The sequence below is a fragment of the Tympanuchus pallidicinctus genome, unplaced genomic scaffold (genome assembly GCF_026119805.1).
Source record: "Tympanuchus pallidicinctus isolate F22 unplaced genomic scaffold, pur_lepc_1.0 scaffold1, whole genome shotgun sequence".
Taxonomy (NCBI): domain Eukaryota; kingdom Metazoa; phylum Chordata; class Aves; order Galliformes; family Phasianidae; genus Tympanuchus; species Tympanuchus pallidicinctus.
This window is the reverse complement of record NW_026294618.1, coordinates 37585976-37658064: the sequence shown is the minus strand read 5'-3', so window position 1 is coordinate 37658064 and position 72089 is coordinate 37585976. Positions and strand designations below refer to the sequence as shown.

The window sequence follows — 72089 nt, the reverse complement described above, 5'->3', positions numbered from 1 at the left end:
TTGAAATGCTGCGGTGGCTCCAAAGCAGAGCAGGGTCTGCTCAGTAACTGTCCTGCTGATTGTGCCATTTAACATAGCTGGTGGCAGACAAGAGGTGCCTTGCCAAAACTTTGTTAAGTGTGTATGCTTCTGTTATGACTTTACCCAAAAAGAAAACTACAGCATTAGACATTTTCATCTGCTGGGCAGTCCCTGGATTGCTCTTATACACAACTTTTCAACTAGTTCTGGGGCTGTTTTTCAGTACTGGGAGTTATTTTACCCCGTGTCTTCCTGCAATTTCCTGCCAGTGTTTAAAGGAGAACTTTTGAAGAAAATCCAAATGCTTTCTGTGGCTTTACTTTTCATCATATATGCCAGTGTGCACGGATTAAGGTGTTAAGTGAAATCCTGTGTAGATGAGAGTTCTGTTTTTACTCACCAACAATGTGTAAAACATTGGAGACTATTTAAACTGGGTAATTGTGTTCTGAGGTGTTGTTTAGACCATGCATCCTTTTCTTGTAATATATGCATTATTAAATTCAATAATGTTCAGTACTTAGGATAGAGAGGATTAACTGCAGGATTTGTAACTGCAAGCAAGAAGCAGCCAGGTGTGGTGTATGTCTGTGGGTAATGAAAATGAAACTGAAAGGAGCAACTGGTAATGATGGAATTTCATGCAGAATCAGAAAACAATATAAAATGAGGTCTTGAGCTTTCTGTCTGAATTACCCTCTCCTTTTCATTGTTTGGACTTAGCTATGGAGCCTTCAGTACTGCTTATTTCAGCATGCACCTTTCTGCACCCCCACAGGCATGCCAGCAGAGAGATGGAATGACTTATTTCCACATGCAAGCAAGGATTTCATTTTGTGAGCTGTGTCCTTAAGAGGACAAGTGTACAGTATTAGCTACTGCAAACCAGGAACTGCAAAAACAGCACCAGTAATTTAAAAATAAATAAAATAAAATAAAATAAAATAAAATAAAATAAAATAAATTACTAACTCTAGAGACAAAGCAACATTAACAATACTATGAAGTTTCCTTTCCTTTCCTGGGCAGGAAGACATTGTGGTTTCTGTTATTTGATCTTGGAGGAGCCTGAGTGCCCTCAGCTTTGACTGACTTCAAAAAGAGCTATAGGCGTATAATACTTGTCCTTTTAACAATCTATTTTTAACAATTCCTAGTAACAATTCACATTTTTGAAATGAAACAGGACAGGAAAAGTCATTCTGCTTTAACCTGAAAGCTAGGAGTTATTCAGAACTGTTGCTGTTCTCAAGGCTACCTCTACAGGTAATTTGATTTAGACATTAAACCCTCTATAATTCTTCTGCCCATAAGAAGGTGACATTCTAATATACTGATTAATTTGATATTTTTGCTCATGACTCACAACGATGTAAAGTCAAGCAGGTTTTAGATGTCATGTTTTATTCACAAACCAACCTTTAGAATAACAACAACAAAAAAATCTGTTAAAGCAAGAAATATTTAAATTAGAAGCAGCTGTAGCTGTAGATTTTTTTTTCAAACAGAATAATTAGGGATTATAATGTTATTTATTTTAACCTGGTTGAAATTATCTTTTCTCAATACATTTACTTTAATTCAAGGAACCCAACAAGAACAAAAAATGAAATTTGAGTGCACATGAGAGAGTATAGTTTTACACTAAATTCAGAGCACTGGGAATGGCATGGAAATCATCTCTGCAGGGAGAGTTCTCCATAATTTAAAAGTGAAGTACAGAAAAAATCAGCTACCATGTGTTTACTGCCTCATATGCTATATGAAAGACATTATTACTGATACTTTATACTAATACTTCAAAATGAACATTTTCTGTATGGCTTGCATATGTTTGCATTTTTATAAGTCTAGGAGAGATTTACAAATTGTGGATGGATTTGTACCCATTCAACTTTGTATCATAGAATCATAGAATGGTCTGGGTTGAAAAGGACCACAGTGATCATCCAGTTTCAACCCCCTGCTATGTGCAGGGTCACCAACCACCAGACCAGGCTGCCCAGAGCCACATCCAGCCTGGCCTTGAATGCCTCCAGGGATGGGGCATCCACAACCTCCTTGGGCAACCAGTTCCAGTGTGTCACCACGCTCTGTGTGAAAAACTTCCTCCTAATATCTAACCTAAACCTCCCCTGTCTTAGTTTAAAACCATTCTTCCTTGTCCTATCACTATCAATCCACGTAAACAGTCGTATCCCAAACATTTTTTAGAGATACAGCAAATATAAGAACAACTCAGCAAGAAAAAACATTCTTGGACAGACTTGATTTTGCCTCACAGAAATTGCACAGCAAGATAGATAGTTATCTTTTTCACAACCACTAATTTGTCTGAATTTAAGTTTTGAAAATTGACTGGGTACTGATAAGAAAATGAACTTGAAAGTTTGGATAATAATATTAGGTTGGCTTTTATCACTCATGATACAGCAGAGGGAGAAGTGAATACTCCAAAACTCAGAGCAAATTCTGAAATAAGTATTTTCTAGTTCCAAGCATCAGAGCAGTGTACATGAGCTAGCACAATGCCCTCCTGCAATTATACTATATCTAGTAACAGTACACTTTGACTTTCAAATTTCATGCTGCATTTTTCAGTCTGAGATCCTAAGTGAACTCCGAACCACATTTTGTTTGTGACATGACTCAATATCAAGGAAAAATACACATGAAATGCCTCCTTGTGCAGTATCTTCTCATAGTACAGCCTTATTTTACCACCACCGAGGTAAATGTGAATTCTCTTAGTTTCCACATTGCCCTCAGGTGGAAGTCCTTTCACTTCGGCCATCAAAACTAAATAGTAAAAACTTGTTTGCACCTTAATTCTTCCCCGTGCATCAGAACATTAATATCCCTGAAGCAGATCTTCATAGAATCATAGTACATCCTGAGTTGGAGGGGACTCACAAGAAACATTGAGTCCAATTCCTACCTTCACACAGCACCATGTAAAATTCATACCTTATGTTTGAGAGCATTGTCCAAACTCTTGAACTCCAGCAGCAAGGTCACAACCACTGCTCTGGACAGCCCACTGTCCTTTGCTAAGCTCCAACCTGACCCTCTCCTGGCAGAGCTTGAGTCCCGTCACTGTCCAGAGAGATCAGTGCAGCCCTGCTCCCCTCGTGAGGAGCCACAGGCAACCATGAGGCCTCCCCTCAGCCTTCTTTACTCTGAGCTGAACAAACCAAGAGACCTCAGATGCCTCTCATACATCTCATGCTCTAGACCCCTCACCATCTTTGCAGCCCTCCAAGTTTTATGTCCTCTTATAGTGCTGCATCCCAAACAGCAGAGTACTCAAGGTGAAGCCACATCAGTCTTTCTCTCATATTTATTTCATGCTTTACTCACATCATAATCCCTTTCTCTGCTTTTCTACTCATTAATCTTCACTGCACACTACAACACTGCTTTGATCATTCACCTCTGAAAAGTCTGTGCAAGTTGAAATGATGATATGTCATTCTGGACTTCCAGGTAGGATTTTCTTCCTCTAACTTAATTGCCTAGAAATTGTATATTTAGACTTTGAGCCATTCATTTAAACTTAATTTGCAGTCAGTGGAGAGAAACAGGTATCTTCAAGAATTCTATCTATGTAAAATACATACCTTTTTAATCATTCCTCAGGGGTGTTTGAAAAGAGAAAGCCTGGGTGAAATGCCCTTCATGTAAAGCTACAATTCCAGCTTTATGACATCTAAACTTATGTGTGATGAAGGAACGTTACCAAAAACCTATTTGTTCCTTAACTACCCATTCAATTTGGGAGGCCATTGTTTCCAGTAAACTTCCAAATTATCACCTTCTATTTTATCTTCTAAGCCAAATCAGTTTTTGTAATGATATTTTCAGCCAATTTTGTTCCAGTATATTGAGAACATAGGCAGTGAAAATCACATCAGATAGCACAACTGAGAATGTGTTATAATAGTAAGGTTTTTGCTGCCTAATAACAGGAATGTATCAGACAGAAAAAGTGATCTCTTTAGGGTCACTCATGATCTACTCAGCTGTAGAGTGTTTACATTGCTTTTCACCTGTTTTTTTGTTTGTTTGTTTAATACATATATATATATATCTTTGATTTCAATAACAGTTGATGTTTAAATACTCTTAGAAATTTTGTGCACAGAACAAATGCATGGAATAGTAAGTATTCATATAAGTATTGTTTATTTCTTCAATAGAAACACAACTAGGAACACAAAAGCATTTCTTATTTTCTTGAAACATTTATTTCTTTTAATTCATTTCTTAATGTATATTTTTTCTAGCTGAACTGACAATCTGAACATTGTTTCAGACATATCTAAAAAAGGTCTAAACTGCTTTATGCTTCTCTATTATATGCCTCTGTTTGAACCTGTCCAGGTTCTAAGAAACTTTTACACAGTAAATACCAAATCCCTAGTGCTGCTTCATTCCGCTTACAGTTTTTCTAAACCAAACTACCAATTAAAAGCCCACAGATCGTTCAGTTTCCTGCTTCGCTGCGATGACACTGCAATTTGTGTGTTCCCGTACTGAACCCTTGCTTCTCTTCACGTGCAAGTGCAGGGAGCTGGTGCTGAGCTGAGGTGCTATGGAAGAGATTTCTCTCCACCTACAACTGTGCATTGTAAACTCAAGGCTGAGAGGCAATGTGATAGGTAGAACTGTTCTCTTGCTATATAATGGGACATTAGCAAAGATCATCTTACATTAGGTAGTTGAAGCCATTCAACCTTATTCACGTTTCTGCTACAAACACACTTTTGAAAACTGCTCTTTCTCAGCAGGAATGTTTCCCTGTCTGGAAAAAAAAATGACAGGTGATACAGGTGATTACAACTCTGTTTCATCCCTCCCATCACTCAGAGTTACCAGCTGCATATGTTCATATCCTTGGCTGAAAAAGGGCCAGAATATTCATCACCTCACAAGACAGGCCCTTTGATGCACATCCACAATGAGTTCAGCATCCATTTCAGTTCACCACGTTATTTGACAAACAACCTGCAAGACAAATTGTTTTAGTTTTTCAGTCTTAGATGCTTTTGAGTTTTATCTGTGAAAAACTGCTGTATTTAACAATATAGCAGTAAATATTAATGTAACCCAAGAGAGGAACCAGATTGCATTATTTTTGTCTGTCCTAGCTGCTTAGCTTTCTCGAAGAGCCAGTTAATTCACCACATCAAATGGTATGAACACAACATAAGAAATGGGATTTTTAGTTAGGGAGGATAGTTCAGGTTTGGTTCCTCGGTCTTTTTTTTTTTTTTTTTTTTTTTGACACTGTTAAAATAGCCTCATTAATGATTCGAATCAAGAATAAAGAATAAGCTTATAAAATCTGTAGATGATGCTGAGCTGAACAATTTGAAAGCACTTTGGAAGAATAAGAAAGATTGCAATTCAAAGGCTCTTGATAAACTGAAGGAATAATATGAATTCAGAGAGACGAAATTCACTAAAGACAAGCGTATAGTTCATCATTCAGGAAAGCAAAATCAAAGGTGGAAGTACAAAATGAGTTGTAACTGAGTTGTCAAAGATACTGCAGTGAGGAGTGCAGCAGATCACAAATGAAACACAAATCCCTGCTGGGATGTTATAACAAAAAAAAAAAAAAAAAAAAGAATATCTCACTCTGTGGTATATTAGCAGGAATAGAACACAAAGGAAACAATTACTTCTGTTAAATACTCCTGAAAAACTGGAACTCAGGCAATACATTTAAAGGAGCATAAGATTAGAGACAGACCGGGGAAATGAAACAAAATGCAATTCTGAAGAATTTGGTCCTAGTTAATCCAGAAAAGAGAAGAGGTGAGAACATAACATGGACACTAAATATTAGCATAAGGGTATTATCTATAGATACCTGGAGTAAGAAGATGGTTATTTTGCAGCAAGGAAGATTCTAGAATAATGGATAATGAGAAATGTCAGTCTTCTTAAACAGTGGCCATTTTATCTCTTATTTAATGTGATTTTTTTTTGTTGTTGTTATAGTGATGAACATAGATCCTCTTAACAGGAGAGATGATGCAAGTACAAACAAATAAATTTATTTGTTCTACTCATTATTTACTGTGGGATTTTGCCAAGGTGACTCACTTCTTTTCGAAATACTTGAAGAATGAAACAGATGGGAAAGGACTTCATGATGCTGTACATCTATGCACTTATAATATAAACCTACCACACTGTTCTGTCAAACAAAAGGGACACTGTTCTACATGTGTACAGATTCAGTTCTACTCACAGTGCAACCCATACTAGAGATTTTTATAGGCTTGATAAGTAGATGCGTCATCAATTCAAAATCAGTAAAAAATTTAGGAAGCAAAAACTAAGACCAAAAGACATGCTGACAGTTTTAAAGCAAAATAGAATGAAATTAGTGTGGTGGTTTAATGCCAGTAGATAGCTGATGTCCACCAGGCAGCTCTCACTGTTCCTCCTCAGAAGGCTAAAAGGAAGTAAACACGATGAAAAAAGCTCATGGGTTGAGATAAGGACAGGGAAATCGCTCACTGATCACCATCATAGGCAAAACACACCCAGCATAAGGGAGATCAATGCAATTTATTGCTAACAACCCACTAGATTAGTAAGAACGAAAAACAAACTAAGAACACCCACCCTCTCCTTCTACAAGGAAACAAGGAATAGTGACTGCGTTCAGTCCGTAACTGACTTCACCCCTGCAGCTCCTCCGCAGTCACTCTGCCCCTGCTCCACGCGAGTCCCTCTCACAACATCCTTCCCAACTGACGCCACGTGCCCTTCCCACACGCTGCAGCTCTCCCAGCACCGCCCCAACACGGCTCCGTAGCGCCGTGCCCACCCTTCGAGCACCGCTCCACTCGGGTCCCCACGGCTGCAGCTCCCCCGGCCCTCCCGCCCCACGGCGTGTGCTAGGAGGGAACGGCCCGCTCCTCCGTGGGCGCTCCATGAGCCCGGAGCTCCTCCCGCACCGGCATCGGCGCCCGCGGGGCCGTTCTCTCCCATGTCGGCTCCCCTCTCCCGGCTGCTGTCGCACGGCGGTTCGTCCCTTCCTTCCGTCCGCTCTCGCAGAGCGCACCCGGCGTCGCTCACGGCTCAGCTCTGGCAGCGGCGGTCCCTCTGGAGCAGCTGGAGCTGGCTCTGCTCACACATGGGCAGCGCTGCTCACTGAGCCCAGCCTTGCAGTCCACCACTACCAAATTATACTTGTTTTTAAGCCATGTCGAGTAGCACTGTACTGTTTGCACAACGATCTAGCATGTGGTAGTAGTAGGCTCTACTAGTGATTTTACTCAACATAAAATAGACCAAATAAACCCTGCTAAACTGCATTATCTTGGATAAAGGCCTCTGGATAAAGGTATTTCCACTGAGTTCAGAGGTCCTGGAAACTGAACTTGACTAAATAGTAATTAAAAAGACTAGATAAATTCTAAAGACATTAAAAAGTAAACAAGGCGAGCTGCAACAATCAACTATCCCCCCAGTCTTACTTACGAATTTATGAATTTCATATTATGCTGAGATATAATTCTGTTGCAGTAACATAAGATCTATTTGGGGAAAAAAAAAAAATCAAGCAAATGTATTTCTGCCCTCAGAATCATTTCAGTGTTTACGAGCAGTGTAAATTGAATGTTGCCAAAGAAGGGCCTTGCTAATATATCATGTTTCTGCCAGAAAAGGAAGGAAGAAGGGTGTGATCTGGGACAGAGAGTAGCTTAAATGAAAATAAAAAATATGTACTTTTAATTCACACCATGTTATATATGAGATGTTGTTATCTAGATGCTGTGAGACTGATTCAGAACAACTTGAGATATTGCAAATAATCCAACCCAGTGTCACCTGGCCTTTTTTTTGTTGTTGTTGTTGGTTTTTTTTTTTTTTTTTTTTTTTTTTTTGTATGATCTATTGTTCTTTTAGCAAGCTCTACCCAACTCTCAGCATATTTATGTGGAAGATGTGTTGTGATGCAGGTTTCTTTCATAATCTGTTATGAATTTATAAAAGAATATTGAGCCAGTGAAGAGTTTTGAGTAGACAATCTTTATGTATCTGTTTGTTTGTGAAAAATAGAACATAAAAAAATAGATAGTGTGGTCATATGGTCATAAACACCTTGGTATTGCAGTGTCTTGCAAGGATGTCTTAACTTCTTCCTGGTTTCACTTTCTTCTCTCAAAGCTACTAAGAAACAGAACGAAACAATGCATGCCACAATATTACAGTGCTGTTGTAATGTTGCAATACTGTTGTAAACTACAGTTTTCATAAATTTTGTCTAAGAAGTATACATTTTTGAAACATCTTCTGCTTAATTAATTTTCTGACTTCCTCTTTACGTGTGAAGTATGATATGTGAAATAATAGGTGAATTTAGTTGAGCTTCCATTCAGTTTTCCTTGCAAATGTGCAAATGCCCATTTCATTCCTTTCATGAAGGATATCTGAGCTGACATGATATAAACATATCCAGTCCTCACTTGATTCATTAAAAGAATGCATTCTTAGATTTAAGGAATGTCAACAGATGTTTATCAAAAGAGCAAATCCTGCTTTCTTTCATTATTTATTCCAGTTCTATATGAACAGCTTCTCACCTTCTATTTCAATTATATGAAGAGTATCCTTTCTGAAAAGGAAAACTGTCTCTGAATAGATTCTGTATGATGGGATACAATGAACAAACTTTTAAATTGAGAGCTACCTATTCTGTAAATATCTGAAAGGTTGAAATCACTCTTTCACTGCTGAACTCTGGAGGACTTTCACAGTAATCGAGGGAAGGCAGGACAAAATTTGGTTTTGAATGTGGTTCACACTTTATTTAAGATCAGTTGAAGAATTTTGTTTTCATTATGAAGAAGTCGCCACTAGAAAGGGTGAATTCACAGTACATATGGGATTATCACCATGTTGTCCGTTGATCATGTAATTAACTGAATTAAAACAGCAAAAGATATTTCCTAAATGAATTCATGGCTCTTTCAAGGTATAATGGTTGCTATCCCTAGTGAATATGACAGTATCATTTTTAGATGGTGATATGTGATAATGTTCTGGTTCATGAGAAAGGCGTGGATAAAGAATTTAACTATGTAATACTGAATGTTTAAATATGCAGTAATCTGTAACTGAATTTATACTAGTGAAATATGTATGGCCATATGTACCAGCCAGTATCCACACTAGTCTAGTCAAGTCTATTATCCAGATCTGAGTAGTCTCATATTAAGTGCCTTTTGGCATGAGATGACTTCTGAAATGTGCAGGAGAGATACTGGGAGTACAGTAGTTGGCCTGAAATGTAAATGGTACCAGGGATCACTCTAACCATTTAATAATGTAGATCAGATTACCATGTTGGTGCATGTTGGTAAGATGTAGTCTTATATATCCATTTCCCATATGCCGGCATCTACATTTGCAGACCTGGCTCATAGTCTCACTGGAGCCCGATCTCAGAGAGATTTGAATATTCCCCCGTTAAAGGACAAGCAAGGAGGACAATTCAGTGGGGCTGAAGGTGAGAGTGCATAAACCCATCAATATCTGGTCTCCAGGCATTCACTAAAGAGAACTGAAACGTGACTGTTTTTTTATAGAGAAATATGGTATTAAAACATCTGCTTGTGCTTCCATGCATAATGTCATGATGCCAACATTAGCACAGTGAATTAGCTTTATCCACATGTTGCTGCCTCTGAGGTGTGTAGCTGACTTCAGTGTAGCTGGGCATGCTGTTTAACACTTCTGTGAGCTAATGCAGGTATAGCTAGATAAGCTTTCAGTTAACTCTCACAGCAGATTTCCTTTGAGAGAAATGATGGCATCAGACAGTCTGCCACTTGCTGCTATATCCAAGTTGCATGCAATTGAGATTGCCTGAAGAATGCATGTAGACTGGTAAATACCTAAGAAAGGGATTTTAAAAGTTGGCCAGTGAACACAATGCTGGCATTGGTCTCCAGGAATGAAAAGGTGTAGATCAGATTTCAGATGCTAAGAAGGAAAGTTACCCATGATACTTCTGTATGAGGACATAAGGATCAAAATGAGTTAGACCTGGACTCCATCTAGCCTAGTGATCTTTCCCCAAGAGCAGACATAAGCAGATGCCCACATGCAGAGTGCAGTAGGCTCCCTAAAATTGTTTTCTTTGATGACAATTTTGCTGCATGCTTGTTTGTCAACAGCTTGTATTATAATGAACAGATGGTGAGTAAATGTTCTAGAGGTAAAAGCTCTTACCAGTCATTCTCATGTTTAAAAAATGTTATGTGAACACTTGGGAAATATTGTCTTTGTAGGTGAGACAAGAAGAGAAACTTTGCAGGAAAGGAACTTCCTTTGATTCTTACAAAATAAGGAGTCTGAGGAAGAAGAAAGTTTGAAATGGGACTGAAAGCAAAGCAGTAGTTGTTTTAGCACAGAAGCTGGCTTCGTCTTTCTTGTTTCTTCATGAAAGATGAAAGGTTGTGCTTGTGTTCTCTTAGGGTGTGTAACTAGCAGATATTTATATTGCTGCATGGTGGAAGTAGCTATGTAACAGAATGACATATTTATACTTTTCCTAAGGATACGTCTCTACCTTGTGTTTCACTGTTTGGCTGTATCTTTCACACTCAATAATTTATCAGCTTATGTGCTGATGCAAATATGATACATTCACATAAGGCTCACAGAAATTGGCATCAGGATAGTTCAAAGTGTCCTGTAAATTCTCCCTTCTGAAGGAAAATCTGACATCTGAATGCAGCCCTCCAGAGACTCCAGGGAATCACAAGAGAGAGCTATTATGAATGTCCCAGTTATGAGAAAAACTTTAATCAGATATCATACCAAATTATATGCCAGAGAACCCAGCTACAGGACCTGAATTCATAAAAGTGAGCTTAATTCCTCCCTCTGCTGAAGAATCTTAAAAGAATTAAATGTGTTAAGAGGATGGGGCTGGTTTTGAACTTCACTGAATGAGTGTTTTGGAGAGGCATTGTTGTGCTTAGGAAAGAGTGAGAATGAGTTGCATGTTGTCTAGGTAAAAACCGGTGGTGCAGAGGGATGCTTCAAGATTTTTTTTAAAACTGGAATACATCATGAAGCAAAAGCCACAGAAGTAATTAGCTTGGAGGAGAGGAGAAAGCTTATTAAGCACGTTTTCTATCTTGGGGAGTGTCATATCATAGAATATGGATATTACCACAAGTATTAGAACAATGCAATCAACAATGCCTTGAAATTAATGTTTCTGGACTTCACAAGCAATTTCAATTATATTATGCTAATATGTTAGATTGGGAAAACAAGAGTTATGTAAGGCTTTTAGATAACATTAGGGTGGTGAGCTGGTAAATGAATTAAGGGAATTCTCCTGTAGTGGTGAAGAAAAACAACTGAGAAACAGTTAAAGGAGGAAAACTAGGAGATATACTCAAGCTGAAGCAATCAGCTATTGGAAGAACAATAAAAAAATAAGGACAAAGACATCACCAATAAAGAGCTCTTTGGGGTGGGGGCTGGAAGGCAGACGTTAAAGGAATCAATCACTTTAGAGAAGCTTTCTCTAAAAGCATCTTTAAAAGTCTCTGAGGCTGGTACTACCATGCATTTCAAATACTGTGTAGAAGTCTGGTCACTCAGATTCTGAAGGGTAAATTGCTTCTGACAACTGAAAATATCAGGGCATGGCAAAACTGTGATGGGAAAAGCAAAAGAGAAAGCAAACTAAAAATGTATGCAACAATATTAAAACACATAATGAAGCTAAAGGGAGAGAGAAAGGAAAGGAAGCTTAAGGGAGAGAGAAAACAGTTTCTTCCCTTTTAAGCTGAAGAACAGGACTCTCAGGTCACAAGATGATGTGGGCTTCAGTGAGTAGGAATACATTACCTATCGAAGCAATATGATTCTAAGCAGCAAAACTGCTTCCTAAGTAATTTTAAGCTAAAGTATGAAAAAAAGTATGATCAGGGTTATTATGGGTATATCAGGGTTATTATTATGAGATTTCTGTTCCGCAACATGTTCTTTCTTGTCCTGTATTAAGTCCTAGCTATCAAGTTGACTGTGATGTAGAAAAAAGACTGGAAGCTACAAGGTAGAAAAACAATGGGTCTAGCAGATCCCTTGCAAAGTGCAGTGGCTGGAGGTGAGCTAGCACAAGTATGGGTGGATGGTTACATTGATGTACAGCCGTGCTGTGCAATGGCTGAGCTAGTTCATTCTGCTTGTGACTGTACTGTGCTGTGCAGACACTCTGAGTACCTGAAGTGGGCTATGCCATTCATAAACTTTGCATCCTTTCCTTAGTGTAGGGGGTTGAAAACATGCTTTTTTACATGACATACCAATTTGTCTGGAAATTAAAGACCCAAATTTAGCAAACATTTGTGCAGATTATTTTCTTAATTAAGGAAGGAGTATTATAGCCTTTTAGGTCAATAGTTAGCATGATTGAGGAAAAACAGCTTTTAAAATGCTGAAAATCAGATCTATTTTGTTAACTCTTTGGTCTCTTTGGTTGAATGGAAGAAGTGAGAATTATTATCTTTGTAGTGCACATTCCTGCATATTTTTTCTGTGAGCTCTGTTTTCATTTGTAAATATGAATATGAGCCTTATAAAAAAAGGTAAAAGAATCTATTTTGCTCTGCAATATATGTATCTCACAATGAAAAGCATTCATCTCAAATACAAACTAAAATGTAACGGATCAGAGACATGTAAAATCACTAAAAAGATAAAGGTTTTGGTTCTGTAATTTTTTATTTTTTTGTGAGAGTTTTTGATAATATTAAGTGCCACTGCTTTCAGAGCTAGTGAGAAAGAGGATACCTTTTAATATCGAACAAATGGAAGATGAAAGAATTTTTCAGACATCCAGCATGAAAGACAGAAAAAAAAGACGGAGACAAAAGAAGCTGCACTTTTGAACATGCTCTCTTGTTGACCCAGATATTGTATGACTGATGAGTGGTCTTCAGGCACAGGCCAGCTTATAGGCAGCGTTGTCTTGCTCTCAGAACTGCTGGGAAATACATCTATGCTTTTTTATTGCTGGGCAGGTTGTCCAGGGTGCTGGAGAGCTCTGAGAGTCAGTATGGTGTAATAGAATGGCAGCTTTTCCAGTAAGCTGGAGAGTTCTGTGGTCCTGGTAGTTCCAGGACACGCTTAACTGATAATGATGCAGGACATGGGCTGTGCAGGTGGACATCACTGTAGCAAATTTTATGGCATGTCCAACTGCTTTGTTTTTCTGTTAATCATGAAATCTTGGATAACAGCTTACTACATGGTTATCCTGTGATATTGGTCTGTTTTGAGCTCAAGGCTGAGTTTAGTACAGTACAACCATATGGCAGCTTGGAGCAATACTGGAATAAAAGGTTTCCAAGGTAAAACTGCAATTCTGGATAAGACTGGTACAGGCAATTGATTGCATTACAATGTATTTGCTTGACGAACAGAACCAATTAAAAAGCACCTGATAGTCCATGCACCTTACATTTAATATCTGTGCTTACCAGTGAATTAAATCTAGTTAAATGACATTGAGAGGGAGGAGATGTTGGAGTATAGGGCTCACTAGCTCAAGAGCACAGGGGCTTGAATCTTTCTATCTGGGTATATTTCTTCTGTCAAAATAAACAGAATGTGAAAATATAAATTCAGTTTAGAAGGAGAGGATATGATATGGGTGAGGATGCCAAACTGACATAAGGAGGAGAAGATGTCAGCAAATGCCAGAAACTGTGATGCTGCTGAAAAACAAGACTGAGTTCAAAGTGAACTCTGTAACTTGAAGGAATGAGCCTCAAATATGACAATGATCTATTAAATGATTGCTTCTACTGCAGGAATAACGTAATTATGATATATCAGGGAGGCTGTGATTATCTAGAAATAATTTTGACTTGTTTTCAACAACTCTTCCATTTTGATTAACCATATCCCACTGTGTGCGTGCTCTTCACACATGACAGAATTTAGATGACAGTGGCCAAGTGAAGACTGAAAATGCAGTTGATGACATTTTCCTCATTCAAGAATCCTGTCATTGAAAAATAGCCTCTACTGGGAAAGAACATTGAAATTAACATGAAGTTTCTCAAATTTATCTTAATATTATTTTAGCTATTACTGAAATATTGACGTTATTTTAAGTCTTTGATAAGGGCAAAATTTGGGGAATAATATTGATCTTTCATAAATCTGTCAGCTGGAACATCAACAAGAACTATTTTTTTTACTGAAAAAATTAGACCTAATTTTGGCTTTCAACACAAGCAACTCTGTATTCTTTCTGTATTCTGATTCATTGTACATCACAATAAATTGCATTTAAAATTGTTATTAAAGAGCAAGTTAATGTTCTTTTTAGTGTGATCTTAGGACTGAAGAGAAAGACAGACTAGGTGCACTGAGCTGCTTCTCAGACTACTTTTTTTAACTTGTGACTCCTTCTCATGTAGTGGGAACTTATTCATTGCACCTCTACACACCTACATGCAGCCATCTGCTCTGAGATATCTTAAGCTACAGCCAGGTATTCTGCCTAAAGGCTTGTTGTTCTATCTAAAGATTTTATTGGAATTAAAATATGTATTGAGACAATATTACATCTGAAAAGAAGCTGCAATCTAATGAGTGTGAGAATTGACGTGGGGTATTTTACAACATGCAGTCAGATTGCAACCAGCTGATGGACCCATAAGTGCTGTAACTATTTGTCTTTACTTTCTGTATCAGCCTTGCTGGGAAGTGCTAGCCTTTTCTTAGACTCACACTAGCTTCATCTTCAGTTCAGTGCATTGTTTCATGCCAAAGTATGAGCCTGTGTAAAGCTAGCACGGGGTTATTGCTTGTATCACTGCATGAGAAAGTGATGCCCACAGCCTTATGGTCACAGATATGGATTTGACTTCTGAACAACCCCTACTGTATCTCCTGTGCATGACTGTTTCTTTTAGCCTTCATTTCAGTGCTGTGCTTCCAGAAGCCAATCATTAAGTCAGCTGCCTCTGACATTCAGGGATAGAGACCTGGCTTCCTAAATACACAATACTTTATGTCCAATAAGGCAGTGTATCCAGGGAGTTTGTAAGTTAAAGGGAAATATAGCTCTGTTTTAAAAATAGAAAGCTGTATTCGCTGTCCTAACTTGACTTTCTGCTGTGGCATTTGAATGCAAGAAAGGGAAATTAGAGGAGAGAATAAATGAAATATGGTGGAGGCTTGTTTCCTATGTACTGTTAAAAACTGGTTTACCCTGCACTTGTCACGGGCAAATTCAAGATAACGATAAGTTTGATATGAGCAAATTACATAAGTGAAAGAATTTTTTAAAGAATGTATCCAGATTAGCAAATCCACTTGCTTAGGTGGAAAGCAAGTTACCTCTGTAATGGGAAGGAGAAGGATTTTCTAAGACCTTAACGACAAGCTGCTCTGTAGCCTAACATAATATTCTAATTTGCTTTGTGATCAGTGGGACCAAGTGCTCTGTTTTACTGGGAAAACCTTATTAATTATGATATTTATTTCAGTGGTAGCTATTTAGAAAAATTTTTTTTTTTTATTTTTATTTTTTTTGCATACATACTTGAAAATAAAACTGACACCATTGTGTTAACCACTTGCTATTGTAGAGATACTGTTAAGCTCTGCAAATATAGGATATTTTTACAGTGAAGCAATGAAATATGAACACACTAATGATTACTGATCATACTCTAAGAACTTCTAAAGATAATTTGTTTTGTAAGATTAAATAGACATAATAAAGCCCATATTCAAGTAGAAAACATCTACTTTCAGGAAAATCAAAGGATTGCTCTAATAGTGTGCTTAACTATGTTGCAATAGCAAGGCAAAATAACCTCAGTTGTAGCACCATACTGATTCAGCGTTGTTGCTTGCTGTACTCACCAAAATCATGCAGTAGTCCATATGAATTCAGTCTGACTCTGTGCACTTGCAAGGATTTCTAGTGTAACAATTTTAAAAAAGCAAAATTCTGTTTGTGAAACAGAAGTAATAAGAATGACAAGCAACAATCTGTAGATCCAGCCCTTGATGAGATCCACAACAAGGAAAAGGAATGGTATTAGACCTACAAAATAATGATCAAAGACTGTAGTACACTTAGAAGATTTTCTTTTATTTTAAATATACAGAATACAGTAATTTATTAGGCTTATTTAGAGCACTATTATTTACATAATTCAGTGTTTATGCTTTGGGGAGAATTCCAGTGCTCAATAGATAAGAGTCAGTGAGCTGCTTGTTTACCATGTCAGAGTTCAGAGAGATTAATTTCACATAAATGATGGATGTCCTTGAAGTGGTTACAGTTACCTGAAGCTTCACACAGTAGGTGTCTCCTGACTGCTGTTAAACTGTGTTTAAGATTCTGAGCATAGTTATAGGTAATCAGAAGAAAGCTTAACAACAACATCAAATTAAAAATATACTGAAAAGCATCAGTGGTTAAACCTCTACATTTTTCAGATGCACCTCAGGGTGATGAGATTATTCAAAGGGAACAAAGAAATAGTTTGGTAGAATCTCTGTTATAAATGTCATGGGCCAAAATATACAATCACTAATAAATAAAAAATAGTTTTTTACAAGATTTCCTTTAACATGGCATCTTAAAATGTGCCTGAAGGTAAGAATGGTTTTCATAATTTTATTAAAAACCAGTTTTCCATGGTTATCATTTCTTACACATGAATTTATGCATTATATATAGTATATAAAACACATAAAATATTAAGTTTTCTGTACAAGCAACATCATTAGTTGAAAACATGAAGAAAGGATTCATATCACATCCCATACAATGCTACATGTGTACTCTCCAATATACAAGAAAGGGACTTGATCTTGTCTTGATCTTGCACTAAAACAACAAATGTGGTCCCATGTTTCTACATACAGAACTTGCTGTCTTTCTTGAGACACAGTCCTGAGTACACCAATCAGTGATCCCGTGTTAAGATGACTGATTCCCAAAGTGGATTTGAATCAGGACAGGCAGCTTGAAGGGTTTTCTCCTAATTCCTATCAATATATTTTAATGTTCAAGTTCATACCATATTATCAAAGTGTTCGACTATGGCACCCTGTACCATTTCGCCAGTTTGCAGAAAGACAGAATGGAAATACAGCTCATAACTCTCAGGCATTTATCTCAGTGAATGTAACATTATCAACATTATTGCGACCATTGTTTATTGACAGTGTGCTTGCTTCTTCAATAAAACATTTTAGATTTCAGCAGCATTACAATTTGGCAAATAACAAGTTTCTGAATTACCCTTGTTACGGTTTTGAACCTCTGGCACATTTTAGACACCCACTCACCTATTTAAATAATATTTTAAAGCAAAATTAATGTTTGATAAAAATAACAGTTGTTTTGTAAATGTGGAAAAATAGTCTACAAAAAATAAGTATAAAAGTGATACCAGATTTATGAATATGTATCATATATAAACAAGTCCAGATGACTAATCTGTGTATTAGAAATGACCCTTGGTAGGCTGTGTCACAACAGTACATCACATTTTTCACAGTTTACAATAATACAGTTGGATTCACTATGTGATGACACCTTATATAAGAAAAATAGTATTTTACAAACTATACATTTGGCATCTATTTTTAGATTTTTTTTTTTTCTCTGTTTCTTTTTCAGTTCCTTTTTTCTTTTTTTCTTTTTTCTTTTCTTACAAAATAGTGCAAAATTACAGTGCGGTAGTAGAAGATTTGCAAATCCTAATAAAAAGTCATTATATTTAACTGCTTTTTTCATTCAGTGGAAACAGTTGGCACATTAGGATTTTGTGTAGATGGAAAATCTTCTCACTTTATTGTCTTCAATTTCTTCTTTGTATCTTTAAAACATTAACTTGCAGCAAGGAAGTTAACTTTCCATATTTTTAACTCTTGTCTAACATATGCATTACAAAAGAAAATAGAAAAGGAAAATTTAGAGTTTAGGGTTAAATTATTTGCTAAACAGCATTTATGAGACTGGCTTTTTATACCACACTATAAAGAAAAGAATTGATTGGAGTATTTTTATCTGGTGACTACTGAAGTCGTTAGTTACATATAGCAAATTTATCCCAATTTCATATATGTGAGCATTGTTTTATGGTATATCTTTCAAATTTTGCAATCATGCATGTCCCTATATATCAATCCAAAATGGTATCAAGTCAAGGGGATAAGATTTCTTCAAAGCCTATTTTCCATTGGAGTAATTCATATAAAGACTAAGCAACAATTGCTTTTTCTGCCAATTTGCAATGATTAGATTATTTTCTTATTAAGTATTTACTTAGGAATGTTAATGAAGAGTTCTTCCAGGTATGAATACTTCATTTGTCCAGACAGGCACAGTGCTTCAAAAAAAGCCAATGTTCTTGAGGACAGCAGAGACTTCTGTGCAATCATAAGCAGGCATGGTGCTGGCTGCAGGACTAAGAGCATCCTGGGCCATCCTGTCTGCGTGCTGAGAAATGCACAAAGATGTCAAATGAGTATCATTTTAGTTCTTTGGCTCCTTGACTGAAAGTAGGAATGAGAAACCCTACTGAGATAACAGTATCATCTGCTAGAGTTTTCAAATAACTGCCTGCATCAACCTACTCATAATTTAGGCTATTAACCTGGAGGTGAAAGTCTGTTTGCTACACGACCAAATCTCTGAACTATTCACTGCACAGAAACTCTTGGTTCCAGTTAATTGCATGGAGAATATAATGACATAAAAGATTCTCAATTAATTACCTTTCTGATAGAGTAATTAATGGACTTTTTCCAGTATTGAAACCAGGATGATGTCTCTAGACTTCATTATTTCTTATGAGTTTATGGTTTTATTATCTGTATCACTTACAGTATTTGTGGCATGAATTAAAATTACTATTGCATGTTTTATTACATCAACTTATTGGCACTTCTGTAATATTAATGAACATATCTAACCAGTATGACTGTTGCTCTGAAGGTAGTCTACAGCACTAGAAGTAATTATTCAAATATTAAAAGGGAACCATTCATGAATAAGAAGTTTTTATTCCAGCCATTCCACTCTACACTCAATCCTGTATTACCATATGGGAATCTTCCAAACCAGCTGCTAACTCCAGAGGGAGGTTTCCTTAAGCAAGGAGTGAAAGTTAAAGCTGAAACATCTATTCTGTATGAATTATACCAATTGAAGTCTAACACTTAAAAATTGTGTATGTTAGGAAAAAAATATAAAAAACACAAAAAAACCTGAAACCACAATGGAATTGTTAGCCAGTATTAATTAGAAAGCCCATCAACTGTCAGATAATCACCTAGATTCTCTTTTTTGTAGCATACTGGTTTGCACTAAGGAAGCACCTGAATATTTGACTAACTGACTTTGACTAACTGAAAATTAACTGTTTGATTTAAATAGATCAGAATCTTCCCTCTCAGCCTCCACAGACACACTGATGCCCTCTGTCTCTCCTAAACAGTGGACACCTTGTTACCAGTTTGCACACATGGCTGTTCACTCACAGAGTCCCATCTAGTCTGAACAAAATGTTTTCCTCCAAGAGGAAAATCGTGTATGGCTTATACTGATCCTTCTAGGACACTCAGTCTGAGTTAACTGGATGCAGACATGATCAGATTTTTTGCTTTCTTCCTAGGGCAATTGTCTAAATGCTATCTCATCTCAGCTCTGTTTCTCACACTCAAGTGCACTCACAGCAGAAGGAGGGGTGCTCTGCTGAGTAGATGGCATGAGGCAGTGGTGGCACGTGCTGTTTTCTGAATCAGAAGAGTGGGGACTAAGTTGAATGAATTAACACTAAGCCAAAATTAGTCCAAAGAGTATTCAGCTTGGAGTAGCAAGACTAATCACGGGGTAGACACATGGATTCAATAAGGAGCATAGAAGTTGGCCTCTGCTATACACTGTGATTTTTTGCACAACTCCCAAAGCCAGTAACAATATAATGTTAAAAGCTCCGGTGCATTAAGCCAGTTATGATGCTCTTAAATTTAAGCATGTGCTCAAGTCTCCAGTCCATATGCATGTGCTTAAAGTCCTTCCTGAACTAGGTCAAAAAAAGCATTGTCGCATAAAAAAAGGATTTATTTCAAAATTGAAAGAAAAAAAAAAAAAAAAAAACGATGAAAAGATGATAAGAATGAAATTCTTCATGTTGGACAAGAAATATGACTAGCTTACTGACAGACTTCATCCTTCCACCCCAAATGTTATCTTTTATATAATATGAGACAGAATACAATACCAACAGGAGTGACATTCTTGAATAATCAGCAACAGTTATTGGTTATTTAACTGATGCTTGTCTGATTAGAAATGGGAGAAAATTATATGGCATGTTTTCTATATTCAGGTTGATAAACAAACACGAGTAGCTAGAACCAGTAACTGGATGTTTTTCATGCTCAGCAGTGCTCACAGGCAGCATTCAGTCTGTATGAACTTTGCAACTCTGTATTTTGCTGCTCTCTTTGTCCATCTTTCATTTTACTTGATATGTTTCCTAAAAGACAAATATGTTGATGGTTATTTCTTGGTCAATCTGTGGGCAAACTTGGATATCAAAAGGCATTCAAAGAAATTCACAACCAGGATTTTCTAAGGAAGGAAGATCTCCTGTTGAGCAGGAGCTTCTATGGTCATTGAGTGTTGGTAAAATTAAAACAAATGTCTATTTTAGGAAGATCTGCTGCCAGTTCATCTGATGCCTGTTCACATTCAGTGGGATAGGAATGTATTTGCTATTAGTATTTTTTCTGTTTTATGTCTTATTTTCCACACTGACAAGGACAATAATGTTCATAGCTCATTGTATGACAGAGCACCTAAAAACATCCAAAAGAAAGCATTATAAAATACTCTCTGTCTTTAAACAAGTAACTTGTGACAAGTAAACAAGTAATTGTGCCACTGGATTACTGTGGGCTGGCAAATACACTAACTGAAGTAAAATTGTTGAGAAAACACTAAGAATTGGTTCAATTTCTCATCTTTCATTTCTCCTTAGTTGTATAATTACCTTCTTTTGCCAGCAGTATCAAGGCATAAATAATACCTTCTTTTCATAGAACAGACAGAATCTTTAAGGTCATCATCTAGTGCCAACCCTCTGCTATAGACAGAGACACCTCCCTCTAGATCAGGTTGCTCACAGCTCCATCCAGCCTGGCCTTGAATGCTTCCAGGGAAGGGGCATTCACAGCCTCACTGGGCAACCTGTTCCAGTGTCTCATCATCCTCACAGTAAAGAATTTCTTCCTAATATCTAGCCTAAATCTACGCTCTTCCAGTTTAGAGCCATTTCCCCTCATCCTGTTGCTACATGTCCTTTTAAAAAAATCCCTCCCCAGCTTTCCTGCAGGCCCTCTTCAGGTACTGGAAGGCCACTGTAAGATCTCCTTGGAGCATCTCTTCTCAAGGCTGAAGAACCCCAGCTCTCTTAGCCTGTCCCTTTAGGGGAGGTGCTTTAGACTTCTGATCAGCATCTTTGTGGCCCTCTTCTGGACCTGCTCCAACAGCTCAGTGTCCTTATTGTACTGGGGGCACCAGAACTGGATGCAGTGCTCCATGTGGCCTATTTTAACTAATTCAATATAATTTTCCCTTCCCTAATCACTTGTTTTTCCCCATTCTACTTCATAGTGACTTACAATTTGAACGTATAATGCTAATTATTCAGGTAGGATTGCTCACTGAAGAAGCACAGGCTAAGACCAATGTCTAATGTTATAGAGACTGGAATAAATCTTCCATGAACTAGGAACTTAGGAATACGTATCTAGGCAGACTGTCATTCTGCATGCATGAAGTCTGTATGATTTACATTTATCGCCTCACACCATTTACCACCTAGGCTGCACATGATGCTACAACTTCTCTGTGTGTCTTTTTGCATTCAGGACTGCTTAAATCTTGGTGATACCTGTAGATCCCCCTAAAATCTTCATAAAATGGCTGGATCGTTTACATACAGTCAACATGCTTCAGGAATGTCTCTGTAGTATTTTAGCCTTGTCTATAGCTTAGGATTTAATCATGATTCTTTGTCACTTCTATATAAAATAGATTTCTCTCTTGTCTTATTAATCTTTGAAACAATTTGATCAGTGCATCCTGAAGGCAACATATACAAACTTGAGTGGAGTTTCTATGAAGTACTCTGTTCCCATTTCCAGCAAAAAGCTTTCACATACTCTAGAACTCAGCTCAAGATTTGCCAGACTGAATGGATCCAGTGCTCACAAAGGTCAACATTATTTACAATATTAACACTTTGCATATATTTCCAAACTTTCCAGTGTATACATCTGCCCTGGTTTCAGCAGGGATAATTTTCTTTCTAACAGTACAGTGCTGTGGTTTGGATCTAAGATGAGAATAATGTCTTAGTTGTAGCTGAGCATTTCTTGCACCGAATCAAAGACATTTCAACTTCTCATGCTTCTGGTTGCCATATGCCATATTAATGGTGTTACAATAAGAATCACCCAAACTAATGAAGAATGAATTCTGATGATTCTGAAATTCTGATTCTTTAGTTGATGATGAGTAGTTCTTATAATAAGTCAAGCACTCTTCAACTGCTTGTGGTGTCCTGAGAGCAAGTAGGCAGGTGTCTCAAGAAGCTGGGATGGGACAGAATCAGAAGAGCTTATCCAAACTGTACAAAGGTGTTCCATACTGCATGGTGTTCCATACCGCATGACACTGTGATGAACAATAAAACTGGGGGAGTTGGCTGAGAGTGGCACTGGGCTTAGGGACTGCTTGGGTGTTGGTTGGCAAATGGTGAGCAATCACTTTGTGCATCACTTGTTCTGTATATTCTTTTATTGTTTTTATTTTATCTTCCTTTTCTGTCATGTTAAACTGTATGTATCTCAACCCATGAGTTTCAGCTTTTATTCTGATTGTCTCTCCCATCTCACTTGGAGGGGAATGAGGGAACAACTGTGTGGTGGTTATCTGTCTGCTAGGTTAAACCACAATACCAATAGATTTTCATAGTAACAAGTAACATTTTTAGTCATTTCTTTACTGTGCTCACTATTTAATTAAGTAAGAGCTGAGATGCTGAATCTTCAAGCTAAGGAATCGTTCTCATCTGAATAAGGCCTTGTAACACCCAGTACAACTCCTGCTGTCTGGTGTGAGGAATGAAGTAAGGGACTGTGGATGTTCACAAAAGGGTGAATATACTTCTAGTGAGGTTAGTGCAAAAAAAAACAAAAAAAAAAAAAACAAAAAAAAAAAACTGAATTCCATCATCAAGGAGATCAGGTTACCTAGCCACATCAACAGCATTTTCAGCAGCTGAGAACTTCACAATCCTCCTGAAAACTAAAGGTATGAAGAAATAGAAAGGTTTTGTTCGTGTAGCCACTTGCCTTCAAAATGACATGAATGCAATTCACATTACATACATGTAATACACTTTGTTTGCTGAAGACTGTATTTCCTTCTATTGCATTAATTTGTAAGGTAAAATCATCTTGTTTCCTTCTGGAATGCTGGTGAATCTGGAAGGCTCACATATATTGTAAATAAGCTTTTAAAGACAGCAATAAACAAAATAAATAAACAGCTTTTGAAGCCATAGGGAGGAACACAAGTTTTTCTGTAACATTTCCAAAGGAGTTTCTCAGTTTATAAGTTTAACTATATTTCCCTTACAGCCTTCCATGTTTGTATTCCAGTCTGAGTTAAAAGAAGTATCTCACAGATCACATTTTTTTGCTAAATTTTATCATTGCATATCCCTTAATCTCTTCATCAGAGTTGTTGTCTTCAGGTTTAATGTTACATGTTCGATCAATTATGTTGCTTGAATAAAATCTTCTACATCACATAAGCTGGAGTTTTTCACTAACTTTTATAATTTTTTCATCTTTTGATTTTTTTTAATAGTTTCTTTTACCGTGCCTTACTTTAGTAGCAGAATGTATATTTGTTCACAGTAAATGAAAATGCACCTTCATCTTTCAACATTTTTACACCTCATTTCATTTTACTTATGGATAGTCTTAAAAGTTTAAAGTCAATATTCACCTGTTAACTATTGGAATAATGTACTAGTCTACTGTGTGATGTTTACCAGTGAATTCATAACTTTTAACATTTCAATTTCTTTTATAACCCTTTCTCTAGCTTAAAGAAAAGAGTGAACATATCTAGTGTAGTTTTAAACATATCGAAAAAACAGACATATGATTCTGCAGCTGACTGCAACTCATTAGTAAGAGAAATCTGTAATATTTTGGCATGAAAAAAACTGATTGGCTTTCAGTTGCTACCAAAATACATCTGTATGTCCATGTCATTAAACAAACCTTGTACATATGACAATACATAGCAATCCGGTATTTAAGTATGAGCTGATGAAAAAAAAAAAGATACAGTGATAAGATCAAATAACAGACATTTGAGACAGACATATTTTAAACAATCATGACAATCATCACATTTTTGTATTTACTGTCAGAGCAATTCAATACGTAAGAATTTCCCTTTGAAAGCATCTATTGTTCTTGAGATTGCTTTTGTTTATACCTATCACATAAAATAGTTTCAAAAACCAAAACTCATTAGCTTAATGAGTTGAATGGTTGAATACTTCAGCATGATAACTTATTTACTGATTTTCAGCATATATCTTTCAGAAAAGAAACTTGCCACTCAGCAAGTCAGCCATCTACCGATAAAGTTCAACAGACCTTTATAGAAGTGGAGACAAACACCACAATTATAAAAAGGATTATGAGAGACATGTCTAGAATTTCTCAGCAAGCTATTTCTAAACAATCACTATTACCAGCTGAATTCAGTGCATCAGGCTGATTCAGTCAAATACCTAAATTAAAATCTGTTTACTTCTGCATCAATATAATACCAATTACAGCCCTGGTTCACATAAACTGTACTTGAGACACAAAAATGCTCTACATTTAAATTCACTGAAAAGTTGGATGAATCGGGGATTTGGTCACTAAGATAGTTTATTTTCTCAATATCTTGCTTCTCTATTCTTCAGAAGGTAAGAACTGACGTATTGCTAAGGTAACTCTGGAAGTTGTTTATTGGGAAACCTGTTTTTTTTTAAACAAAGACTGTCTGCTACTGTGATTCTTTTTTAAAAACTGTATTTCTAGATTCTGCACCCTTAAAAAGGGGTGCAGTTTATCACAATGAAATAATTATAGATACCGTTTCTGTTTCTTTCTTTTTTTTTTTTTTTTAATTAAATACACGTATTTCAGAACACTGGAGCAAATTATCCTTTTAAAATTCTCTATGGCATTTAAGAGTTGTGTTCTCATTTTGCAAATAGATTAAACAGCAAATAAAAAAGAAAAACAAAAAAGAAAAAAGAAAAAGAAAAAGAAAAAGAAAAAGAAAAAGAAAAAGAAAAAGAAAAAGAAAAAAGAAAAAAGGAAGGAGAAAAAAGAAAAAAGAAAAAAATAGTTTAAAATGTCAATTTATGTGTAAGACTGAGACATACTCCACAGAAAATGTGAAAAATCTTGTTTAAAAGTTATAGTAAACAATCATATGTTCTTCAGTGCACATGATTAGTATGAACATTATAATTTAAAACTGAGTATTGATGACTGCTGCTCATAATTCTTAAAATCTCTTACAAAATATAAATAGGATAGCCAAGAGAGGATGGCTGATAAACCTTGACGTAAGGTTCTGTGAGGTTCATCCTTCTTCTTTCCTTATTCCTTTACTCTCCACTTAGACTAAAGATCCATTAGCTTCTTCAAAAAAGTGCATACATACACACACACACAAATTAGTTCCAAAACCATTTTTCTAAATTTCCAATCGACTTGTATTCCTGGTGTCTTTTCACGTGATCACAAGCAAGACATGCATGCGATTCCCAGAATTTAGGAAGATGCACTGAGAAATCCTTCTTCCAGTTGAAGTAACTAAGGTACATCTTGTTATTTTTGTCAAGCATCAGAAGATATTCTGCCAGATCTCTTGGGGATAGAAAATCTTCCACATGGATAAAAGAGTCTGCTGGAATGTAATTCTCGTAGTTTTCTCTGGAAGGGCCCAGTACGACTGGCACTGATCCAGCCAGAAGAGCATTGTAAAGTTTCTCAGTAATGTAATCTTTGTGGATTGAATTTTCAAACGAAAGATAGAATTTGCAACTGGAGATAGTTGGAATTAAGTTTTTATCGTTGACGTAGTCTCCAAAGGCTTGGCCGTAGGTATGGATTTCAATGTATTTGCTAAGCTCATTGTAATACTTGACTCGAGCATGCTCAGGGTTCCAATTACTTACAACCCAACAAACCAAGTTTTCTTTGCTTGGCACTTCATATGTAAAGGAGCCTGTACCGACCATCATGGAGCCATAAGGCACCTGAATATCTGAATCACGCCGGTAAGTCAGGGTTAGGTTAAAGAGGTGTTCAATGCCACTCTTTTGTGGAGTATGAGTTGGAGACTCCAAGTTCATCCAAATCCATTTCTGGAATGGTGGCCTGGCTTGCTGAGGTAAATTAGTCAGATCCCAGTTAATGTCCCTGTGATGAATGAGAACTGCGTGGGACTTGTTATATAATGAGCGGTCAATAGTCAGATGGCACCCGTGGATGTTGAACATCACTTGGCAAGATGTTAGATCGAATGTCTGGCCAAACGGCCAAAGCCAAACCAAAATAATAGTTTCATTAAAATTATCAGTTTTGGAAGAAAAGAAGCTCTTCATTTTCAAAACTGAACTGGCTGATTCCACAGGAGTAGAGATCCAACTGCTTGTTGGTTTAATATAAATTAGTATAAATGCCATGAAACAACCAAGAACAATGAAGACGATCAAAAATGGCCGGAAAATTCCTTTAGATGTTGATGTCATAATTTGTTCTGAGGAAAAAGAGAGGAAGACAAAGAGAGCAAATAACATCAGGTTCTTCAAATACATATATATCTATCTCCTCTTAAAGCAATCAGACATAGAATCATAGAATCATAGAATCGCTCAGATTGGAAAAGACCTTAAAGATCATCAAGTCCAACCACAACCTAGCCAAACTACCCTAACAACCCAGACATCAGACATCAAAATGGACAAACATCAATATTTCTGTTCTGTAACTTCAGAAACTTTTAAGTAAAAAAGGGATGCCCTATCCCTGTAAGTGCTCATACTCATGCTGGATAGTGCTTTGAACAACATGATGTAGTCTAGTGGAAGGTGTCCCTGTTCACAGCAGAGGGCTTGGAAGATGATTTTTAAAGGTTCCAACTCAAATCATTCTATGATTCTCTGAATTTATTATTCTATAAGTGTATGAGTTCTTGCGCAGCATTCATGGAAAAGTTTTAGATAATGCCATATTCATATTTATCTTCTTCACGTGAGAAGCTAACATATAAATTGAAAGTAGAGTTTTAAGATATGTCATGCTTGATATAAATCACATATCTTAAGTGTTTTTACGTAGAACTTAGGCCAAGAGTTTCAGATGCACAAAATTATACTTTGATTCTTTCCTTGTGTATGGGTAAAAGCTAATATGCTGCAGTTTTGGTCTGTATATATTTGTGTGCATATGGAGGATATAGCTTTAGAGGAATGAAATAAGTTGGTACTGGAACTTCATTTCTGGGATTAACAAGACTGTTAAAAAACTAGCTTGTGAGTGATGAGTATATGGAGATGAACATTCTTACTTTTTCCTTGTGAGTCCTAAAACAGATAGGGAAGGAAAGCAGTAATACAGGTTCTCAGCTCTCCTGTTCTCGTAATCAGCCTTATAAAGAAAAATGAACAATAAAGTATCCTAATCATTTAACTATGTTTTTATGCCACAGTCCTTTGTTAAACTTTAAGAAAAGTACAGATACGCTGTTCTTTGTGAGGCGCCTTTTCTTTCTCTATAGGGAAAAAAGAGTAGAGTGAGAAGTTCATACAGATTCCTTTGTCCTTTCTCTGATTGTTTCTTCCTGAGAGAACTGATAAATCTCTTTACAACACTTGTCTTCCGTATGGTTCTTGTGAAACCTGGCAGAGTTAGAGATTGCTTATGGCTAACCTCTACTCCTGAATGTAGCCCTAGAACACAAAAGTGTTCTAAAAATAAAATAGTTACCCATGTGAAAAATGCTGTGACTTAAAAAGGAAAAAGGAATAGAAGTTAGTTACCAAGAAGAAGTGTACTGTATTTGTTGGCATACTGTAAAAGATTGAATTGTGCATTTCAGTTTGTCTGGCTTTCTTTTCCTGCATATTTCTCAGTGCTTTCAAGTTTTGTTATCTTTCCTAGTTAGCTGCACCAAAAATAAATAATTAAATAAATAAATTATATATATGTATATATGCATATATATATACATAAAACTTCCACTCCTAAAATATGTATATAAAATATATACTCTAAATAAAAAAAGGTCTAAAAAAAAAAAATCACTGACAGAAAGCAGAATTTCTCTTAAGTCAGTTCATCTCATTTAACGTGTGAGATAAATAATTACATTCAGCACAAAGACACAATAGAATGTGATTCAGAGGTCCATTAATGCAAGTACGTGTACTGCTTTGTGAGTGTAAGAGCTGATGTGTGAGTGTAGCAACACAGTACAACAAAATGTATTTTCACATTCATTATTGAGGAAAGGGACGGAAAGGGGAGTTCTACACTAGTATTATATCTTAATCTATAATATATAGATTATATTATATATATATATATATATATTATATATAGATATATATAATATATAATATCTATAATGTGCCACGCTTTCTTCCTTATTTTGGAAAGTCAGATAGTCTTAATTCTGGTTGTATGTATTGTGGTGGGTTAACCTTGGCTGACTGCCACTTGCTCTTGGGCCCCAGGTGCTTTCTCACTCTCTCTCCTCAGCAGGACAGGGCCAGGGGAGGGGGTGGCAGGAATTAAGATGGAAAGACTCATTGAGGTAAGGGCAGGAAGATCACTTACCAGTTACTGTCATGGGCTGACTCACTTAGGGGAAAATGAATGTAATTTATTGCCAATTAAAATAGATGTGGATAATAAGAAACAACAAAAATTCAAACACTTGTACCCCTCAGCCCCTTCTCTTAGGCTATTTTCACTCTTTCATTCCCACTTCTGCCTTCCCTCTAAGCAGTGCAGGAGAGCTGGGTAACAGAGGGTTGTGTTCAGTTCATAACAGCTCTTGTGTCACTCCTTCCTCCTCACACTTTCTGCTTATTCCAGCATACGCCATCTCCACTGCTGGACCCAGCCATGCCCTGCAGTGGGGCTGTGGGAGCTGGCTGGAACCAGCTGTATGTGGCATACAGCAGCCTTGACTTTTCTGCACAGTGGAACTGCCATCAACTGGACATAGGCACCCAGTACAGTCATTTAAAATATTGGAGTTGAGTATGCCTGTCATCTCAATCCCCTTCTTATGGATAGAGTTTAGCAAGACCTCTATGCTTTCAGCAAAGCCATATTGAAAGGAGAAGAGGGGAAGTACTGTTGTGTCCTTGACTTTTCCATTTAGTCTCATCAGTTCAAGTTCAGTTTGTGGTTCTGCAGATACATCACACAGGCTCTTCTTCAGATTATGCTGATTTTTGCTGGAAATACATCTACAGAGAAGTTTTTGACCTGACCCATGAGAACAGAAGATTGTTTTCCTGCTTTTCTATGAACAAAATTGGAGCATGTTCTCTAAGGAGTAAGGGATTTGGGTCAAACAGCTCAAAGAGATGAAACTTGAGATAAAAACAAGGGGCTGAACCAATCTTCATAAGGCCATTCTTACTTTCTCTTCTATTGAAACTAACATGCGGAATAGGTTTATCTTTTCACTTAAGAGTTGACTTAAGTTCTGTGAGTTGAGTTCAAGAATAGGTTGAGGAAGGTGTCTATTCACAGAAACTGACGATTTTCTGAATACTAAAATTGCTGGGAAATCAGAAAAGTACCTTAATCTTCTGTCTTGTTCTGTAGTCACCCCCCAATTAAAAGCTCTTTGATGCTCTCTGGCAGGGGTTATTTTAAACTAAACTCATCTCCTAAGTAATGAAAAACCCTGCATAAATGCATGACAGTTCCTGCTTTGTAGGAAATAGTCAAATATTATTTATTCTGTTCTCTGCATGAAATTAGGTGTACACTGTGTGGTATTTGTGTCTTTGAATAGTAGTGACAGTGTGAGGATAAACTACTTCTGTATCCACAAGGCTGATATTAGTATCTCACAACATTAAACGAGTTTACTTATTCTGTCTTCTCTAAATGTTTCCTCACGTTGCATTGGTGCCCCCTGTACTCAAATGTCCCCTACTGATCTGAGTTCATGGTTCTCAGTTTTTACCTTTCACCAAAAGAGTAGCTCATGGCCAGGATACTACTGTTAATTTTTCATCTTTTGGGTTCAGAAAACTATTATTATGCAGACTCACACATCCATTAGGAGATACATAGGTGCTGTTGGCATGCTTCACTTTGAAGCTACTTCTAATGGGATGCTGCAAAAGTTTTGTAAAAGTAAGACACATTACAACCTGGAATGAGAGGTTGGCAAGGAAGCAGAAGAGAGAATACTTCTAGCAGTATTATTTGCATATGCCTAAAGGAGCTGACAAGATTTTGATGTGACTGCAGCAATGACTTTTGAAATGTAAACATGGAGTAGCAGTCACTTTTCAGAGTGAAGTACTGACCTTTGTCCTCTGTAAAGCAGATGAGGAAAAAACAGACTGCCTTCATGGCTTTTGAGGCTCTTTGTCCTAAACACAGACAGCAGCACAGTGAAGGCATGTGGCAAACACTTGTTAAAAAATTGCATTTTCTTGAGAAGTAGTTTGTCTGTAATGCTAGGATACATAGGCTGATTCTGTTTAATTTGCCCACTAAAATTTGTGGAAGATATTTTTTTCACAATGTTCTTCAAAATGCATCTTTCAATTTAACATTTTCTTCTTCCCTTTTGTGCTCAAGGTAGCTGCTGATCTCTTGCTGTGCTTCTTTCTCTCTATAAAGGTGACAGACAATATGTGGAGACATTCATTGCAATACATCCAGCCAAGTAACCTTAGCTCACCCTTCCTCTTTTATGGCTTGCTTTCCACCACAGAAGCACACGCTTCCTTTTTCCAGATCCCCTCCCCCATCAATTTCTGTCATGGCAGCCTCTGAAAAGGAAACTTGTCAAAGAAATGTGTTTACTGAGACTATTGCCAAATGAAAGAATTCAGTATCTTTGATAGTTTCATTATAAACTACATTTCCAAGTGTTGTGGTATAGCAAGAATTTTCTAGGTGCCTTTTTCCTATTTGAAAGCATAGTAGTGCAAGACTATTTTCCTCAGCAGAAAACTTAGCAAGGCTTCCTTTTAAGTGCAGACTTTGGCATTCCATCACCAAGCAACTCCATGTAGTAGCAACAAAACCACAGGGATAATGGGCAGGGTACTAGGAGCATTAACCCTGAGTACACCAGGCAAGGCTTACAAAATATTCTATGAATGCATAATGTTCACAAAGAAATAAAATGCAATTTTATAAAACCTATTTCATGGGTCCTTTACAATGATGACTTCTTAATTATTCCAGGAAAGGATAGGCATAATGTTTTATTTCTGATTATGCTAACTAAAGCAGAGAGAAGAAAGGTAGCATTTCTGGTCAGTTATGCCAGTGCCTGTTTTCCTGGCATACCTTTACATCACCCTCACTGGTATACCCCCAAAGTTTTGCCAGTAGCCCAAAATATGTGCCTACTTGCAGAGGTGTAACTGTCATTACTAGTCTAATGCTGAGATATTCCAAAGGATTAGTGGCACAGTCCTATGATTTTTCAATCCAAAACAGCTGGCCACTGTGTCCATGAAAAAAACACTGACTGTCAGCACAGGCAGCCGCTGCAAATCTCCTAGATGAGCTAAAATGACATTCTGGAGGATTTGGAGGTGTGCAGGATTGAATTATTTCCAAGAGTGCAAAGAGATACTAAGGACAGTATTTTAAAATTAAGCTGGAACAAAGGGACACTGAAATCATGGGCACTGATTAATGAATAAAGACAACTTGTTACTTCTCTTGCCTTACTTAGAATTCTGAAATATTCAGGGCTAATTCTTATCAGCACCCTGTCTCGGGAGAGCTCAAGAATAAATACTTTAAAAACTCAAGGTATCCTCGGAGGATCACTCTGGGGATCAGACTGGGCATCTCTGGCACAGGAGATTTATTGAAAGTGAGAAGCAGAAGGACACTGGGGCAAACAGAGGTGACAGAGGCCCTTCTAGCAGGAGATAGTATCTATGGAGATACTCTGGAAATATTAAAAGGACACTGAATTCAGTGTGAACTGATAAGGATCACACACAGGCAAACACTCCTTTGAAATTGCTGAACCTGTCCTCTGGCATATTGTACCAGTCCCAGCCACTGCATATCTACATTTATGCAAGGAGCAGTGTCCTCTTAGATCACACTTCCAGATAGCTGGAATTTTTCAGCTGCAGTATAAAATGAAAACTTAATGCCTTAGGATAGCGTGAGTGTAATTTCTTATCTCCAGGTGCCCCAAGCTTCTTTTGGTTCAGTTCTCTGAGACTGAAGAATGCTTCTTTTTGATGGAATTAACTCTTACTGTTCCCAGTTATACTTCCTTTTTATCAACTGGAATGGTAGATATTTTTCCCTGCTACCTAAACATGGGCTTGCTACCATGCCTTTCCATGCCTGTCCTGCAGATTCTTGAAAACTGCCTAATATGAAAAGACACAGCTGAGCTGCATATAGTTAAATACTTTTAGGCTGACAGTTGAATGAACTGCTAATCTCAGGCTGTGTATTTTTATTCTATTGTCTGCAGCATTCTTTTTCTTCCCCTCTCCACCTACTTCACCTACTTTGTTTTCAAGTTATTTGTTCAGTTCCTTAGATTCCAGTTCCGTGTTTGCACAATGTAGAATGGTTCTGTACAGCACTGGCATTTTTTGTTATGAACAGCTTAAAAAAATTATCTCAGAGCTTAATTAAGATGGACTAGTTTAGGGATGGTGCTGAAGCTGCCACTGTAAAATGTAAAGAACAGGTTAGACATACATCCTTCAGTAATGAGATTTGACTCTGCCCTCAGGTTTTGGGGCTGGGCTAGATGACCTCCCTTGATTCCTTTCAGCTCAGTGATGATACTAAACACAGATGGTTGTAAAATGTACCGAATGAAAACACAGTCTGGTAACCTACAACTGCAGAAAATTGCTGCATAAATTGAGTTAAAAATCTTCCATCTTAAAAATTTTCTTGAAGGCAATGGAAGAACAGTACTTCACATAATGAAAAAGTACGAGAAACTGAAAAATTCTGTGGACAAGAAAAATTATTTCCTGTCTTCAAAGTTAAAACATAAACATTCCTGTCAGTTTCTGGCTGGGTACTGCTGCTATTTTGCAAATCTGTGAGTCTTTATATCTCATCCCCTTTGGCCGTGGTGAGAAATAGCCAACTCTCAGCTCCACTCTCTAAGTTGCTGTGCAATGCACATTGTGCTGCAATGGTTCTGCAGCCTCCAGCCTTCCTTTGGTTGTCATCCATCTTCTCCTCCTCCCGGCAGCACTCATGTGCTGTCAATCCCCAGCTGCTGAAGCACCAGTTCAGTGGTTCCTTTCTGCAATCTGATTGCACAGCAGAAGGCATCAGCCAGCTGTGCACGGTCTCTTAATAACAGAGAAGAGTAGATATAGCACTGCTGTCCATACTGGCATACTGGAGTGACTTTCCTTCAATCCCCTTCTGCCTCAAAAAAAAAAAAAAAAAAAAAGAATTACATGAAAATCCTATCTGTGGGAAATATTTTTTCAGCCAAATACAATATTAGCATCAGAACTCCGCTTCACACTGTATCACTTTCTACTCATGAACCCTAAGGTCTGACTATATTGGTTCCATCACTGGCACAACTGGAAAATTTGCTCATGCAAAGCTTTACTAAAATTCAGCAGCATCATCAGACTTGATAACATGCAGAGATAGGTCCACATTGACACGTCCACATCAAAGCTAGTTTACAACTTATAATGTTCTCTGAAGGTAGTGGTGGCTTTCTGTACTGTGCTGAGCATGGAAAAGAATGTTCTTTACTTTATCCACCTCTCCAGGAAAGCACCTTGTCTTTCTGAAGATAAAACTCATCCTAGCTATAGAGCACTATCCAGTCTTCTTTCAAAAGCACTGAAAATGCTCTGGATCAAATGAAGCTGTACAAAGAAAAGCAGATCCTGAAGTGCAAAAGGTGGTTTCTTTCCATTTTCTTTTGGGTTAGCAAACTGCTGTTCTCTCTGACTATGTCAGAACTGAGGAAAGAGCTGTTCAGTAGCTTTGTGGCTGGCTGGCTTGTAAAACTGCACACAACTGAAATACATAGAACATATCTAAACAGGCTATGCATTTCTGATGGCCACCAGCCTGCCAGGAAGCCCTAGTGAATTCCCAGTAGCTATGAAAATGGTATGAGTTAAACTAGAGATGGGGCACAAAGTAGCAAAAGAAGAATCTTAGGTTTTGCTGTGCATGTATGCTAAACTCCACATCCTAGCATCACAATTACTTCTAGTTGATTTCCTAGTATATATTTCCCTACTACAATGGAATGAAATATAAATATTTTTGTTGGCAAAGCAGATAAAGCAGAGTCAGTAAAGGGTGGAAGACACATGCTTAAAACAGTGAACACTTATTAGGAGACATTACTTCTGTGGCAGAGAGGCTTATGGAGCTCTAAGCAACAGCAGTTTGTGTAGATATGATTAGAGGCTGTGTGCAGCACTCACACTGTTAAATCTTGCTGCATAGGCAAGCTTGAATATTTTAATTGGGATTTAATGCTGCTCTTTTTGTAGATACAGCTGCATTGATCTGGAGGATTCTGCCATTGGCAGAACTCTTGAGACAGTTCTGAGTCTAGAAAGAAAGCCTGAGAACCCTCTAAAGCATCGCATAAAATCCTCATAATTTGGTCTCTTCTTAACAATTCAGTTCTCTGTCTGCCTAGCACATTTTTCTTCAGAAACTGATCATACCTCTGGGTTTGGGATCTGTACTGATGTGCCTGCTTTTTGTTTTTTTGGGGGGGATGTAAGTCAACGGTCTTGCTTTAATTTACAAACCTAAATTGCTATAGATGCTGCTTGCCAGACAGACAGAGACTACTCTAAAGAGTAAAGTGAGAAACTGAAGAGCTCACATTCACTGTAAACAGCTCTGTGATTGAAAGGGAGAATGATATTTACTTGGACAGTCAAAAGGAAAATGGAACAAAGAACTGTTGATTACTAGGCCTTTTTTTTCCCCTCTTTTTTAATATGGCCATATTCTTTGCAAGTAAGACTTCTTTTTGCCCTTCAAAGTGTGAAAGAACAGCTATTCTTTTAGAAATCCATCCAACCAAAGTGACTATCCTGAACAAAGAAGTAACCAAGTGTTGGTCAACAGGCCTCACAGTGGCTAAGGGTCCGTATCGAAGTTCTGCACCTTGAGCTGAATCCCACACTGCTCTTGTTTTCTTAAAAGAGAATGCATCACTCAAAGCTTCTGGTGAAAGTCTATGTATATAAAATACAAATCCTTCATATCTTAAGATTATGAGTGCCCAAAATCACTGCTTATTTTCCATCTGGAAAAAATGCACTTCAGCTAAGTGAGAACTTGTAAGTGCAAATACCTTAGCACAAAATTGATGGACAATTGGAAAACCAGAAGAATAACAAATATCATTGTCCCTTGCACACCAACAGCTACGTTTTCAAGGTGACTTGTATTGGTTAAGTATTAACTATTTTAAAGAAAGAGCCTGGTAGGTGTAAGATGGAAGGTAATAATAAAAATAGGACTTAAATAAAGCAGTTTGCTGTAGCAAACAAGATACTAAGTTGCTATGAACAATTAAAACAACAATAACAATTAAAAAAATTTAAAAAGGAAACTTTAAAAAAAGAAAGAATCCAAGTGACTTCCTACTCATCTAGAGAAGGAAAGAGGAAGATCCACAAATTAAATAAAAAGTTGTTCATAATAAGTTTAAAAGTACTTTAAGAACATTCATAAATGTGCACACACACATAAACAGAAATAAAAATTCAATCTTGCAGAATCTAAACAGCAAAACACTAAACAGCAAGAATGAAAACATATTTTAAATATAATTATTTTAGATAGTATATATTGGAAAATGATTGATACAGTATATACTGCAAAACCAGCAAAAATAACAACACCAGACCTCTCAAACCTCTCATTCCTCTGAGAAAACAAAACCTCAGTTGAGAGAAACCAGTGGTTAATTTCTTCGAGCGTGCCTTTGTGTGCACAACAAAAGGAAGAGCAGCGAGCTGGAACTACTAGTCTAACAAGCTGAGAAATACAAAGCTTAACAAAAAGTCACCGAAAAGACAATCTATATAGGAAAAATAAGTAATCCTCCAGTAAAGAAATGACAAATACATAAGATGAATGAGTTGAAGGAATTACAGACTGGAAAAAATCCTACAGCAGTTACCAACACCTACATGTTCTAAGATGTTTTCTTGTTACTACTTATTGTCCAGGTGAACAGATGGACTGATGCCTCTGAGAGCAACTCTCAAGCTTAGAATATAGAAAGGAAGAATATTCTGTACTCTCTGTTGACAGTAAATTGTTACAAAACAGACTGATAGTTTGTACAGAACTCGTGTTTAATTTGGAAAGACTCAAGAAACTTGCAGTGGAACTTGCTATTTCCTTGCTTATTTTCTTCCTTCTATGCTGTTAAAAAATCAAGTATCTGCAGCATAAGTTAAAGCAGTCCATTCTGATGTTCAGTTACTGAATTTTACTGTCATACAATATTCTATTGTTACTAGAGCAAAAATTCCATAATGAATTCATGTCCTTTTTACCACTACAGTAGCGAGTTAATATTAAATTATTTACTATACCTTGAAAATAGAATTTGCTAGGCAATCTTTTTACCATCTTAAGGTTTTTAGCCCACACTTTCTCTCTGCTATAACCCTGCTGTACATATTAGAAAGAAGCATTTAAGCAGGGGAAGGAAAAAGTTCTCAGTTGTTTCTGATACATGAGGAAACCTTCATATAGCCATCTTGCTCAGAGAGCAGCTTTTTAAAGAAACTTAACTGTGATATTTTGGAGGATATGCAAGGAGAATGAAAGAAGTAATGGAAAAAATGGAAAAAGAAAAAAAAAAGGAGCTAGGTACGAGGACAGCAGTGCTCTGCTTAATTCTGTATTCCTCTGCCTTGAGATTGCTGGTGTAAAGAAAAATGATGGCAAGCAGTTGTCTTTACAAACAATGTGTGGCTCCCTGCAGTTAGCACAGTTTAGCAAGGGTGAATAAGACTAATTTGATGACAAGGATGATAAGCAGGACCTAACCCCATGCTTGGTTAGCCTATTCCCAGTCCTAAGGAGCCCCAGACCAGAAACAGGCACTACTAATAGTGCTCAAGGGAAACACTGGTATCTGACTTTGATACTGCAACCCTGAATGCCTCTGCTCATTTTTTTTCTCAACGCTAGTCATGCTTTAACTCCCCCTGGCTCTCTGCCTTTCAGCCTTCTGTGCACTCAGCAGACTGGTGCCAGCACATGCCCAGGAGGGGCCCATTCTTCATTGGGATATGGACACTCACATCGATAAAACAGCAATTTTCCTAGCTCTCAGCCCTACAAAGGACTTCTTGGCTGCACCTACAGCAGCAGACTCCATCTCAAATGCAGTGGTAGCATCTGCTCTTGCTTCTCTGTTTCTAAAGGAACAGGGTGAAGTCCCTTTATACAGCATTTGGAGCTACAACCTTGGATGAGGGATACAAATCCTACTTAAGTCTAAAGTGATATGGACCTAGATATTTCACTTGCCTTAAAAATTTACTAGCTCCTCAATGGCAGTGGCAGTTGATTTTAAAATATGTGAAAAGCTTTACGATTAGGTGGAAAGAATCCTTTCCTCCCTGTTGTTGCCCTAGCTGCTAATCCAGACACTACTCTTTTCCCTTGACCTCTTTCTGTCTCTTGCCTATTGACTCCCTAATGATTTGTGCCCAGGGCGCATCTGCAGCAGTAGAGCGTGGAGTCTGCCTGCTCCTTCCATGTGCAGTTGCAGTTTCATAATGAGGGACACTGTGGGAGGGGGTGGCAGAGATTATTTGAATCTCCTCTTTTGGAAAGATCACGAAAAAAAGACTGTATTCTGAATCATTGGTTTTGCCATTCTCCTCTGGCTAGGCTTAAAAGGTGTAATACCCTAATTTCTTTGTAAGGAAAGGAGTTATCACTCTGAGAACAAGGGAAGATTCCCAGCTGTAAAACCCAAGGAGGAGAACCCACTCCTGAAGAGGACTAGATGTGCCTTATTGAGTGATGGAGGAAGGCTCATCTGAATCCTGTTCTGGGCAGCCTCTTCCATTGCTTGTCCTGTGTGTCTCCATACTTTGAGGCCTAGGTAAATTCATTCAGTTAGTGGACATCCTAGACACCCTAAGGAAACTTTTGGTTCCTATCCTGAGGCTGACAGTTAACAGCCAGACCTGCTAATGCTGATTTTGAGTGCAGTACAGGCTTTGGTCTGTCAGGTCAGATGCAGGCTAGACATCAAACAAAACAAAGATTAAATTACCAAGAAGTGTCCCTCCCAGCCAAATTAAATGGAAGTAAATAGGATTCTTATACTGTAATCTTTCATGAGGGAGGGAAATCAAAAGCAGTGAAAATGGTATTAGGAAATATTGGTATTACTGCCCAGCATACGAACAGGATGAAGGACCGTACAGTTCTGCCACAACAATTAGAGCCTGCTGGTGCCCTAACAAGCATCTCCCATAGGACAGAGGACAAGGAGAACCTCCTGACTCATCAATACTTCAGTTCAGTTAACTGAAATTAAATTTGGGTTAACCTACAAATTAATTGCTTTCTATCTCATCTTCTATAGTTTGAAATGTGATACTTCTCCTTCTTCAGTAAAGTACTTTAAAATCTGCAGATTAAAAGCAAAAACAGCACTGCTTCTGAGATACCTTAAATATTCTTAAGAGCTTTTATTAACATTAGACATTCTAATAAACATTCTAGTCACACCACAGTTGGAAAACTATTACTGAAACTGCTTTAGTGGGAGTAAAGGAGGGATGAAAATGAAGTCCAAGTAAGACAAAGTGGTTAACATAATACCATAAAGTTTTTATGGTATGTGACAAAGATGATTTTAATTTACATCAAAACAGTTGCATCCGTGGGATAGAATATTTTCCTTCAAACAAATGTCACATGAAACTAGTCATAGCACATTAATTCAGATCAGATACCAGTGGCATAGATCATTGTTTCCGAGCTCTACAGCTCTATATTAGAAGCAGAAAATGGAAGGTATAATCAGGCTTAAGCCAATGACCTCTTGATCTATATAGTAAAAAAATGCAGAACTCTTTTCAGAACTAAATTATAAAATCTGTCTGCAAAGTTAGATTTCTTGAAAGACAAATCAGAGATGAAATTTTGCTCAAGTGAACAATGGCAATCCTTCTGTTAATTTCAGAATGGTTAGTTGTTTGTTCCTTCAGCTAAACGCAACAACATGTGAGAGGCGAGAACAAGAGAACAAAAGCTATTCTTTTGTGAATAAAGTCAATTTAGAAATAAAAAACTTACTGCAACTCAAGAAACAGCAAGGCAGACGTAAATCATGCTCGGGGAACCTAAACTCTGGAGCAAGTTATAAATAATGAACACTTCCCTACACAGACACACATGCATCCATGATCTGTAACCCAAAGAAATTTAATCTTGTATTAAAGGCATCTCAGTTTTCATACTTGCAATGCATTATAAATATAAACATATACACATATATATAACATTTATGTGGTATTTGAAACACGTTTTTTAAATTGACTGAAATGTGTCATATCAGTTCTACTTTTTAGTCTGTGTCCATATCTTTACATCTGCATGTATGTAAATATATACACACGTGTGTCTGCTTATGAAACTACTGCCCAAACTGGTAGATGTAGAAGCAGTGGACACTGAGCAGGTGTGGATGGCAATGGAACAGCTACTACTGCCTCATGGACACATACTGGGAGAGAAACAGAGCACTGAATTCAGTGAGGCACCAAGCAGGGAGGGATAGGTAGAAAGAGGAGAGTAAAAATGAAGATGGTGTTACTGTGTATAAGAAATAAAATCTTTTTCTTTCTTATGCCTTAACCCTTTTATCAATGATGACGTGAAAGAGAGTATTGATCTCAAACAGTTCACTTAAAAAGATGCACAGCAGAAGGCTGAATCCTGCAATCCTGAAAATCATTTAGAGCGTGAGACTTCTGTAATGTATCTGGAGATCTGAAGTTTCCTTTAGGGTTTTGGAAAAAATACAGCAAGGAAAAGAAGGCAGTTGCTCATAAAAGGATTCTGATATATGTGTCCATGACGTGGCAGTAAAGTGGATTTACTAAAGAATTGTTCATTATATGCAAACAAGGGTATCTACTGGATGGCTAATATGAATAGAAAACCTTGAAGATACAGAATTCTTGAAATTCATTTTATCTTTCGTTTCTACTCTGCCCATTTTTGCATTTTCCATGTCAGCAGTGATTATCAGCTTCATTTTAATTACCAATGAATATCTTTCAAGTTTACTTTTCAGGTTTTGAATCATAAATATGATAAATATGACAACTGTTTACAACCAGCTATTTCTAGTGGATTGAATTCAGCTGCTAACAAAATGTCTAAGTTTTTTTTAAATGAACCAAATGAAAAATATTTCTAAGGACATTTTAGAATAAGGTCTTCAAATGTTTCAGCAAAAAAAATATTTTACTTATTTGTTTATTTATCTATTTCCCACATATCTTGTGTTCATTTTATGAGTTATTCTGTTCAGGTTCTTATGTCATTGACTGACACCTTAGCACCTGGCTTCGGTACTTATTGTTATAAAATTGTGCTCTGCAGTGCAAAAAGGGAAGGTTAAAGTGTAAGCAGGATATGTTTGAATTTACTCTGCTTCAACTTTCTGTACTTGTAGAGGTTCTTTTGTTCTATATGAGAATGAGAGAAGGATGACCTGAGTGCATGCAGCTGCTTTACTTCCTTAACACTTCTGAGTCTAGGTGCCTGACTGTGAAAATGTACCTTTAGGAGAGTTCAACTTTGGTGCATCTTCATTCTCTTATTGACAAGCTTCTATCATAGGATGTCCAGCAGTAGAGAAGATTTCTTTTGCAGAGCTTCTGCAGACAGATTTACCACTAGAGAAAGTATAGCCAAGATGGAACAAGGAAGATGTTGTAGGAAAATCTGTGAAGACAAGAGATTTTTAAACTCCTGCTTTGGTGTTCGTTATGGGATAATCAGCAGTTGGCAGCTAATGTGTGCTACATAGTAAATAAATACACCACATTAATATACTTAATGAATTAATTTTGCTTCCTTTAAGTTAGAACAACTAGAACAAAACAAACAAACAAACAAACTAAAGACTAGTTTCAAATTATTGGAAGCTAGAAACATTCATTAGAAACCAGAGGTAAAATGACTCTATCTGTGAGTCATTTCTACCTTATGTCAATCCTTTTGAGCATGCATTTAAAGTGAATTCATTATTTTATTTGTTGGATGGTGAAGGAACAGCAGATACTGAAGCTACAGTTGCTGCTAGCAGCTGTCAGGAAAACATACACAGCCCGTTATAAAAAGGAAGACCCTTTACAAAGCTTGAGAACCATTTCAGGCTCTGCTGGGAGCTCTGGCTGCTTTGTTGCTGTTTTGTTATCCGCCCTGTTGTTGAGTGCAGTTGGGTTCATGTTGGAGGACCCACATGATTCCTTCACATTGGTTTGGATCTGAATACACTCACAGAGTTCTGGAGTAATTTTGAAACAAAGCCTCTGAATACTTCTCTTTTGAAAAGAAATTAGTTTGTGCACACCTACATCTCTCTAAGAACTGAAACAACAGTAGTAAGGAGAGACAGACTGGGATCCCTCTGTGTTTCAAAACTGCAGTATGGCTTCCAAGCAAATCTAATCCAGGCAACCAGCACAGCAACAAAGTCACAAGAATAAGTAACTGTGGTTGATTTTTTAATTTTTTTTTTATTTTTTTCTGTCTCAGCAGTAAAATGTGCCAAGACCTGGTATATTTGCTAAAGAGTCAGAAATAACCTCGCATAGCTATATGCCTAGTGATATAGTAGCATATTTAGCATACCTGTGAGCTCTTTCTATGACTGTAGCTTTATAGCTCTTGGTGAGCTCTCAATGGCATCTGTTACTAACACCAAACACAACAGGAGAAACACTACATTTACACATCGGAGAAAAAGTGCTTTTAAAAATTGAATTACTTTGGATTTTCAGAGGTATATCCATGTGGAAAAGACATTTTCCAGATTACAAATAATATATTTTTAAAATGTATTTTCAACATACTAGGAACTCATTAAACATTTAGAAGTGTATGTACAGCTTAGAGGAAGTCTTCTTGTTTTGAGCTACATTTTGAATGCCAAGCAAGCATTCATTCAATGTCCGTGTGTAAGTACTTAAACAGGTAAAAGATCACTTAACAGAACTCATGTTTGATTGACAAATATTGGAATTTGATTGTGTTTCTGTGTTATTTAAGATGATAACAAATGAAATGTGTGCATCAGGAAAAAAACTGGTTTCGGGTAGATGACCTTTACCTGCTGATAAAAGTAAAATGAAACAAATTACTTTTCAGCCATTCTGAAACTACCCTATTGTGCTGAAGTGAACTGTAAGCATTTCATCAGGAAGTTCTAATAGGTTTGCAAAGAATTTTTTTGGTTTTTTTTTTTTTTTTTGAACGGAGAATAAAATATGATAATCTCCCAGGAGACTTCTGGAAAGATACTTTAAATTGTCATTTTGTGCAAGGAAGCAAGACGGAGTTCTACAGAGCTGAAGCGTTGATAGTATGATTGCTCTAGCTAGATTTATTTTTCCATTGGGGTTTTACATCACTACTTTATTTAACTGCAATATATAAGGGAAATTACATAAAAGAGATAGTGTTGAGGCAAATGTAGCACAGAATTTAGATTTGGAATATCTTGCTTTTCAAAACCTAAAAACAATAGAGATCTTTCCACTGTTAAAACTGCTTAAAATACAGAAGTAAGTTTTATGTCTTTTACAAATTCCTGCACTTCCCTTCCTGAGAACATCGATTTTGTTAACATCCTCTCAAGGATACTATTTGGCAACTTACAAAAAAATTTTCAGGAAAGCCCATGAATTCTTTAATTTCAGCAGATCTTATTAGAGAGGGAATGGTTTGAAAGATTTCAATTTTTCCCTGATAAAAGTGAGAACATTTTCAGCATCATAAAAATTTACAGAGGACAAGAAATTATTCTAACTATCAATCTACCATACCTTTAATCACTGGAGGACATCTCATTCTATGTGATATCTGAAGGGCATGTACACATTATTGCATGATGTCAGGATGGGACATGACAACACCATCGCCTCCTGATCTGTACAACTGAGACACCTAAAGAAAAGCAAGGGCAGAAGTGCATCTCACCTTGATGCAGATATAGCCTGAGGGAGAACTAGCTTCTATCAGGAGGCAGTCCAGCAACTGTAGCTGAGGCAGCAGATACCAGAGGGGTACTTTGCTTCCCAGTTGTTCCTAAATTTTTTATGCAAGGGTAATTTGAACTATCTACCTCAAAGAGCTTGAATCTGTAGCATCCTCCTCTAAAATCCCTCTCTTTTTTAATTTCATCCTTTTACCCTGTTTCAATGTTTATGCTCTTGTGGCAAAATTGCAGTCTTTCCATATCTCAGAATTAGCATCAAATATGGGAATATGGCTATCCTAACATCTAACTGAAGAGTACAAATAGTACTGCCTTTGTCACTTTTATGTCTTTATTCTTCACTTAGCTTTTAATGTTTTCTGTGCATTTTCAGTGTATTTTAATGCTGATCAACAGAATTTTGAGTGTTCTTGGTGGGTTATAATGTATTAATCGAACAATAATTACTACATAAATAGAAAGTGGTGGAATAAAGACCCATGACAAGATCAGGAGGAAAGCTTTTCTTTCTGGTAGTATACTCCAGTGAGAGAAAGAAAATATTATGATTATCTAACTTTCTAGATAAGAAACTGGAAGGTTTAGGACTCTGCTCAGGAAAGACAGGATCTCCATGCTTGCATAATAGAGACTGTTGATAGCAGTATTTGTTTGCTAAGGATATTTTGTATTACATACAGACATGAAGACCATTAGCTTTCTGTATTATTTTCTGTGCAGAATGAATTGCACACATACAAGTACGTATCTAATTAAAACAGCTACTATGACTTTCAAGAAGATATGATGCAGCATGTATTTCTTCCCTGACACTTCCTGCAGACTTCTTACTTAATCTTACATGCATTCCATACCAGCCTCACTCTGCTTATTACTCATTACCAGAGTTACTCCTTGTTCCCCCAGCAGCAGACACACCAAATTAAAAATGTCTGCAGAACCCAGATCACTGATGCTTTCAGGTGAAACCTCAGTCTGATTAATCAGTGTAAGTAAAAATCCTATGAATTTGGTTATAACAGTGGTGTTCTGCATACATTTTCTGGACTATGACTGCAGGCTTTGTGTAGATGACTATGTAAATGCCTCATTTGAAATGAGAGGCCTTATGTTTTTCCAACTGTGTTCCTCTCTGTCTGCTTCCAGCCCCAATTCCTTCCCCACTCTGCTCCTAAAGCCTTCTGGAAGATTTTGAATGCAGGTGACAGCACTGACAGTAACTGATACCACTCTGAGCCACCAAGTCACTATTTATCACGTTCTCCATATGCCAGTTCCGGAGCCCTGTACTGTCTCAGCATCCATCCAGCAAGGGTCCTGTACTCTTGTTTACTGAAGCTGCATACCATGCTTCACATTTAACATGTTTTTACCTTACCAGCTGGGAATTACTGTTTGGCAACGGTCCAGATATGACCACTAAGCCATCAAGATCTATATACTCCAAACCGATCATGCCATAAAGCCACATATAGCAGCGTAATAAACAGATGATAAATAATAATAAAGAAAGCTAATGCAAAATTGAACATTGGAGACTGAAGTCATTCGTGCTTTAGCTGCAGATGAGAAAATCACTTAGATACAGTAAAGCAAGGAATGCTTAATAAGTAAATGATATCATGACGGCAATTCTTTGCCCTCTTTCTGCAGATGATAATGGAAAAGCCTCCTAAGCAGAGTGATTCCAAATGGAGGGTTGAGAAAAGACAATTGAAGTACATTCTTCTAAGTGCAAAAGGGTATCCCGCAAATTTAGGTTTTCCTGGTCCCCGGTTGTCAGCACACTCCCTCTTGCTTTGCATCTTCGAAAGCTGTTGTCACTCCCTGCATAGTAAGTCCCACTTTCTCTGTAATAATGTAATAGAAGCTTGCTACCGTGTGTCATAAGTCTGAAGGTATAAATCCATTGTTAACAAAGAGTATAAAACCCAGTATTTGAATGTCATTCCCGCAGCTCAACTAACGCTGTCACTGTCATTTCGACATCCTAATTACATCAACATTGTCCTTTGTGACTCATACTGCAGATTTCCAATCAAAATGTCTCTGATGAGGGAAGCAGCATTACGGCAGTTAAGCAGCAGAACAACATCTCTAAATAATCCCAGCTTGTTCAGCATCCACCTACACTGTAGGAAGGTGATCTGAACAGCTAAGCATGTCAGGAAAGTACACATCACCCTGTGAAGGGCTCTGGCTGAAACTGATGTTCAGAAAACATTAAATATGGCTGAGAATTGCCAGAGTTCAATACATTTCATTTGCTGAACCCCATAATAGTTAGTGATCATGAAGAAAAGGTGAAAAAATATACTGTATGCCTGTTGGTAAACTTCCTGCATCCTTGCAAACATGCATGGAATCACATAAACAATATATATATAGATTTATGGGAAATATTCTCAGTATTTTGTTAGTTTTTTTCTTAATTTTTATTCAAGTGCATTGTAAGCCTGAACTTGCCTTAGGTTCCTGGGCACCACATCATAGTGAATGCACAAGAACCAGTACTCCTGTTTTCCCAAGGAAATATATTTCTAGGAATTGCAGCTGTAGAGCAAAGCTTGGAAAAGCAACTTGGTATACCCCCAAAACAGAGTACTGATTACAGGAAGTCCTATTATGAGATTATGAGACAGCAGTTCCTGAAAGGCTTGTTGCTTCTAATATGGCCTACAGAAATCAATTCTTGTTTGTTCAAGGCAAAAGACTATTAATATGAGAAGTTTTAAATATTCTCAAACAAATGCTTTTTTCTTTTTTTTTTTTTAACTTCCACTTTTGATGCCACAGCATGACTGCAGACTCGTCTACGTCTGGAGTAAAATTATGCCAAACACACTTCTCTGCAATGCTTCATGAAGAACTGGCATAGCAACTGAGTATGTCCAAAATACAAAAATGTTTGGGCGATGTCGTCTGCTTTCTGGAACTCATCAGAGATGAAGAATGCGAACGGTCTGAACTGCTGTATTGCTATCACAGAATGACTGCTATAACAGATAAATTTTTCACTGATTCAGTATTCCTGTGCTACTTCGCTGCATTCTAGGTATAAGCTAGACAGTATGTACCATGATGTGCTTTTTTGCATAATTTTTTGTTACTCTTTTTTTTCTCCCAAACTGATCCATGAATATTAGTAGTGGAGTCGCATCCTCTCTACAGTGCCCCTGGACTGGGATACAGGGAAGACCAGGTCAACTCCTTAGGTCTGTCTCTTACCTGAGAACAGTATACCACTGCTGTCTGTGCAAGATTGCCATTTGATAGAATAAGCAATGCCTGTGGTTTGCCTGCAGCTCTAAAATCACTGCCCCACTGTTCCAACGTGAAGAAAGGTAAAGAGCACTTTTATTCAGTGATAGTGGAAAAAATTACAGAACTTCTGGGAGAATTATATACAAAAGTCAAAAGGAAAACATCTTGTTTTAGAGATACTTATAAATCATTTAAAGTGCCTCAATTCTTATTTTATTTGAAAAATAAATCAAGACTCTTACAGAGCTTTTACTTCTGGAATCTGCTTTTGGGCAAAACTCCCTTTCTGAGAACTGTCTGTACTGATCAAGATGCTGACCAATCTTCCAGAATGCATACATCCCTCTCGTTCACATTCTACTCTCTTCCACCAAACTTCCTGAGATTCTCAAACTTAACACTTAATTAAGGTAAGTTTTTTATCATTGCTTCTAAAGAATTGCTGGCTGTTACAACACAGGTTTGGAAATGACAGTATCTGTAGGGTGTAGCTAGATAGAGTTCTTACCTGGCCAAACTGCCAACAAGCATCTTTTTCAAAATATCTGTGGAAAGGACTGTGGACTGGGCTGGTATTTAATTTTGCAATGAAAAAATGTTTTATCTTACTTAAATAAAATCCTCCCTTTAGACCAACAGGAAGCATTTTATCTCAGTACAAATTAATTTACACATTTAACGTATCATTTAATCCCTTTATATAGAACAACACTCTTTAGGCTACCATTAAAGAGAAACTACGTTCATAGTTTTGGCAGAGACTGGACGTCAGAGGAACCAAATAGGAGGATATTTGCAGTTTCAGTGCTGGATGATGTTTATATTTGCTTTGTTTGAGTGGTGGGACAGGTGATGGTGACACTGAGAATTCCATCCTAATTTAGTTTCCTCAAATGTAAAATGAAATTAAAGATATGTGCCTTCTTTGTAAAGAGTTCTGAAAGAATGTTCGAAAATAACCATGTAGCTAAGAATAGTTCCCTTGTATTGACTGAGTCCTTGTTGAGTGAGTGTTTGGGAGCTGTGGCTGCTTTACATTTGCAAACCAGCACAGACAAGATATAAGAGATTGGAAAAATTAAAACCAATGTATGATCTATCAAATTACTTCTTAATATCAATTCTACATCATCTGTAAGAATTTTATATCATCTGCATTTTACTGATGGCAGGAGGAACTCTGACTTTCTTTACTGATAGATCAGTAGGTCTATATCTTCTGATATCGAGGGCTCCTGACCTCCAAAAAAGCACAGAGTCGCTTTACTTCAAAGATATGTGAGCATATCATCACAGACATTATCTAGCTAAGATGACCTATTCAACCTCTAGCACAGTATCAGCAAGGTAGGCTGTGCTGATGATACTAAAGACAGCCCACAACAGGGCTGGCTCAGTTATCAAGTACAGCAAGAGCAGTTATACAGCAGAGATCTTATCAGCACAGACATTGTGATAGTCCTTATAAATAATAGTTCATTATGTTTTCTATTAATTTGTGCAAAAGGACAATGAGGTTAGAATTTTGCTTGTGTAAGATGATCACATACTGCACAGCACTTGGCATCTGAAAGATTGCCATGCACTTTTTCTGGTGGTCATCAAGATATTTTGTTCTGATCTTGTATGACTTGAATACCTGGAAGAAGCATATAGTCCTAAGATGAGATGAAGAAGGGAATTGAGGCAAACAGAGGAAGAGGAGTAGATAAATGCAGTCAGAGCTGATACGTAGTACAGCTATTACTTTCACATTTCCTCTCTTTGTAAAATGTATCATTGGATCAATAAATATTCTGTAAAAAACAATATTAGGTAAAGATAAATTTGTTACAGGGATATGACACAAACTTTCATTCTGTTTTCTGTGATATAAGAGTAGATATTACGAGCAGTCTCTGCTAATCTATTCATTACTTTCACAAATAATTCAAGTGCTTTTTAGCTGGCATGGCTCTAAAAACAAACATAAATAAAATGTAGACTGTGACACAGTTATGCATTAGTTAATAAATATGCATTTATGGAGATCTGTCCTATATTATCCCCTTACTGGATGTTATTATTCAGATACATAATCAATTTAAACAGAATAACAAATCATTATGCTGGAAGGGATTATAAAGTTGCTGGTGGTGATGGACTGTGCCCCCCCCCAAGGTGGAAGTTACCCCTGCCTGAGTTCTTTTTTTCTCAGATTTCCAGATTATTTCTGCAAATCATCATTTCCAATTCAGAAGTATTTTGTTATCAGATATGAATTACAGTTGTGATCACAATAACACTCTCTAGATAGTAACTTCAAGATTGTCCATTGTAACTCTGTAAGAACATTCCCTTTGTAAACTCATAGTATTGTTTTACAACTTAGCCATAAAGACATTAAGGAGGAATCACAAAATCACCAAGGTTGGAAAAGACCTTCAAGATCATCCAGTCCAACCATCCACCTATCACGAGTAGTACTCACTAAACCATGTCCCTCAACACAAAATCCAAAGGAGGACTGAAACCCATGATTACCACATGTATATATATATATATGTGTGTACCATATAAGTACCACAAATTTCAATGGTATACATAATTTTATATTAATCTTACCATTTGCATCTCATAATGATAGTTACATTGAAGTTTCTTGATTAATACATCTAATGGTTTTAAAACCAAGTATTATTTAAACTATTGTTATAAATCTTGGCTTTCTCACAAAACCCTTCCTTGAAAAACGGAAATAGTAAATTTAGAATGTGTTGCACAGTTCTACAAAGCTCCAAACTAAAAAAAGTATGCTGAATGAAATGCATTAGGGTCCTATTTGCAGAGGTGTTATATGGCTATATGCTATAGAAATCTATCACATTATTAAAAACTAACTAAGGCATTTCAATTGGAACTTTGCTATCCTAAAAGTTAGGTATCCATTCTAAGCTGGTGGTATAATCTACTTATATTTAAGGAGAGAGACATCTCAGTAAGTCATTCAGCTCACTAATAATTGTGCTGGAGGATAGATCCTTACTTCTCTGAGAGAACTTTCTTTTTTTATTGTATTTCACTGGATGTATTTTCATTAACCTTCTTTTGAAGTTAGGTCAGTCCTTTCTAGGTTGAAATAAGGAGAATTGAATCCTAATCCTGTCTGCATTTGATTTGGTTTCCTATCTTCTAGGTAAGACACCTAGCAACTAAGTTGTAACATGGCATTCAGAAATGAAGATCTCTGTGGCCCAGAGTGAAACTTAAATACTTGTCTACTACAGCAGAACCCGAAACTGACCAAGCCACTGTGGTTGTGAAGGCAAACATCCTCCTTCTATGATGCATTCCAGAACAAAGCAGCTTCAAGGCAAGGAGAAGGTGTAAATCTCTGCTTTGGATCTTCAAATCAAACACATTTTTACTATAGCCTGTGGCATTGTAAGTAAATGCTTTTAGATACTTGTCAAATTGCTATCCTTTCTCTCTGCCTATGCTGACTCAGGAAGCTCAGGCAAAATTTCTGATGGGGTCCAAATATACAGGCAACAAAGGCAGGGACCATTTTGATTTCAAAATCCAATCAGAGGTGCTCCTATTAGAGGAGCCCCATCATACCACGGCAAAGCCAGCTCCAGCTGCTCCAATGGGACCTGCTGCTGCCACAGCTGAGACATAAATGATGTTTAGTGTGCTCTGGGAGAGCAGATTTAAGAAAAAACCACTACGTGGCAACAGATGAGAGAGAAGAGTGAGAAATGTGAGAGAACAGGCCTGTGGGCATCAAAGTCAGTGCAGGAGGAGCTCCAGGCACACAGCAGCAACTCCCTGCAGCCCAGGAGAGACGCACAAAGGAAAGAGCCTTCCCCCCACAGCCCACAGGCAGGGTGTGGAGAGATGGGTGGGGATGGCAGCTGCTTGTAGTATGCTTTTAGCTCTCACTGCTCTACTCTATTATTGGTTCAGTAATTTCCTTATACTGAGCCTGTTTTGCCTGTGATGGTAACTGGTCAGTGATCTCCATGCCTCTTTCCGGAAATGCCTATGGATCAAAGGTTTTATGGCAGTCAGTCAATGTGCTGGGAGAAGTTCCTAAAGTTTCTGGGTACAGTTCATAGATTAACATTCATGTGGTTTTTTTTTTTTTAATTATTATTTTTATTTTTTAATATTCTCCTGTTTTTCTAAAAAACACTGCAGTTTCTGGTGCTTCAAAGAGTTCTTTCACTTTCTGTAACAACAGGTTTACTAAAAGCATAATGTAGAATAAATAAAGAATAAGGAGAATGTAAATGATAATTTTTTAGTGCATTCAGTTTGAAAACTGAATCCAACTAAACTCATTTATTTTCAATTCTTTTGTTTTAATAAAGTTGCTGTGGGTGTTTTCTGCTATTTATACCATGGAAACATGAAGAAACATCATGATTATTTTCAGATTTATGTTTAGATTCCTTCACTCTATAATTGCATGAGAAAACTGCTTGAATGTATTCAATATTAAAATCAGCAAATAGTTTTTAAAGCAGAGAAGGTAATTAACTTCCTTTTTTAATGATGCTTCTAATTTAGACTATGCATGAGATGCATCAAGAGTGAGAGAGATTTTGCAGGAAAAGACTGTTCTGTGGCTAAAGTACCAAACTCAGAATCAGCAGAATTTAATTCAGTTTACACATCTTCAGCAAATGTCCTGTGTGATCTTAACCAAAGTATTTAATTGTTCTTCTCCACAATTTGTTTGTAACACTGAAATAATGACAGTGAACTTGCTAAGAGTTTGTGAGATTTAAGTACTTTATATTTATGTCTTCAGATAGACTACAGATAAAATTATGTATGGTGAATGAGTAGAGTTGTTTTCCTATTACCAAAATGTAAAAATGTAAACTGGCTTTTTTATTGTACAAAAATATTCACTTTTCGCATATAGTCTTGCAAAAAGAAGCAAATGCAAAGTCCATTTGTTGGCTCTTAAATCTAATTAATGCTCAAATTGCTTCCAGAAAAAAGAACAAGAAATGTAAGAGTCTACTTTTGTTGTCCCCACCTGCTAGTTCCACAGAAAAATGAGTTAAAGTGTATCTTCCAGATAATATATATAGATACCACAATCTAATGGTTTAAAAACAACCAAGAAAACAAACAGAAACTGGGAAAAAAAAAAAAAAACCACCAAAAAAACTATACACAGTATATGGAATGCAGGCTTGGAATGCAAATCCTGGGGACTAAAAAAAAAATAATAAAATACTTTCTTCTTCTGGCCAGAGTAGGCAAGTATACTTACAGGCACAGACAAGAATTGTTTCGAAGCTGATGGGCTTCTGAAATACAGATCTGTACCATAGAGCTGCTGAATTTGAGTACTGCAGATTGATAATAAGTTATACAAACCTCTCAGGGAACAGTTAAAAGAAAAAGCTGCATGTCCTTCAGAGAAATTGCACAGTAATATTCATGATGTATAAGCAATGCCATTTTGAATCAACAAGTAATTACCATCCAATTTCTTTTTTTTTTTTGGAGGGGGAGGTTGGTAGTTTCTTTGAAATTAGTAGATCAAGTTTTTCCTAATCTTATAATTCAGAATCAGGCTCTGTGGAGGATTAAGCTACCCTCAAACCATTCATTTTTATTCTATGTGAACAGTGAAATTGTGTGTGAATTTTTTTGGCTGCCTAACATGTGATTCTGTCTTTCAGCAGCAGTCACACAAGAAACAATGTGCTTCGGAGGTCCTCCTGGTTTCACTTTTTTTTACATTGTAGAATAAGTAGGGCTTGCATCTGTTCATCAAGTCTATGAAATACAAGCTTCTCCAAGCAAATAGGGGTGTTTACTCTTGTTTATGGCAAGGTAGGATATTCTGAAATATTATTTCCAGGTCTAAGGGCAATATAGATAAGAGAATTATCAGGAAAGATTCGAGCCAAAGTTGTAAAATCTTTCCTCTATGTTGCATTTATGTAAATTGAGGCATTTAGAATGAGCTGTGCCACAGTTCACAGAAATTGAGTAAGTAAGGTCATTCTGACAGTATATTTTATTAGGATTTTGTTGGGCATCAAGCAGCAAGAATCTTCACAGACTGCTTCTTTCACATGGAGTCTGCTTTCCATGCAGCAACACTACAAGATCACAGGCAGTTCATGCCTTCTACTCCAATGTAAAAAGAAACGGTGGCTTGTGTCCCGTAACTCACGCAACTAATCTTTCTTTCACCAGAAATTTCGTTTGTTTGTTTTTTTAATGGATCAAGTGCATTTGTAAACATTTTATATTATGCTAAAGGCTTGTTGTAGCCTTCTTTTAGTGTCATCATCCTCAGATGGAAGAGTAGCATAGTTAAAATCATAGCACTTCTCCGTCATCTATTCTAAATCTGTTGTGTGATTTTGCTAAGAAAGAACGACATTGGCTTTCTCTTTTTTTTTTTTTTTTTTTTTTTTCCTCTCCCCCCTAAGTGCTACAGTTAAAACAACTTTTCCTTGCACATAGGCTGAGTTGTGAGCAAACCAGGGGTTTGCTATGTGCCCACCTATGATAAGGGGTGGACACTGGTGTGCAGAACTTGTCTTAGGGTACAGTCACAGGGGTAGCAGTCATCAACCCAATGCCTCTATTTCTTTTTCTTTCAAAGAATGATACACAGCACCTTCTTCTAGCTTATGCTGATAAATCAAACAGGTAGAAAGTTCAACTTGGTAACTGCATCAGATATTTAAAGAGGATAAAGACCTTTGTCCAGTTCAAAGTAATAATCCACACAGTATAGCCACTAATGTCAAGGAAGTGTTTGAATTAATAAAAACATTGAACCTTACATAATCAACAGGACTATGTCAGAAATTTTTAAAGGGCACAACCAAGTTTTCTGATAAGGCTGTTAGTCATGTTTAATCACTTTAAAAAACCTTACTGTGATCTGACAGGATATAAGAAGGGCAGAGAAATAAGTCCAGTAATCAAAAACTTTTAGGCAAATTCTTAAGAACAAGAACCCAGACATGGTGATTCCTCAATGAGATTCATTAATTCTAGGGCTAAGGTCTTTTTGGCCAGTAAAGGGGAAAAAAAGAAAAGGAAAAATGAAAAAGAAAAAATCGCATGTTCATGCTTTAGCATGAATAAAACTCTAATAATACTACATTAAAAAAAATCGTTAGCCGGAGAAAAATCTAGTTCTATCATGCAAAATATCTAATTGTAAATGAAAGTAGGAGATTAAGACAGTTCCCTGTTGTCACAGAGCAGAAATACACTTGCAAGTGTAAAGCAGCAGTATGTTATTGATATAACACAGTGATTAAACAACATAAAATCATAAAAAGACTGTAGTTTATCAAGATTCAGTGGAGGAGTACGTGTGGGTATTTACTGCAGAGGACAATGTCAGACAAAACTGTCGTGGAGATCCTTCCATCGAATCAGCAGGTTTGCTTTCTAAACTCCTCCTCAGAGGAACATCGGTGCACTGGGGTCCAAGTTCCAGACTTGATCAACAGTATATGCCTAAAGGATGATGTACAAATTCAATAAAAAATGCAAAGTTTGCAAAGCTATTAGTGACTTACTGAGAATCCGTTGTGGCTAAGGGATCTCTCAGCCTTGAGAAGTAATCTTGAGTGGCGTCCCTACTCAAGGGAAGATCCTTGCATGCAGCCCACTGCCATGCAGTAGAGTTCAACTAGTTCTCGGCTCTGCTATTTATGGTGTAAGATATTGACTCGTATTGCATACCAGCTGTGTTTGGTTCGCGCATGCTCTGTTAACCATTGGTTATTGTGTAACCAAATGCAGCCATCGCTACTGCCACTGCCTGCTGCTCGAACAAGGATTCTGCGAAATGGACATGTCGAGGAAGTACAATGTAACACCTGTGTGTGTTTAACCTGCTCTGTGGACTTTGCATAGATAAATCGTCATGGTAATTAAGTATGAAACATGATTAAATCAGAAATGTTCTACACCCCATCAACAGTCTAGGCTGAACTGTGTAATTGGAACGGGTAAAAGCAGAGTGTAGGGTGGTGGATATGCACATCTTGTCTGTACGTGTCTACATTCTTTTAGAATTGTCATCTAAAGGACAATGTCACTAATTAGTATTTTAAAGGCCATGAGAAACTCATCATCAGTCAACTGCCAACGTGAACTCAGGACTTAACTTCTGTCAAGGAAATAAGGCATTTCAAACATGAAAACAACAACAACAACAAAACAAAAAACAAAAAACAAAAACAAAAACAAAAAACCAACCAAAAAAAAAAACCAAACCCAACCACCTACCAAATAAACAAAACAAAACAAAACAAAACAAAAAAAAAATTATCCAGAAGCACAGGTTAAAAAAATCTTACCGCAAAGAAAATGTGATTAAAATACTTAAGAAGGCAGGACAAAATATGATGGTTTACTTTTTTGATTAAAATCAAAAATTTATCTTTGCAATTTAGAGTGACGTTGGTAATATGAAAAAATATACACAAAATTTGTAGTAATGAAGAAAAACAGTGATTTTTGGAACAGAATCATAATCTTTTCTATCAAGCTCAAGAACAATTGTATACTTTTTGTGAACATTCTTAAATTGAGAAAAACAGGGTTTACTGAAGAAAAAAAAAGTACAATTTCATATTATAGCCATATTATTGTATGACAGCTATGGGCATCACAGCCACTGACCCTGGCAAGTGAAACTGCCAAATCTGAACAGTGTAATAAATAACTAAAAATCCAAAGGCATTGAGTAAACTAGGAATATAAAAAAAAGACAATATTTTTGACACAAGTAAAAAAAATTAGGAATGCCCTTAGGAGGACAAGACTCAGATACTTCAGATTTTTATGTTTATATTTTTAACGTGTGTTGATTACATTTAAAGCCTTGGATACACATTTGCAATCTATCAGATTAATGTAACTAAATAAGTGTCAGATGTGATTTGAAGCAACAGAAGGAGGCAATGCAGTTAGAATATCAAAAAGGTACAACATGTTTAGCTCTTTTCTGCCTTCTGTTCTATCCATCTTCACTACATGTTTGCCACACCTCTCTGCTCTGGACTTGAGGGAACAACCAAGTACACAAAACATAAGATATCTTACACGCTTATAGCCTTTCTCTCATTTCCTAGAAATTATGGATCCTTTAGATATTTCAGTTGTTGCATAGATTTTTCCATACTTAAGCAGTTCTTGTTTTGTAAAGTTTTAAAATGTTAGAAAAAATTGATTTTTATATGCTTCATACATGCTAAGCGACTGACCATCACTGGCTTTATCAGGAAATGCCTCAGTGTTGCTCCTGGTTAGCCCCCAGTTTTCTCTGGATTATGCCTAATTCCCCAGCAACATTGAGGTCAAAGTCAACGTGTTCTGAATATTTCCAGCTCTCGGCTGTGTAAGGCAAGCATTTCAAGTGACCTTTGTTGCTTGCATTAAAATTGTTTGGTCTGCTGAAGATGTAGTTATTCCTGCCCAAAACACACAGGAGGCTTTGGAGCATAACTCCTACTGGTAGTGATGATGCCGCATAGCGTTACCTTCTAGCAGTCAAAGAACCTGTAGCTTAGAGGATTTGTTAAATACATTCATATGAGGATAAAGTTGTACAGCTACTTGCTGCTACAGTGAAATTTCACAGTTAGGGGCTCCCACGAATACCCTGGGCAATTTCTGACATAAAATATTGAAAATAGATAGCAGCACAAAACCTGTCAACTCTCTGTTCTTACCGAGGTCATGCATTTCCACCCACTCTCCTCCAACAGACTTTTTCCCACACTGCCTCTGTTTGCCTCATCAGGGAAATCAAAAGAGAGTATGTACTTTTGCTCCACCTCATATCACGTCAGCATTCATTCACCCACATTCTCTCAAGCTCTCAGTCTGATCTCATCTAGGAATCATTAACTTAGCTTAAACAGCATTTTATAACGATATCACTAATATAATGCATATAGTACGCAGCCAGGTTAGGCTGCTCAACATATGTGTTTGCCAAGGGTTTTAGGTTTTTTTTCCTGAAAAAGTGAGCTTGTAGACTGGCCTAGCTAGCAACCTAGATGCTCTCAGAGATCATAAATGAAATAATTAAAGGTAAGTTCCTTCATCTGTATCCATGAAACTGTGTTCTCAGACTGGATTTTTATCAAGATGGTGTGCTGGGTCCTGCACTTTGGCCACAATGACCCCAGGCAATGATACAGGTTTTGGGGGAGTGGCAGGAGACTGTGTAGAGGAAATGGAGCTGGGGATATTGACTGGTGCTTGGCTGAACATGAGCAACAGTGTGACCAGGTTTCCAGGAGGGCCAAAAGCATCCTGGCTTGTATCAGAAATTGTATTGCCAGCAGGAGCAGAGAAGTGATCGTCCCTCTGTACTCAACACTGGTGAGGCTGCACCTCAAGTATTGTGTTCCCGACTACAAGTATTGCACCCCTGACTACAAGAAAGGCACTAAGGCCCTGGAACCTCAGTGAAGAGAGAAGGGCAATGAAACTGGTGAGGGATATAGAGCACAAGTTTTGTGAGGAGCAGATGAGTAAGCTGGGATAATTTAGTTTAGAGAAGAGGAGGTTCAGAGGTGATCTTATTGCTCTCTACAACTCTCTGAAGGGAGACTGTGGCAAGATGGGGGTTGGCCTGTTCTCTCACATAACTAGCAATAGGACTAGAGGGAATGGCCTCAAGTTGCACCAGAGGAGATTCAGGTTGGATATTAGGAAATAATTCTGCAACAGATTGGTTGGGCTCTGGAACAGGCTGCCCAGGGAGATGGTTGAATCATGAAATCCTTGGAGGTGTTCAAGAAACATTTAGATGTACTGAGAGACACAGTTTAGTGGGAAATATTTGGGATAGATGGATGGTTAGACTGGATGATCTTAGATTTCTTTTACAATCTTGGTGATTCTATGATTCTATGTCCTTATGTCTATGTAGTTTTAGAGACCTAAGTTTAACTTTATTCAGAAAATAATAGCTATTATGTAGGGAAAAAACAATGTTAAAGGGCACTGCATTATCTGAGATACACTAAAATATATGTAAATGGTGTCCATAATATAAGACATATGTAGAGTAAGAGTACAAATGGAACTTGTGAGTTCCTAATAAGTCCTAATGATGATGATCATCATAACCTATACTACCAGAAAAACTGTCATGCAAATGTCATGCACAGAAAACTTAGGCCATACAGAAAATTTAGATGATTTTGCATATCCAGAATATGAATTCTTCTACTAAATTTGCCTTACTTTTACATGTTAAGAGTGTTTATATGTTCCCTTCAAGTACTGGAAGGTCACAATAAAGTCTCCCTGGAGCCTTGTCTTCTCCAAGCTAAACAATCCCAGTTGCCTCAACCTTTGCTCATAGGACAGGTGCTCCAGCCCCCTGATCACCTTAATGTCCCTCCTCTGAACCCACTCTAAGAGCTCCATGTCCTTCCTGTACTGGGGGCCCCAGGCCTGGACGCAGTGCTGCAGATGGGGCCTCACAAGAGCAGAGCAGAGGGGGACAATCACCTCCCTCTCCCTGCTGGCCACCCCTTTTTAATGCAGCCCAGAACACAGTTGGCCTCCCGAGCTGCGGGCGCACACTGCTGGCTCATGTCCAGCTTCCCATCTACCGGATCCCCAAGTCCACAGGGCTGCTCTCAAGGAGATGTGCCCCCAGTTTGTATAAATACCTGGGATTGCCCCGACCCAAGTGCAACTCCCTGCACTTGGCCTTATTGAACCTCATTTGAGGACATGTTTGAAAATGATATGCTGTGTCAAAATTGTAATGGTTGATCCCTATTTGGCAGGAAACAGTGCAAGAAAGTAGAGCTTCAAAATAGAGGCAGACATCTCATAATAGCTGACTTGATTATTTTGGCAGCTGTGTTTTTCATAAGTTGAAGAGTGGCTAAAAACCCAGCAGAGTAGATAATGAAACACAGATGACAGCTTTAACACCAGTGGCAGGAAAACAGAGTGTAAACCACTTACTAGGAAAAATAGGCAAGAGATGACCTTATCATGGCAACAGAAGCAAAGTAGAAGAAAGAAATGAAAATTGCCTTTTGTTAAGAGGTCACACTTTTTTTCTGTTTGAGTCGTCTGTGCACTCTGCAAGTACTGTCTAATGGCAATTCAGTCTGAAGGTGGGAAGGGGTGGCCATCTGGGTAAGGAAACACAGAGCATCCCTGTGTACACATGTATTAAATCATTCACTGCTTCTCATCAGTTTATTCCTTTTCCTGTGTAGACTGAAATTTTTCTATTTAACAAACATTTCCCAGCATGGTCCAAGTTTCCCATACTGATATCTCTTTGCTCAGTGTTTGCTGAATCCCCTAAATAATCCAAATACTTTAAATCTAAATGCATTATTTATTAGCTTAGGTTGGGTTTTGTTTTGTTTTTCTACAACTAACTTTTCATATTGCCTTCGAGATATAAAAACTTGTGAGGATATTTTACTGGCTGCCACTGCATTATCTTCTTTTTTCTCTCCTGCAGATTGGGCACCACAATAAAAGTGTTCTAACCTTGCACCTCTGAATGAAGGGATTTTCTCTACAGGGTATGTCCCCTTTGAGCTCAAGTTAGAAGGGAGCTTTATAAAATATATTTATGCTCAATAAGCAGAAGTTAAAAGGCACATTTTGCCAATCCCAGGCATGCTGCTTGTATGAATTATTTCTCAATAATTGCATTGCTCCTCAGTTAAATGATTTTCTTAGCATTTTCCATCAGTTTTGTCCATCAAATCCCAGATGCATTATCTAAATGTAAAATAGCTCTAAAATTACCCTATCATACTACAATCCTTTCCCAAACTGAAAGTTTCCATCCCAGATTACATTTCACAAATCAGCTTTCCATGCTGCAGCTTCTCACTTCTCTTCACTTCAAGCATTAATCTCTGAGGTAAAATCATCTTAAATACTTTTTGAAATAAATCCTGCTTTAATGGCAATTTCCTTTGCTCAGAACTCATATACATCTTCTGTCCATTCCTGCTGGCAGTAAAGTGGCCACTTCTTTCTGGCTTTTCTCAGTAGAATTATGCTTTTTCTTTCAGTAGCAGGTTGATTTTAATGCAACTCTCAGGGGTATTTTTTGCTTTTTTTGTTTTGTTTTGTTTTGTTTTCTAGTGGAAGGAAAAAATGGAGAATGGGAGAATAAGAATACAGTGCTCAGTGTTACCTGTTTTTAAAGTTAGAAAAGGGTTAAGGCAACTGCAGTTTAACACTACGGTGACTATATCCTACACACTCTAAACTGAGTATAATGTTTGCACTGAAACGTATGAGCTTGCAATATGAAATCCACATTCTCTTGAATAAATGAAATGCCTGGAAGCCTACAAGAGCATTTAAGTCCTGTCAGCAAGTAAATAATTTGATGCTTAATCCACTCCAGTGAAGGGTGAATCTACAGCACTGTTTCTGTTACAAACTGGTAGGTGGTAGTTAGTCATCTCCTTTAAACTTGACTATAGACCCTGAAGCCCAGCTCCTGAACTTGGCTACTGCATGTTGACTGACCGTTGCTTCCTGTGATGGGAAGAAAGCATGGCTGTTTTACAGCACTCAGCTGGAGAGAGTGGTCTCAGAAAATTGTCCAAACCAACAAAAAGTAAGTCATCTAGCTGGGAGCCTGAAGGGATTTATCCCAGCCTATAAGTCTCAATTCTGTGCCTGGCAAAATTATGGAGAAAATTATTTTGGGAGTTATTGAAAAACATGTGAAAAACAATGCAGTCATTGTGCACAGCCGATATGGGTTTGTGAGGGGAAATGCATTTAATTTACTTTTAAGCAAGATTACCCATCTATTTTATTAGAAGAATATTTCTGGATTTCAGCAGGACTTTCAGTACCATTTCTCACAATATCTTTGTGGACAAAATGTCCAGCTAGACAAATACATAATTCAGTGGATGAACATTTGGCTGAAAGGTTGGGCTCAAAGGATGGTAGTAAATGCGATTATATCAAGCAGGTGACCAATCTCCAGTGGAGTTCCACAGGACTCCATTTTAGGGCCTTTAAGCCATTCTCTTTAAAGAGAATTTATGTTTTCACAAATTACTTGAGTACAGGACTTGAAGTAAGTTTACAGATAACACAAAATTAGTAGGAACTGTTGACTCCCTCAGGAGTAAAGAACTTGCAGAGACATGTTCACAAATTAGAGGGCTGGATAACTAACAGATATGTAAATTTTAGCAAGAGCAAGTGCCAGATTTTTACCTAGGACATGACAACACTGGATATATATACAGACTGCGGGATGAGTAGCTGGAGAGCTACCCTGCAAAAAAGAATCTGGAGGTTTCAGCTGATGGCAAGTTGAATCCAGTTCAGCAGTATGGTGGGCATGGAACAAGCTCCCCAGGGCAGTGGTCATGGCCCCAAGCTGCCAGAGTTCAAGGAGCACTTAGACAACACTTTTTGACATAGGGTTTGAATTTAGAGTGGTCCTGTATGGAACCAGGAGTTCTACTTCTGGGTTCCTTTCAACTTGAGATATTCTGTGATTCTATAATTTCATGTTGATGGGGTAACTTTCTCTTTTTTCTCTTTTGCAGATTGTCAGCAAAGAAAAATAAGGCACAAAGTAAGTGCAAGACCAAACCCCCAAAGGTTCTTACTTTGCGTATCTTATGAGCTCAGAAATCTGTATTTACAACAAGCACCTGGAAAGCATGTACTAGAGGTCTCCTGTCAATGTGCTTTATTTTAGGTACTCAGTAAATATATTATTTGACCTGGAGATCAATTGCGAAGATAAGAAGTGATTTCTCCCTGCATAGAGGATGCATAGAGCCAGCTTATTTATGTTTCCTTAAGACACTCACCTTCAAAGCAGAGGACCATGTTTAGAGAACCATGGCACCAATATCAGATACATGAAATCGTCTAAATGCTTAGTAATGGAGACAAGATTTTCGAGAACACCTGTCTAAGTTAGTATAGATTTATCTCTCATAAAACATTCATGTAACTGGTGTGGCTAATTTGGATTCAAATGACAAGCTCCCTAGCTGCTTTTGGTCTGCTGGAAAAAACCCTTCTCTTTTGGAAATATCTTTGCAAGGTGAAATTATGTATGTTTTTACTTAGGGACAAAAAATATTGGTGAGAATTCTATGTGAATTTCAGTGAGAGGTCTGAATATCACTGAAAAATTATTCAAGACTTACAAATGTTCTATTACAAAAGATTATGCTAAACCACATAGTTGGCTTTATTAAGAACTAAATGTGCTGCTTCACTTTCTATATAACAACTTTCTCCTTTTGCTTCCTATAAATTCAGCTAGCACATAAAATGATGTCTTTGTTGTTGTTGTTGTTGTGTTTTTTTTTTTTTAAAGAGATGACTGAAATGAACTTCTAGTATTATCTTTTAAAATAAATCTGCTGCCTTAAATTCAGGTAGTTTATCTTTCAGCATCCTTAAGAGGCTGATTGACAGCAAATACACATTACTCAACAGGAAAGCTGAAGGATCTGTTTCCATTGCAGATTCTTCTCTATTACTTTTAAAATATCAAATAATTACTTCTACCCTTCTATCTGAAATAGAACTCACCATATCTAAGATTTTCTTTTTCCATTTTCTTTTCAATTTTTTTTTCTACTTCTTTTAGTCTATAATGCTGTTTTTCTTTATATAAGATATAAAATTATAAATAGATTTGTATATATATATATCTATACATAACACATAATGATATGCATTTATTATATGCTGTTAAATATATAATGGATCAAAAAATGATCTAAAAGAGCTGAACATCTGATAGACTTTACATAGGTAACAAAAGTCACTGAAAGGAAAAATAGACATTTAGTATAAAAATATAAGAACATACCCTCCTTATCTTGCAATGTAAAATTTTTAAATTTTAACTATGTGATTTTCAATTTGAATAGCTAAGCTAAATACGAATATTTTTAATTACACATTTCCTTTGTCTATTACAGCGTTTTTTTAAAAAAGGGCAATGAATTATTACAATCCAGTGGTTAAGAAGGAGGATTAGACCAGATTACCTTCAGAGGTCCCTTCCAACATAAAACATTCTGTAATTTGGTGGGGGAAAAAAAAAAAAAAAAAAAAAAAAAGTGGTTTCCTTCTGGAAGTTCTGCTTGAACAAACAATACACGATCAATTCCCATGTCAATTTTTCAAAGAATATAGGTCCCAGCATACATGCTTGTATCTTGAATCCTCAGTTTTGTACTAATGGACAAAAAATCTTTAGCTTTCTTTCAGGATAATAATGCCTTTTCAATAGTTGTTTCTTTGCTTTTCTCATTCACTGAGTACTTTTCAAGTTTTGTGCTGATTGTTTCTGATGTCCTTTGGAAAAAGTAGCATATAATCATGTAATTAAAGAGTTAACATGCACGTTCAAACGAGGGTAGACCGAAGACTGACAAACAGCCTCAATTGAGATGCACGGTGTTTCGGCTTTTCAACTCAAGTGAAATTCTTCTATTTATGCATTTGTTTATTTATTTATTTATTTATTTTTGTGAGTGAAGAACTAATTTCGGTGGGATAAAGTTTGTAAAAAGTGTAATTCAAATCAATAAAGCAATTGTCTGGCCTAAATTTGAGTGTTGCACAATTTCCTAAATAAAGTTATTTCATTGTGCATCAAATTGATTAACATTTCCTACTTTTTTCTCAGAATACCTTGGCATGATGTCACAATATTACTTTATACACTTTTTTTGTGCTCTCAGGCAACTCCTCATAGCAGGGAGTTGTTTATTTTATGGCTACATATTTCATGTTGCAGGTTAAAGAGGGACTGGTCTGAATTCACAAGTGAGTCTACAGTAGATTAGTGTTTGAACTTCATAATTCAAAAACAAAGTAAAAATTTTTGAGGAATTACTACGTGTTGTTACTCAGCTATGCTAATTTTTGTAGATGAGAAACTGGTGCAATTTGCTGCCTTCTGAATAAAAAAATAATAATAATGCAGAAGTATACATGGAAGCTAACTCCTAAGAACTGTTTTTCTCTCCCATTTCTGTCTAAGCTGCAGTATTGGGTCAATTCAGTCTTGGAAAAGTTGAGACCTTCTCTGGTGAGAAAGACTTCTTTAATTCTCATCACTCATCCCAGCAGCTTGATGGATGCTAAATGAATTTGAGTTTATTACTTGTGATCATATACCAGCAGGGTGGGATTTTCTCACTGTCACCATTTTGAGATACTTTGAGTCTGCGATTTTCTTATTAAACTAAGTGGGGAAATAAAAGCACATAAGCAATTGCAGATATAAACCTAAGCTACTGGGTCATAAAAACATGATATATCTACCATAATTTTTAACTCAGTGTGAAACAAGCAGTAGATATTGGGTTCAGTGAACAAAGCTCCATTTTTTTCTTAGCATCTGGACCTGCAGATTTCTAAAGCAACAATGCCATAATAAAGTCAAAGGTGCCTGCCATCTGTTCTATTCTATGAAGATTATTTGTTGCCTTTGTAGTACTGGAAAATTTCCAGCAAATGTTCCAGGAAATTTTAGCATAATCAGGTGCAAGGCATACGACAATTATTGTGTTTGATGTGCTATAAAGCATGAAGCAGCAGGGAAACAAGAAGGAAAACAAAATAGAGCACCAAGCAGAAGAAAATAAATGTTATTGGAGATAAATGGTATTTGACATATTTTTTTTCCATTTCCACTAAAAAGTAATGAAGCTCTATGCATAGAAAAAAGCAATGATAATTCTGCAATTTCAAAAATTTGAAAGCCAGAAAATATGCTGTTGATGAACTCTTGACCAACTGGGGACAGGTCTCTGGTTGCTTTAGGAGAATCTGCACAACCTGGGCAGAGCACAACCAACTTGTGGCAAGAAATCCAAGGTAACAGTGTCAAGGGTTAAATGGGTGGCAGCAAACAGCATAAAACAGGAGGGAGGCGGAATATTTGGGTAAAACTCAAAATTGGAATGAAATTATTGTAACAAGAGTAGGTATGGAAGAAGAATTCACAACAGTTTAGCACACAGCATTATTTCTGTCTTGTTTGGTGAAATACTGCATGATTTTCAGCTTTGTTGCATTCACTCGAGTGTCTGAAGTTATCCAGCACTATTACAGAATCACAGAATCGTAGGAGTTGGAAGGGACCTCCAGAGATCATCGAGTCCAACCCGCCTGCCAAAGCAGGTTCCCTACAGCAAGTCGCACAGGTAGGCATCCAGGCAGGTCTTGAACATCTCCAGAGAAGGAGACTCCACCACCTCCCTGGGCAGCCTGTTCCAGTGCTCCGTCACCCTCACTGTAAAGAAGTTCTTGCGCATATTTGTGCGGAACTTCCTATGCTGCAGTTTCCAGCATATTTTTTTCTTGCAATCTTTTCAAAGATGCAGCAGGAACAGCTTCAGACTTTCCAATATAGTAGCTTCCAGAAATAAAAAATAACAAAGTGCAAGTAGACTTAGAAAAACATTGTTCTGATCATTAGATACAGATGAGGAAATCAGTGTTTCTGATTTCTATTTAGAACTTTGGCATAACCATTGTCTCTGATCATGGAGAAGATATATAGGAGCCTGGAAGGTCTGGCAGAAATTGAGCATCTAAGGATGACACAACTTGGAATCTTTTTCATCTGGATTTTTAATGCACATTTTTTATCCTCTGATTTCATCAAAATTTTAGTTGGAATCCTATGAAGTGCCAAGAGAATTAAAGAAAAAAAAAACACCCAACAGCTACTCCTCAAAACCTGAATGAAAAAAATAATGGTTTTCTTTTCCCATTCATTTGCTGTTGAGTTTTGTGAGCTTACATTAAATATTTGCTTAATGCTTTTATATTCTGAAATAGACATCTTGTGCAAGATCCAAGTTAAAATGGTCAAGCATAGTCAACACTGCTGTCTCACTTTACTATCAGTATAACTATACATGCTCTGGAAACATTCTCCTCAATTGCTTTAAGCATGTTTTGACCAGCCAACAAACAAACACAGTGTTCATTTTGAAAAGAAAAGAACAAGATTATGTGCCACGATGAAGAGAATACAAGCTACTAGAACTTTCATGTTACCAGAAAACTAAGAAAACATATTCCAGTTCCGGATATATTTAGCTGTTTTTTAGTTACAATACATTTTCATGTTAAGATTTAAAAAAATAAAATCAAATAAAATAATATGTTACAAAGCTGCTTTGAAGATGCATCATAAGAAATAAATAAAAAGGCCATATCTCTTTGTACCACTCGGGGAGGATGTGATCCTAAATATCAAGGATTTAGAGAGTATTGATGAAAACAGAATGAGATTGGGAAACAGAAGCAAAGTGGTAGAGAGTTCTGAAGGAACTGATTTATGAGAAAGATCAAAAAGGTAAAACAAATCTATAGCTAAGCACTGACTAAGGATAAGAGAGAGCAGTAGAAATCGGTATGCTTTATGGCCACACAGGGAAATGATATTGGAATAACACCAGTGTTTAGGGAATGATAGTCCTGTGAACTAACTCCGAAAGGAGCAGGTAGAGGAGGAAAGTAAGCTGACTAACATCTTAGAAAACAGTGTGAGGAAAAATATTAGTCATTGTAGGCAGATGACAGAGAGAACACAACTTGATTTTTAATTTCAAACTTGTCAGAAGAAAAGGTTAGGAGAAAATGGTGCTGGCTTCAATAGTAGCCGGCCTCAGCTTGCAACATTTGCCTTTTTTTTGGCTATCATCTTTGTCCTACTGGGCAAGGAAGCACAAGAATACTGTATAACTATGAAGCTAAGATTCTTCTGAAACATGAAGGATGCAAAACCTTCATTCTTTCAGAATTCAATTCATAGGATTTATGGAAAGAACTGAATTTTTTAATTAGTGCCTGACTATCTGAATTCATTAGCCATAATCAGTTATTCATAAGAGGACAGATGAATAATTTCTCAGTCTAGTGACTACAAATCTAACACCATCCACTTGGAAAAAAATATATTTTGTTGACCTAAATTGAAATACTGAAGAAATTATATGGTGTGTGAGTTGATGGAAATATCTTGATATCAATCACTGAAAGAGCATTCTTGAATTTAATGTATGAATTACAGAGCTTGGCAGAAACATCTGTAGGACAAAAAAAAAAGCCAGTAGGAAAACATTCACTTCTTTCTCTTTTGGAAGAGGTGAAAATCTTTGGATTTCCTACTGAGGGAAAAACAGAACACATGTATGAGTGAACCTGCCTGCTAGTAACAAGTCTGGCTCCAGGAAAAATCAACGGCTAGAATTTAGCATATCAGGAAAGAGATAAAAAAATATATATATCTGAAGATTCAAAGGAAACAATTGAGTATAGGAAACTGAGATGTCCAGAAGCATTTAAATGAGTGTACACTGAAGTGAGATCAGAGAGGATTTTACCTATTTCACTAGAGAACTTGATTTAAAGCCAAGTCTACTGAAGTGTATCACAGACTTTATGAATAATCTCTGTAGGACTTTAGTTCCACTTTATTCAAAATAGAAGTAAGTTAATTTCTGCTTACAGTTACACTGACTTAAGTGGTTGCTTTTCTATACTTTGGCATATACAATGAGGTGTAGGCTTACTGATACCCACAACAGTTCCAAATAACAAATAATGATTCAGTATATACAAGACAAAAGTGAGAAAAAAGATAATAGCCCAGAGCAAGATTCTTCCCATTCTATGTATTACTTAAACAAGAAATACAGAACTCTCATTATGTTACCAAGCCATTTTGAAAGGCAAGTTAGTGATGCTCAAGTGACTTACAATACAGCAGCACTTTCCCCAGACTTCATTTTTAATCTAATTTATTTTCTCTAACAAACATAGCTATACAGCACAGCACACAAGGTACTCTTTTCTAGTTTAAGATTAGTCTGTATGTGAAAAACTGCATATATTTCAGAAACAAACAAAAAAGAAAAAACTTTTTTTGCTTTATCTGCTAACCAAAAAATATTTTAAATAAAGGAAGATCTTATTTATCCTGTAATTGCCTTTGTCAAAGTTGCTGGTTTTATACTTAGGTATTCTAACAACAAAGTTAATTTTCTCCATTGCCACAGACATTTGAAATGAATGAAACTCACAGCATAACTAGAAATCTACACTTACAGTCTACACATGCTAACATATAATGTTATTAAAACAAAGTGACACCAGAAGAAAATTTGTTAACTAACTAGAATAATGGTGGACTCAGATTTTCATTTATGTTTTCTGTGTTGAGAATCTTTGTACTTTTTAAAAATACATTTTAAAATTGTTCTTTTGTGCAATCATTTACTTTTTACGTCTCTCATTCTTCCTTTTTTTTTTTTTTTGCTTTCTCTTTTCTTACATTCTGGAAGTTATCCAATTATCCCTGCCTTGGAACTTGACACTTCTTTTCCAGTTATGTTCTAACTACCTCCTTCCCTCCTTTCCCTTCTTTGGTATAGATTGATCTTGCTTTTATTCCTATGCGTGGCTTGATATCTACTACTCTCAAGTGTGGGTGCCACTCTGTAATGTCTCAAGGGAGATAACAGCATGGAGAAGAAGAAGCATGCAAGATTTTGAAATGAGGAATGGAGAAAAATTCAGTAGAGAAGAATGGCTGAGCAGAGAGAGCCCTCACTGTTCCTTAGACACCAAGTGACTCAGTGTAGAACTGATATTGTACAGAATTGTGTGTGATGAAACATCAGGAGAGTGGCATTTGTGATGGTCTTGGCATTCCAGACATATGAGGAAAAGGTAACACCATAAAATTAACAAAAGAAATACAGTATATGCTTATATGGCATCACTGCTATTATGTTTCCTCTATTCGTGTTTCTGATATATATGTCATTATTGTAATTATGTTTCCTTTCTTTTTGTGCTTCTGGTTTCAGAACTAGAAAATCTCTAATCCTTTCTGTATTTTTGGATGTGAGAATTGATCTCTTTTTAAACACTCTTTTGGTCATCAACTATATACTTTCACCATAAGCAGCATAATTATGAGATTGTCATGAGCTATCCTAAAATAATGAGCACTGTACAAATAAAACTATCTGTGAAAGATGTTAAAAGAAGTTCTAATTATGGAATATGAAACCTTAGAGTAAAAAATCAGAGCTCTGCTTGACTTTCATTTGAAGAATAAGGCATTGTAATTGAATATAAGTTATATACAACAAAATCCATGAAAATATTTATTACAATTAAGTAATAAGTACAATAACACAAAAATACAACTCATAAGTCATAATAAAGATGTTAATATCTTCTGAAACTGTTAAAATGGAAAGGTATATACTTTTTACCAGAAGATGTAAACCATATCATATTTAAGTTTCCTGATTAAACAGTTATTTTGCAAAATCTTCTACACTGTGAAATGAAGAAATATACCACTTTCCATTAACTGAAATTAAGTTGGGTAGTTTCAAGCTATATACTTTGGATTTTTAAAGAAATCCATTATGTAATTAAGGATAAGAAGATGGCAAACCTCATAATTAATGAGAATATTTTGTTTTCAAAATATAAGTATGGATTAGCATTTATTCAAGATGGGAAAAATTGATTTTTACTGGTGGATGAAGAGGAAAAAATGCTTTTCATGACTGATTACATAACTTATACCTTATATGTGATTACAGAAATACTATATGATTTCTGATGAAAATATTAAAACACATGTAAAAGGAAAATTGGATATCTTAGTGTATATAAGTCACCATTCATGATTCATGTTTCAAAGCAATTATTTTTTAGTAGAGTGACCTGCTGAACTTTTACAACACAGAGTGTCCTCTTCCAAGTTTGATGCTAAGGAGAAAAAAATTGAATCCTCAGTGTTACCTGGTGAAAAGAGTAGATCGTACTCCTGTAGGTGCAGCATAAACCTCTAGATATGGTGAGTTAGTTTAGATAGATTTCCCAAGAGAATTTGGGATTATGCTTCAACTAAATTAAAACAAATAGGAAGCAATTATGTCTCTCAAAGAAACAAATTCTGCCTGTTATAGGTACATCATGAAGGTTATGTGATACGAAAATTTCACAGAAGGAGTATAATTTGGTCTTAAAAGTGAATGAAATGAATGGGGATAATAGAATAAACAGAAAGCTTTTTAAGCATGAAATACACAAAATAATGGGGATGTTGCAGCTCAGAGAGGAGAAGTACACGCATAACTCCACAGAGGTGTTTGCAAACAACTGCAATATGCAGTAGTCCTTAATCAAATAGATTGCTTTGTTTTTAAGTTCTAAAGCCCCTCATTTGCCCTTTATTTCCATGTATTTCTTCTCTCATAGTCACTAGGGATGACAGAGAGTACATGTAGTACTTTTAACATTGCAAGGGAGAAAGGACAGGTCTTGTTCTACTGATTGAGAGGGATTCTCCAAGGGATTCTCCCTGCTACTGGCAGTCACTACTAACAAACATCGGGCAGACAGGAAGAGCATGCACAGTTGTGTGTGATTCAAAACACTTAATTAAAAAGAAAATCATCTCTTAAAATTGCATTCCTGATGCATTTAGGAGTACATGAAGGGAGAAATTTTTTAATTAGAATTTCATTATCCCGAAAGGGAAATAATTCTATGAGATGAAGCAGTGAGTGCTTGGAAAGCACTTTTAAATTTTGAATCACATTCTTCAAGTTAGAAGCTAACATTCCTGCTGTGCTCTCCTAAGTGCTGTGATAGGTGCTGTCATTTGTTACATTGGTTGGCATTTTTCAGATAAAAAGCTATTATATCACCAACCCCACACTGATTATCTTGTAATTATGCCTTTTATCTTTTTTAAGTTAGCTTTTTTTTTCCCCTAGTTTTTAGGATAGTACTAATAATTCTAAGCAAATTTTTATACTGAACAATATTTTTTACAATTTACATTGATTACATCTTTATGTGATCATCCCTATTGATTTATTTTAGTAATTGCTTCCGCACACATTACTTACATCATTAATAGAAAATACATAATTTTTTAGATCTGTAATCTGTTAATATAATAAGTCCTAACTCTTTTCATGTGGTTTGAAGAGTGGGTAACGTTTGTTGTATTTCTGTTATCTATTCTCTATACTGAAAACAGTGGATGCTACTTTCTCTAAGTATTGAATCTGACGCCTTGAAAATATTATTAAACAATTTAATGTGTAAAAAAGTATTTTAAATGTATATTTAACAAATTATTTCAAATTATATTAGGACAAATGTAGGGAAAAAACACTTTTTTACCTTTGCAAGCTGATAAAAACTAATTGCTATTGTAATTTAATTATGTGTATGCTTAATAAACACTAAATATTTGTACTGAGACAATGATCCTTATCTGAAGTAAATATGCAACATCCTTCTGTATGTGTCATAATATATATAAGAATAAGAAATGTGAGTGGAAGGACAGAAAAACAAAACTAAAGAATTTCCCTTCATAACAGAATCAAGCTCTTATTGCATCTTAGATAATGTGGGGCAGAATAGAGTCAACTCAGGATTATTTACTTTTATGTCTTCTAGTTAAATGAATAAAAACACATCTAAGTAGATAAATAATTTCTTGTAACCATCACAGACAAATAGGTTACTTAGAAGGAATGTAAAGGAAAGGCTAGGAGATCCATGGCTATTTTTAGACAGATGTACAGGCAGAACACAGAGGAAAGAAGGAGCCATAGGAGAAAATGGAAACAAGAAATTGAGACTGAAATAACCATGCTGAAGCAGCTGAGGTATCAATATTGTGTGCAGACAAAATGTCCACTCAGTTCTGCACCTGACGAGCTAGCTAGCAAAATGGGAAGAGTGTACACTAGTGAATGAACCTAACGGTGCAGAAAAAATGTAAAACTTGGGACTGACAAAGAATAATTTTTACAGAAGGAACAACTTAATAATAAGAGTGAAGAACACTTGTAGAATATCATTCTGTACAAGTCTGTTATGTTAGAGTATTCCCACCCTGATTTGGAAGAGACTCACAAGGATCATTGAGTCCAACTCCTTCTATAACAAAAACTAGAAACACAAATGGAACACAAAAAGACAACAAGATTTGGTATTCAGGTTTTAGGAATAAAATTATACAAATTTTATCAGC

At 36.7% G+C, this 72089-nt stretch overlaps 1 protein-coding gene across 3 annotated transcripts; it reads right to left on the bottom strand.

Annotated features, from left to right (window-relative positions):
• Positions 1 to 16168: 16168 nt before the first annotated feature.
• FUT9 (fucosyltransferase 9) lies at positions 16169 to 54670 on the bottom strand. 3 transcript variants are annotated; one of them, XM_052688172.1, is made up of 4 exons: positions 54538 to 54670; positions 43542 to 43662; positions 41272 to 41436; positions 16169 to 26977 (listed from the first exon to the last, which is right to left on the bottom strand). In XM_052688172.1, exon 4 carries the CDS (start codon positions 26967 to 26969, stop codon positions 25890 to 25892), a length of 1080 nt encoding a protein of 359 aa, XP_052544132.1. In that variant the 5' UTR covers positions 26970 to 26977; positions 41272 to 41436; positions 43542 to 43662; positions 54538 to 54670; the 3' UTR covers positions 16169 to 25889. The 3 variants fall into 3 exon arrangements, with proteins under 3 accessions (XP_052544132.1, XP_052544291.1, XP_052544213.1); XM_052688331.1 differs by lacking the exon at positions 43542 to 43662; XM_052688253.1 differs by lacking the exons at positions 41272 to 41436; positions 43542 to 43662.
• Positions 54671 to 72089: the final 17419 nt, after the last annotated feature.

What these genes read in the sequence shown, in the direction of transcription:
- FUT9 (XM_052688172.1), bottom strand. Translation starts at nt 26,969, where the DNA reads ATGACATCAACATCTAAAGGAATTTTCCGGCCATTTTTGATCGTCTTC.